Raw genomic sequence first — 72,089 nt, forward strand, 5'->3', positions numbered from 1 at the left:
GGGAGTGGAAATGGAAGGGGAGTGGAAATGGAAGGGGAGTGGAAATGGAACGGGAGTGGAAATGGAACGGGAGTGGAAATGGAACGGGACAGGAAATGGAACGGGAGTGGAAATGGAACGGGAGTGGAAATGGAACGGGAGAGGAAATGGAACGGGAGTGGAAATGGAACGGGAGTGGAAATGGAACGGGAGAGGAAATGGAACGGGAGAGGAAATGGAACGGGAGTGGAAATGGAACGGGAGTGGAAATGGAACGGGAGTGGAAATGGAACGGGAGTGGAAATGGAACGGGAGTGGAAATGGAACGGGAGTGGAAATGGAACGGGAGTGGAAATGGAAGGGGAGTGGAAATGGAACGGGAGTGGAAATGGAACGGGAGTGGAAATGGAACGGGAGTGGAAATGGAATGGGAGGGGAAATGGAACGGGAGTGGAAAAGGAACGGGAGTGGAAATGGAACGGGAGTGGAAATGGAACGGGAGTGGAAATGGAAGGGGAGGGGAAATGGAACGGGAGTGGAAATGGAACGGGAGTGGAAATGGAACGGGAGTGGAAATGGAACGGGAGTGGAAATGGAACGGGAGTGGAAATGGAACGGGAGTGCAAATGGAACGGGAGTGGAAATGGAACGGGAGTGGAAATGGAACGGGAGTGGAAATGGAACGGGAGTGGAAATGGAATGGCAGTGGAATGGGAATGGGAGTGGAAATGCAATGGGAGTGGAAATGGAACGGGAGTGGAAATGGAACGGGAGTGGAAATGGAACGGGAGTGGAAATGGAATGGGAGTGGAATGGGAATGGGAGTGGTAATGGAACGGGAGTGGAAATGGAACGGGAGTGGAAATGGAACGGGAGTGGAAATGGAACGGGAGTGGAAATGGAAGGGGAGTGGAAATGGAAGGGGAGTGGAAATGGAACGGGAGTGGAAATGGAACGGGAGTGGAAATGGAACGGGACAGGAAATGGAACGGGAGTGGAAATGGAACGGGAGTGGAAATGGAACGGGAGAGGAAATGGAACGGGAGTGGAAATGGAACGGGAGTGGAAATGGAACGGGAGAGGAAATGGAACGGGAGAGGAAATGGAACGGGAGTGGAAATGGAACGGGAGTGGAAATGGAACGGGAGTGGAAATGGAACGGGAGTGGAAATGGAACGGGAGTGGAAATGGAACGGGAGTGGAAATGGAAGGGGAGTGGAAATGGAACGGGAGTGGAAATGGAACGGGAGTGGAAATGGAACGGGAGTGGAAATGGAATGGGAGGGGAAATGGAACGGGAGTGGAAATGGAACGGGAGTGGAAATGGAACGGGAGTGGAAATGGAACGGGAGTGGAAATGGAACGGGAGAGGAAATGGAACGGGAGAGGAAATGGAACGGGAGTGGAAATGGAACGGGAGTGGAAATGGAACGGGAGAGGAAATGGAACGGGAGTGGAAATGGAACGGGAGTGGAATGGGAATGGGAGTGGAAATGGAACGGGAGTGGAAATGGAACGGGAGAGGAAGTGGAACGGGAGTGGAAATGGAACGGGAGTGGAAATGGAACGGGAGTGGAAATGGAACGGGAGTGGAAATGGAACGGGAGTGCAAATGGAACGGGAGTGGAAATGGAACGGGAGTGGAAATGGAACGGGAGTGGAAATGGAACGGGAGTGGAAATGGAACGGGAGTGGAAATGGAAGGGGAGGGGAAATGGAACGGGAGTGGAATGGGAATGGGAGTGGAAATGGAACGGGAGTGGAAATGGAAAGGGAGAGGAAATGGAACGGGAGTGGAAATGGAACGGGAGTGGAAATGGAACGGGAGTGGAAATGGAACGGGAGTGGAAATGGAACGGGAGTGCAAATGGAACGGGAGTGGAAATGGAACGGGAGTGGAAATGGAATGGGAGTGGAAATGGAACGGGAGTGGAAATGGAACGGGAGTGGAAATGGAATGGCAGTGGAATGGGAATGGGAGTGGAAATGGAATGGGAGTGGAAATGGAACGGGAGTGGAAAAGGAACGGGAGTGGAAATGGAACGGGAGTGGAAATGGAACGGGAGTGGAAATGGAACGGGAGTGGAAATGGAACGGGAGAGGAAATGGAACGGGAGTGGAAATGGAACGGGAGTGGAAATGGAACGGGAGAGGAAATGGAACGGGAGTGGAAATGGAACGGGAGTGGAAATGGAACGGGAGAGGAAATGGAACGGGAGAGGAAATGGAACGGGAGTGGAAATGGAACGGGAGTGGAAATGGAACGGGAGTGGAAATGGAACGGGAGTGGAAATGGAACGGGAGTGGAAATGGAACGGGAGTGGAAATGGAACGGGAGTGGAAATGGAACGGGAGTGGAAATGGAACGGGAGTGGAAATGGAACGGGAGTGGAAATGGAACGGGAGTGGAAATGGAATGGCAGTGGAATGGGAATGGGAGTGGAAATGGAATGGGAGTGGAAATGGAACGGGAGTGGAAAAGGAACGGGAGTGGAAATGGAACGGGAGTGGAAATGGAACGGGAGTGGAAATGGAAGGGGAGGGGAAATGGAACGGGAGTGGAAATGGAACGGGAGTGGAAATGGAACGGGAGTGGAAATGGAACGGGAGTGGAAATGGAACGGGAGTGGAAATGGAACGGGAGTGCAAATGGAACGGGAGTGGAAATGGAACGGGAGTGGAAATGGAACGGGAGTGGAAATGGAACGGGAGTGGAAATGGAATGGCAGTGGAATGGGAATGGGAGTGGAAATGCAATGGGAGTGGAAATGGAACGGGAGTGGAAATGGAACGGGAGTGGAAATGGAACGGGAGTGGAAATGGAATGGGAGTGGAATGGGAATGGGAGTGGTAATGGAACGGGAGTGGAAATGGAACGGGAGTGGAAATGGAACGGGAGTGGGAATGGAACGGGAGTGGAAATGGAAGGGGAGTGGAAATGGAAGGGGAGTGGAAATGGAACGGGAGTGGAAATGGAACGGGAGTGGAAATGGAACGGGACAGGAAATGGAACGGGAGTGGAAATGGAACGGGAGTGGAAATGGAACGGGAGAGGAAATGGAACGGGAGTGGAAATGGAACGGGAGTGGAATGGGAATGGGAGTGGAAATGGAACGGGAGTGGAAATGGAACGGGAGAGGAAGTGGAACGGGAGTGGAAATGGAACGGGAGTGGAAATGGAACGGGAGTGGAAATGGAACGGGAGTGGAAATGGAACGGGAGTGCAAATGGAACGGGAGTGGAAATGGAACGGGAGTGGAAATGGAACGGGAGTGGAAATGGAACGGGAGTGGAAATGGAACGGGAGTGGAAATGGAAGGGGAGGGGAAATGGAACGGGAGTGGAATGGGAATGGGAGTGGAAATGGAACGGGAGTGGAAATGGAAAGGGAGAGGAAATGGAACGGGAGTGGAAATGGAACGGGAGTGGAAATGGAACGGGAGTGGAAATGGAACGGGAGTGGAAATGGAACGGGAGTGCAAATGGAACGGGAGTGGAAATGGAACGGGAGTGGAAATGGAATGGGAGTGGAAATGGAACGGGAGTGGAAATGGAACGGGAGTGGAAATGGAACGGGAGTGGAATGGGAATGTTAGTGGAAATGGAACGGGAGTGGAAATGGAACGGGAGAGGAAATGGAACGGGAGTGGAAATGGAACGGGAGTGGAAATGGAACGGGAGTGGAAATGGAATGGCAGTGGAATGGGAATGGGAGTGGAAATGCAATGGGAGTGGAAATGGAACGGGAGTGGAAATGGAACGGGAGTGGAAATGGAATGGCAGTGGAATGGGAATGGGAGTGGAAATGCAATGGGAGTGGAAATGGAACGGGAGTGGAAATGGAACGGGAGTGGAAATGGAACGGGAGTGGAAATGGAATGGGAGTGGAATGGGAATGGGAGTGGTAATGGAACGGGAGTGGAAATGGAACGGGAGTGGAAATGGAACGGGAGTGGAAATGGAACGGGAGTGGAAATGGAAGGGGAGTGGAAATGGAAGGGGAGTGGAAATGGAACGGGAGTGGAAATGGAACGGGAGTGGAAATGGAACGGGACAGGAAATGGAACGGGAGTGGAAATGGAACGGGAGTGGAAATGGAACGGGAGAGGAAATGGAACGGGAGTGGAAATGGAACGGGAGTGGAAATGGAACGGGAGAGGAAATGGAACGGGAGTGGAAATGGAACGGGAGAGGAAATGGAACGGGAGTGCAAATGGAACGGGAGTGGAAATGGAACGGGAGTGGAAATGGAACGGGAGTGCAAATGGAACGGGAGTGCAAATGGAACGGGAGTGGAAATGGAACGGGAGTGGAAATGGAACGGGAGTGGAAATGGAACGGGAGTGGAAATGGAACGGGAGTGCAAATGGAACGGGAGTGCAAATGGAACGGGAGTGGAAATGGAACGGGAGTGGAAATGGAACGGGAGTGGAAATGGAACGGGAGTGGAAATGGAACGGGAGTGGAATGGGAATGGGAGTGGAAATGGAACGGGAGTGGAAATGGAACGGGAGAGGAAATGGAACGGGAGTGGAAATGGAACGGGAGTGGAAATGGAACGGGAGTGGAAATGGAATGGCAGTGGAATGGGAATGGGAGTGGAAATGCAATGGGAGTGGAAATGGAACGGGAGTGGAAATGGAACGGGAGTGGAAATGGAATGGCAGTGGAATGGGAATGGGAGTGGAAATGCAATGGGAGTGGAAATGGAACGGGAGTGGAAATGGAACGGGAGTGGAAATGGAACGGGAGTGGAAATGGAATGGGAGTGGAATGGGAATGGGAGTGGTAATGGAACGGGAGTGGAAATGGAACGGGAGTGGAAATGGAACGGGAGTGGAAATGGAACGGGAGTGGAAATGGAAGGGGAGTGGAAATGGAAGGGGAGTGGAAATGGAACGGGAGTGGAAATGGAACGGGAGTGGAAATGGAACGGGACAGGAAATGGAACGGGAGTGGAAATGGAACGGGAGTGGAAATGGAACGGGAGAGGAAATGGAACGGGAGTGGAAATGGAACGGGAGTGGAAATGGAACGGGAGAGGAAATGGAACGGGAGAGGAAATGGAACGGGAGTGGAAATGGAACGGGAGTGGAAATGGAACGGGAGTGGAAATGGAACGGGAGTGGAAATGGAACGGGAGTGGAAATGGAACGGGAGTGGAAATGGAACGGGAGTGGAAATGGAAGGGGAGTGGAAATGGAACGGGAGTGGAAATGGAACGGGAGTGGAAATGGAACGGGAGTGGAAATGGAATGGGAGGGGAAATGGAACGGGAGTGGAAAAGGAACGGGAGTGGAAATGGAACGGGAGTGGAAATGGAACGGGAGTGGAAATGGAAGGGGAGGGGAAATGGAACGGGAGTGGAAATGGAACGGGAGTGGAAATGGAACGGGAGTGGAAATGGAACGGGAGTGGAAATGGAACGGGAGTGGAAATGGAACGGGAGTGCAAATGGAACGGGAGTGGAAATGGAACGGGAGTGGAAATGGAACGGGAGTGGAAATGGAACGGGAGTGGAAATGGAATGGCAGTGGAATGGGAATGGGAGTGGAAATGCAATGGGAGTGGAAATGGAACGGGAGTGGAAATGGAACGGGAGTGGAAATGGAACGGGAGTGGAAATGGAATGGGAGTGGAATGGGAATGGGAGTGGTAATGGAACGGGAGTGGAAATGGAACGGGAGTGGAAATGGAACGGGAGTGGAAATGGAACGGGAGTGGAAATGGAAGGGGAGTGGAAATGGAAGGGGAGTGGAAATGGAACGGGAGTGGAAATGGAACGGGAGTGGAAATGGAACGGGACAGGAAATGGAACGGGAGTGGAAATGGAACGGGAGTGGAAATGGAACGGGAGAGGAAATGGAACGGGAGTGGAAATGGAACGGGAGTGGAAATGGAACGGGAGAGGAAATGGAACGGGAGAGGAAATGGAACGGGAGTGGAAATGGAACGGGAGTGGAAATGGAACGGGAGTGGAAATGGAACGGGAGTGGAAATGGAACGGGAGTGGAAATGGAACGGGAGTGGAAATGGAAGGGGAGTGGAAATGGAACGGGAGTGGAAATGGAACGGGAGTGGAAATGGAACGGGAGTGGAAATGGAATGGGAGGGGAAATGGAACGGGAGTGGAAATGGAACGGGAGTGGAAATGGAACGGGAGTGGAAATGGAACGGGAGTGGAAATGGAACGGGAGAGGAAATGGAACGGGAGAGGAAATGGAACGGGAGTGGAAATGGAACGGGAGTGGAAATGGAACGGGAGAGGAAATGGAACGGGAGTGGAAATGGAACGGGAGTGGAATGGGAATGGGAGTGGAAATGGAACGGGAGTGGAAATGGAACGGGAGAGGAAGTGGAACGGGAGTGGAAATGGAACGGGAGTGGAAATGGAACGGGAGTGGAAATGGAACGGGAGTGGAAATGGAACGGGAGTGGAAATGGAACGGGAGTGGAAATGGAACGGGAGTGCAAATGGAACGGGAGTGGAAATGGAACGGGAGTGGAAATGGAACGGGAGTGGAAATGGAACGGGAGTGGAAATGGAACGGGAGTGGAAATGGAAGGGGAGGGGAAATGGAACGGGAGTGGAATGGGAATGGGAGTGGAAATGGAACGGGAGTGGAAATGGAAAGGGAGAGGAAATGGAACGGGAGTGGAAATGGAACGGGATTGGAAATGGAACGGGAGTGGAAATGGAACGGGAGTGGAAATGGAACGGGAGTGCAAATGGAACGGGAGTGGAAATGGAACGGGAGTGGAAATGGAATGGGAGTGGAAATGGAACGGGAGTGGAAATGGAACGGGAGTGGAAATGGAATGGCAGTGGAATGGGAATGGGAGTGGAAATGGAATGGGAGTGGAAATGGAACGGGAGTGGAAAAGGAACGGGAGTGGAAATGGAACGGGAGTGGAAATGGAACGGGAGTGGAAATGGAACGGGAGTGGAAATGGAACGGGAGAGGAAATGGAACGGGAGTGGAAATGGAACGGGAGTGGAAATGGAACGGGAGAGGAAATGGAACGGGAGTGGAAATGGAACGGGAGTGGAAATGGAACGGGAGAGGAAATGGAACGGGAGAGGAAATGGAACGGGAGTGGAAATGGAACGGGAGTGGAAATGGAACGGGAGTGGAAATGGAACGGGAGTGGAAATGGAACGGGAGTGGAAATGGAACGGGAGTGGAAATGGAACGGGAGTGGAAATGGAACGGGAGTGGAAATGGAACGGGAGTGGAAATGGAACGGGAGTGGAAATGGAACGGGAGTGGAAATGGAACGGGAGTGGAAATGGAATGGCAGTGGAATGGGAATGGGAGTGGAAATGGAATGGGAGTGGAAATGGAACGGGAGTGGAAAAGGAACGGGAGTGGAAATGGAACGGGAGTGGAAATGGAACGGGAGTGGAAATGGAAGGGGAGGGGAAATGGAACGGGAGTGGAAATGGAACGGGAGTGGAAATGGAACGGGAGTGGAAATGGAACGGGAGTGGAAATGGAACGGGAGTGGAAATGGAACGGGAGTGCAAATGGAACGGGAGTGGAAATGGAACGGGAGTGGAAATGGAACGGGAGTGGAAATGGAACGGGAGTGGAAATGGAATGGCAGTGGAATGGGAATGGGAGTGGAAATGCAATGGGAGTGGAAATGGAACGGGAGTGGAAATGGAACGGGAGTGGAAATGGAACGGGAGTGGAAATGGAATGGGAGTGGAATGGGAATGGGAGTGGTAATGGAACGGGAGTGGAAATGGAACGGGAGTGGAAATGGAACGGGAGTGGGAATGGAACGGGAGTGGAAATGGAAGGGGAGTGGAAATGGAAGGGGAGTGGAAATGGAACGGGAGTGGAAATGGAACGGGAGTGGAAATGGAACGGGACAGGAAATGGAACGGGAGTGGAAATGGAACGGGAGTGGAAATGGAACGGGAGAGGAAATGGAACGGGAGTGGAAATGGAACGGGAGTGGAATGGGAATGGGAGTGGAAATGGAACGGGAGTGGAAATGGAACGGGAGAGGAAGTGGAACGGGAGTGGAAATGGAACGGGAGTGGAAATGGAACGGGAGTGGAAATGGAACGGGAGTGGAAATGGAACGGGAGTGCAAATGGAACGGGAGTGGAAATGGAACGGGAGTGGAAATGGAACGGGAGTGGAAATGGAACGGGAGTGGAAATGGAACGGGAGTGGAAATGGAAGGGGAGGGGAAATGGAACGGGAGTGGAATGGGAATGGGAGTGGAAATGGAACGGGAGTGGAAATGGAAAGGGAGAGGAAATGGAACGGGAGTGGAAATGGAACGGGAGTGGAAATGGAACGGGAGTGGAAATGGAACGGGAGTGGAAATGGAACGGGAGTGCAAATGGAACGGGAGTGGAAATGGAACGGGAGTGGAAATGGAATGGGAGTGGAAATGGAACGGGAGTGGAAATGGAACGGGAATGGAAATGGAACGGGAGAGGAAATGGAACGGGAGTGGAAATGGAACGGGAGAGGAAATGGAACGGGAGTGGAAATGGAACGGGAGTGGAAATGGAACGGGAGAGGAAATGGAACGGGAGTGGAAATGGAACGGGAGTGGAAATGGAACGGGAGAGGAAATGGAACGGGAGAGGAAATGGAACGGGAGTGGAAATGGAACGGGAGTGGAAATGGAACGGGAGTGGAAATGGAACGGGAGTGGAAATGGAACGGGAGTGGAAATGGAACGGGAGTGGAAATGGAACGGGAGTGGAAATGGAACGGGAGTGGAAATGGAACGGGAGTGGAAATGGAACGGGAGTGGAAATGGAACGGGAGTGGAAATGGAACGGGAGTGGAAATGGAATGGCAGTGGAATGGGAATGGGAGTGGAAATGGAATGGGAGTGGAAATGGAACGGGAGTGGAAAAGGAACGGGAGTGGAAATGGAACGGGAGTGGAAATGGAACGGGAGTGGAAATGGAAGGGGAGGGGAAATGGAACGGGAGTGGAAATGGAACGGGAGTGGAAATGGAACGGGAGTGGAAATGGAACGGGAGTGGAAATGGAACGGGAGTGGAAATGGAACGGGAGTGCAAATGGAACGGGAGTGGAAATGGAACGGGAGTGGAAATGGAACGGGAGTGGAAATGGAACGGGAGTGGAAATGGAATGGCAGTGGAATGGGAATGGGAGTGGAAATGCAATGGGAGTGGAAATGGAACGGGAGTGGAAATGGAACGGGAGTGGAAATGGAACGGGAGTGGAAATGGAATGGGAGTGGAATGGGAATGGGAGTGGTAATGGAACGGGAGTGGAAATGGAACGGGAGTGGAAATGGAACGGGAGTGGAAATGGAACGGGAGTGGAAATGGAAGGGGAGTGGAAATGGAAGGGGAGTGGAAATGGAACGGGAGTGGAAATGGAACGGGAGTGGAAATGGAACGGGACAGGAAATGGAACGGGAGTGGAAATGGAACGGGAGTGGAAATGGAACGGGAGAGGAAATGGAACGGGAGTGGAAATGGAACGGGAGTGGAAATGGAACGGGAGAGGAAATGGAACGGGAGAGGAAATGGAACGGGAGTGGAAATGGAACGGGAGTGGAAATGGAACGGGAGTGGAAATGGAACGGGAGTGGAAATGGAACGGGAGTGGAAATGGAACGGGAGTGGAAATGGAACGGGAGTGGAAATGGAAGGGGAGTGGAAATGGAACGGGAGTGGAAATGGAACGGGAGTGGAAATGGAACGGGAGTGGAAATGGAATGGGAGGGGAAATGGAACGGGAGTGGAAATGGAACGGGAGTGGAAATGGAACGGGAGTGGAAATGGAACGGGAGTGGAAATGGAACGGGAGAGGAAATGGAACGGGAGAGGAAATGGAACGGGAGTGGAAATGGAACGGGAGTGGAAATGGAACGGGAGAGGAAATGGAACGGGAGTGGAAATGGAACGGGAGTGGAATGGGAATGGGAGTGGAAATGGAACGGGAGTGGAAATGGAACGGGAGAGGAAGTGGAACGGGAGTGGAAATGGAACGGGAGTGGAAATGGAACGGGAGTGGAAATGGAACGGGAGTGGAAATGGAACGGGAGTGCAAATGGAACGGGAGTGGAAATGGAACGGGAGTGGAAATGGAATGGCAGTGGAATGGGAATGGGAGTGGAAATGGAATGGGAGTGGAAATGGAACGGGAGAGGAAATGGAACGGGAGTGGAAATGGAACGGGAGTGGAAATGGAACGGGAGAGGAAATGGAACGGGAGAGGAAATGGAACGGGAGTGGAAATGGAACGGGAGTGGAAATGGAACGGGAGTGGAAATGGAACGGGAGTGGAAATGGAACGGGAGTGGAAATGGAACGGGAGTGGAAATGGAACGGGAGTGGAAATGGAACGGGAGAGGAAATGGAACGGGAGAGGAAATGGAACGGGAGTGGAAATGGAACGGGAGTGGAAATGGAACGGGAGTGGAAATGGAACGGGAGTGGAAATGGAACGGGAGTGGAAATGGAACGGGAGTGGAAATGGAACGGGAGTGGAAATGGAACGGGAGTGGAAATGGAACGGGAGTGGAAATGGAACGGGAGTGGAAATGGAACGGGAGTGGAAATGGAACGGGAGTGGAAATGGAATGGCAGTGGAATGGGAATGGGAGTGGAAATGGAATGGGAGTGGAAATGGAACGGGAGTGGAAAAGGAACGGGAGTGGAAATGGAACGGGAGTGGAAATGGAACGGGAGTGGAAATGGAAGGGGAGGGGAAATGGAACGGGAGTGGAAATGGAACGGGAGTGGAAATGGAACGGGAGTGGAAATGGAACGGGAGTGGAAATGGAACGGGAGTGGAAATGGAACGGGAGTGCAAATGGAACGGGAGTGGAAATGGAACGGGAGTGGAAATGGAACGGGAGTGGAAATGGAACGGGAGTGGAAATGGAATGGCAGTGGAATGGGAATGGGAGTGGAAATGCAATGGGAGTGGAAATGGAACGGGAGTGGAAATGGAACGGGAGTGGAAATGGAACGGGAGTGGAAATGGAATGGGAGTGGAATGGGAATGGGAGTGGTAATGGAACGGGAGTGGAAATGGAACGGGAGTGGAAATGGAACGGGAGTGGAAATGGAACGGGAGTGGAAATGGAAGGGGAGTGGAAATGGAAGGGGAGTGGAAATGGAACGGGAGTGGAAATGGAACGGGAGTGGAAATGGAACGGGACAGGAAATGGAACGGGAGTGGAAATGGAACGGGAGTGGAAATGGAACGGGAGAGGAAATGGAACGGGAGTGGAAATGGAACGGGAGTGGAAATGGAACGGGAGAGGAAATGGAACGGGAGAGGAAATGGAACGGGAGTGGAAATGGAACGGGAGTGGAAATGGAACGGGAGTGGAAATGGAACGGGAGTGGAAATGGAACGGGAGTGGAAATGGAACGGGAGTGGAAATGGAACGGGAGTGGAAATGGAAGGGGAGTGGAAATGGAACGGGAGTGGAAATGGAACGGGAGTGGAAATGGAACGGGAGTGGAAATGGAATGGGAGGGGAAATGGAACGGGAGTGGAAATGGAACGGGAGTGGAAATGGAACGGGAGTGGAAATGGAACGGGAGTGGAAATGGAACGGGAGAGGAAATGGAACGGGAGAGGAAATGGAACGGGAGTGGAAATGGAACGGGAGTGGAAATGGAACGGGAGAGGAAATGGAACGGGAGTGGAAATGGAACGGGAGTGGAATGGGAATGGGAGTGGAAATGGAACGGGAGTGGAAATGGAACGGGAGAGGAAGTGGAACGGGAGTGGAAATGGAACGGGAGTGGAAATGGAACGGGAGTGGAAATGGAACGGGAGTGGAAATGGAACGGGAGTGCAAATGGAACGGGAGTGGAAATGGAACGGGAGTGGAAATGGAATGGCAGTGGAATGGGAATGGGAGTGGAAATGGAATGGGAGTGGAAATGGAACGGGAGAGGAAATGGAACGGGAGTGGAAATGGAACGGGAGTGGAAATGGAACGGGAGAGGAAATGGAACGGGAGAGGAAATGGAACGGGAGTGGAAATGGAACGGGAGTGGAAATGGAACGGGAGTGGAAATGGAACGGGAGTGGAAATGGAACGGGAGTGGAAATGGAACGGGAGTGGAAATGGAACGGGAGTGGAAATGGAACGGGAGTGGAAATGGAACGGGAGTGGAAATGGAACGGGAGTGGAAATGGAACGGGAGTGGAAATGGAATGGCAGTGGAATGGGAATGGGAGTGGAAATGGAATGGGAGTGGAAATGGAACGGGAGTGGAAAAGGAACGGGAGTGGAAATGGAACGGGAGTGGAAATGGAACGGGAGTGGAAATGGAAGGGGAGGGGAAATGGAACGGGAGTGGAAATGGAACGGGAGTGGAAATGGAACGGGAGTGGAAATGGAACGGGAGTGGAAATGGAACGGGAGTGGAAATGGAACGGGAGTGCAAATGGAACGGGAGTGGAAATGGAACGGGAGTGGAAATGGAACGGGAGTGGAAATGGAACGGGAGTGGAAATGGAATGGCAGTGGAATGGGAATGGGAGTGGAAATGCAATGGGAGTGGAAATGGAACGGGAGTGGAAATGGAACGGGAGTGGAAATGGAACGGGAGTGGAAATGGAACGGGAGTGGAAATGGAACGGGAGTGGAAATGGAACGGGAGTGGAAATGGAATGGCAGTGGAATGGGAATGGGAGTGGAAATGGAATGGGAGTGGAAATGGAACGGGAGTGGAAAAGGAACGGGAGTGGAAATGGAACGGGAGTGGAAATGGAACGGGAGTGGAAATGGAAGGGGAGGGGAAATGGAACGGGAGTGGAAATGGAACGGGAGTGGAAATGGAACGGGAGTGGAAATGGAACGGGAGTGGAAATGGAACGGGAGTGGAAATGGAACGGGAGTGCAAATGGAACGGGAGTGGAAATGGAACGGGAGTGGAAATGGAACGGGAGTGGAAATGGAACGGGAGTGGAAATGGAATGGCAGTGGAATGGGAATGGGAGTGGAAATGCAATGGGAGTGGAAATGGAACGGGAGTGGAAATGGAACGGGAGTGGAAATGGAACGGGAGTGGAAATGGAATGGGAGTGGAATGGGAATGGGAGTGGTAATGGAACGGGAGTGGAAATGGAACGGGAGTGGAAATGGAACGGGAGTGGAAATGGAACGGGAGTGGAAATGGAAGGGGAGTGGAAATGGAAGGGGAGTGGAAATGGAACGGGAGTGGAAATGGAACGGGAGTGGAAATGGAACGGGACAGGAAATGGAACGGGAGTGGAAATGGAACGGGAGTGGAAATGGAACGGGAGAGGAAATGGAACGGGAGTGGAAATGGAACGGGAGTGGAATGGGAATGGGAGTGGAAATGGAACGGGAGTGGAAATGGAACGGGAGAGGAAGTGGAACGGGAGTGGAAATGGAACGGGAGTGGAAATGGAACGGGAGTGGAAATGGAACGGGAGTGGAAATGGAACGGGAGTGCAAATGGAACGGGAGTGGAAATGGAACGGGAGTGGAAATGGAACGGGAGTGGAAATGGAACGGGAGTGGAAATGGAACGGGAGTGGAAATGGAAGGGGAGGGGAAATGGAACGGGAGTGGAATGGGAATGGGAGTGGAAATGGAACGGGAGTGGAAATGGAAAGGGAGAGGAAATGGAACGGGAGTGGAAATGGAACGGGAGTGGAAATGGAACGGGAGTGGAAATGGAACGGGAGTGGAAATGGAACGGGAGTGCAAATGGAACGGGAGTGGAAATGGAACGGGAGTGGAAATGGAATGGGAGTGGAAATGGAACGGGAGTGGAAATGGAACGGGAGTGGAAATGGAATGGCAGTGGAATGGGAATGGGAGTGGAAATGGAATGGGAGTGGAAATGGAACGGGAGTGGAAAAGGAACGGGAGTGGAAATGGAACGGGAGTGGAAATGGAACGGGAGTGGAAATGGAACGGGAGTGGAAATGGAACGGGAGAGGAAATGGAACGGGAGTGGAAATGGAACGGGAGTGGAAATGGAACGGGAGAGGAAATGGAACGGGAGTGGAAATGGAACGGGAGTGGAAATGGAACGGGAGAGGAAATGGAACGGGAGAGGAAATGGAACGGGAGTGGAAATGGAACGGGAGTGGAAATGGAACGGGAGTGGAAATGGAACGGGAGTGGAAATGGAACGGGAGTGGAAATGGAACGGGAGTGGAAATGGAACGGGAGTGGAAATGGAACGGGAGTGGAAATGGAACGGGAGTGGAAATGGAACGGGAGTGGAAATGGAACGGGAGTGGAAATGGAACGGGAGTGGAAATGGAATGGCAGTGGAATGGGAATGGGAGTGGAAATGGAATGGGAGTGGAAATGGAACGGGAGTGGAAAAGGAACGGGAGTGGAAATGGAACGGGAGTGGAAATGGAACGGGAGTGGAAATGGAAGGGGAGGGGAAATGGAACGGGAGTGGAAATGGAACGGGAGTGGAAATGGAACGGGAGTGGAAATGGAACGGGAGTGGAAATGGAACGGGAGTGGAAATGGAACGGGAGTGCAAATGGAACGGGAGTGGAAATGGAACGGGAGTGGAAATGGAACGGGAGTGGAAATGGAACGGGAGTGGAAATGGAATGGCAGTGGAATGGGAATGGGAGTGGAAATGCAATGGGAGTGGAAATGGAACGGGAGTGGAAATGGAACGGGAGTGGAAATGGAACGGGAGTGGAAATGGAACGGGAGTGGAAATGGAACGGGAGTGGAAATGGAATGGCAGTGGAATGGGAACGGGAGTGGAAATGGAACGGGAGTGGAAATGGAACGGGAGTGGAAAAGGAACGGGAGTGGAAATGGAACGGGAGTGGAAATGGAACGGGAGTGGAAATGGAACGGGAGTGGAAATGGAACGGGAGAGGAAATGGAACGGGAGTGGAAATGGAACGGGAGTGGAAATGGAACGGGAGAGGAAATGGAACGGGAGTGGAAATGGAACGGGAGTGGAAATGGAACGGGAGAGGAAATGGAACGGGAGAGGAAATGGAACGGGAGTGGAAATGGAACGGGAGTGGAAATGGAACGGGAGTGGAAATGGAACGGGAGTGGAAATGGAACGGGAGTGGAAATGGAACGGGAGTGGAAATGGAACGGGAGTGGAAATGGAACGGGAGTGGAAATGGAACGGGAGTGGAAATGGAAGGGGAGTGGAAATGGAACGGGAGTGGAAATGGAACGGGAGTGGAAATGGAACGGGAGTGGAAATGGAACGGGAGGGGAAATGGAACGGGAGTGGAAATGGAACGGGAGTGGAAATGGAACGGGAGTGGAAATGGAACGGCAGTGGAAATGGAACGGGAGTGGAAATGGAACGGGAGTGGAAATGGAACGGGAGTGCAAATGGAACGGGAGTGGAAATGGAACGGGAGTGCAAATGGAACGGGAGTGCAAATGGAACGGGAGTGGAAATGGAACGGGAGCGGAAATGGAACGGGAGTGGAAATGGAACGGGAGTGGAAATGGAACGGGAGTGCAAATGGAACGGGAGTGCAAATGGAACGGGAGTGGAAATGGAACGGGAGTGGAAATGGAACGGGAGTGGAAATGGAACGGGAGTGGAAATGGAACGGGAGTGGAATGGGAATGGGAGTGGAAATGGAACGGGAGTGGAAATGGAACGGGAGAGGAAATGGAACGGGAGTGGAAATGGAACGGGAGTGGAAATGGAACGGGAGTGGAAATGGAACGGGAGTGGAAATGGAACGGGAGTGCAAATGGAACGGGAGTGGAAATGGAACGGGAGTGGAAATGGAACGGGAGTGGAAATGGAACGGGAGTGGAAATGGAACGGGAGTGCAAATGGAACGGGAGTGCAAATGGAACGGGAGTGGAAATGGAACGGGAGTGGAAATGGAACGGGAGTGGAAATGGAATGGCAGTGGAATGGGAAAGGGAGTGGAAATGGAACGGGAGTGGAAATGGAACGGGAGTGGAAATGGAACGGGAGTGGAAATGGAATGGGAGTGGAATGGGAATGGGAGTGGTAATGGAACGGGAGTGCAAATGGAACGGGAGTGCAAATGGAACGGGAGTGGAAATGGAACGGGAGTGGAAATGGAACGGGAGTGGAAATGGAATGGCAGTGGAATGGGAAAGGGAGTGGAAATGGAATGGGAGTGGAAATGGAACGGGAGTGGAAATGGAACGGGAGTGGAAATGGAACGGGAGTGGAAATGGAATGGGAGTGGAATGGGAATGGCAGTGGTAATGGAATGGGAGTGGAAATGGAACGGGAGTGGAAATGGAACGGGAGTGGAAATGGAACGGGAGTGGAAATGGAACGGGAGGGGAAATGGAACGGGAGTGGAAATGGAACGGGAGTGGAAATGGAACGGGAGTGGAAATGGAACGGGAGTGGAAATGGAACGGGAGTGGAAATGGAACGGGAGTGGAAATGGAACGGGAGTGGAAATGGAACGGGAGTGGAAATGGAACGGGAGTGGAAATGGAACGGGAGTGGAAATGGAACGGGAGAGGAAATGGAACGGGAGTGGAAATGGAACGGGAGAGGAAATGGAACGGGAGTGCAAATGGAACGGGAGTGGAAATGGAACGGGAGTGGAAATGGAACGGGAGTGCAAATGGAACGGGAGTGCAAATGGAACGGGAGTGGAAATGGAACGGGAGTGGAAATGGAACGGGAGTGGAAATGGAACGGGAGTGGAAATGGAACGGGAGTGCAAATGGAACGGGAGTGCAAATGGAACGGGAGTGGAAATGGAACGGGAGTGGAAATGGAACGGGAGTGGAAATGGAACGGGAGTGGAAATGGAACGGGAGTGGAATGGGAATGGGAGTGGAAATGGAACGGGAGTGGAAATGGAACGGGAGAGGAAATGGAACGGGAGTGGAAATGGAACGGGAGTGGAAATGGAACGGGAGTGGAAATGGAACGGGAGTGGAAATGGAACGGGAGTGGAAATGGAACGGGAGTGGAAATGGAACGGGAGTGGAAATGGAACGGGAGAGGAAATGGAACGGGAGTGGAAATGGAACGGGAGAGGAAATGGAACGGGAGTGCAAATGGAACGGGAGTGGAAATGGAACGGGAGTGGAAATGGAACGGGAGTGCAAATGGAACGGGAGTGCAAATGGAACGGGAGTGGAAATGGAACGGGAGTGGAAATGGAACGGGAGTGGAAATGGAACGGGAGTGGAAATGGAACGGGAGTGCAAATGGAACGGGAGTGCAAATGGAACGGGAGTGGAAATGGAACGGGAGTGGAAATGGAACGGGAGTGGAAATGGAACGGGAGTGGAAATGGAACGGGAGTGGAATGGGAATGGGAGTGGAAATGGAACGGGAGTGGAAATGGAACGGGAGAGGAAATGGAACGGGAGTGGAAATGGAACGGGAGTGGAAATGGAACGGGAGTGGAAATGGAATGGCAGTGGAATGGGAATGGGAGTGGAAATGCAATGGGAGTGGAAATGGAACGGGAGTGGAAATGGAATGGGAGGGGAAATGGAACGGGAGTGGAAATGGAACGGGAGTGGAAATGGAACGGGAGTGGAAATGGAACGGGAGTGGAAATGGAAGGGAGAGGAAATGGAACGGGAGAGGAAATGGAACGGGAGTGGAAATGGAACGGGAGTGGAAATGGAACGGGAGAGGAAATGGAACGGGAGTGGAAATGGAACGGGAGTGGAATGGGAATGGGAGTGGAAATGGAACGGGAGTGGAAATGGAACGGGAGAGGAAGTGGAACGGGAGTGGAAATGGAACGGGAGTGGAAATGGAACGGGAGTGGAAATGGAACGGGAGTGGAAATGGAAGGGGAGGGGAAATGGAACGGGAGTGGAATGGGAATGGGAGTGGAAATGGAACGGGAGTGGAAATGGAATGGGAGAGGAAATGGAACGGGAGTGGAAATGGAACGGGAGTGGAAATGGAACGGGAGTGGAAATGGAACGGGAGTGGAAATGGAACGGGAGTGCAAATGGAACGGGAGTGGAAATGGAACGGGAGTGGAAATGGAATGGGAGTGGAAATGGAACGGGAGTGGAAATGGAACGGGAGTGGAAATGGAATGGCAGTGGAATGGGAATGGGAGTGGAAATGGAATGGGAGTGGAAATGGAACGGGAGTGGAAAAGGAACGGGAGTGGAAATGGAACGGGAGTGGAAATGGAACGGGAGTGGAAATGGAACGGGAGTGGAAATGGAACGGGAGAGGAAATGGAACGGGAGTGGAAATGGAATGGGAGGGGAAATGGAACGGGAGTGGAAATGGAACGGGAGTGGAAATGGAACGGGAGTGGAAATGGAACGGGAGTGGAAATGGAACGGGAGGGGAAATGGAACGGGAGAGGAAATGGAACGGGAGTGGAAATGGAACGGGAGTGGAAATGGAACGGGAGAGGAAATGGAACGGGAGTGGAAATGGAACGGGAGTGGAATGGGAATGGGAGTGGAAATGGAACGGGAGTGGAAATGGAACGGGAGAGGAAATGGAACGGGAGTGGAAATGGAACCGGAGTGGAAATGGAACGGGAGTGGAAATGGAACGGGAGTGGAAATGGAACGGGAGTGCAAATGGAACGGGAGTGGAAATGGAACGGGAGTGGAAATGGAACGGGAGTGGAAATGGAACGGGAGTGGAAATGGAACGGGAGTGGAAATGGAATGGCAGTGGAATGGGAATGGGAGTGGAAATGGAATGGGAGTGGAAATGGAACGGGAGTGGAAAAGGAACGGGAGTGGAAATGGAACGGGAGTGGAAATGGAACGGGAGTGGAAATGGAAGGGGAGGGGAAATGGAACGGGAGTGGAAATGGAACGGGAGTGGAAATGGAACGGGAGTGGAAATGGAACGGGAGTGGAAATGGAACGGGAGTGGAAATGGAACGGGAGTGGAAATGGAACGGGAGTGGAAATGGAACGGGAGTGCAAATGGAACGGGAGTGCAAATGGAACGGGAGTGGAAATGGAACGGGAGTGGAAATGGAACGGGAGTGGAAATGGAACGGGAGTGGAAATGGAACGGGAGTGGAATGGGAATGGGAGTGGAAATGGAACGGGAGTGGAAATGGAACGGGAGTGGAAATGGAATGGCAGTGGAATGGGAATGGGAGTGGAAATGGAATGGGAGTGGAAATGGAACGGGAGTGGAAAAGGAACGGGAGTGGAAATGGAACGGGAGTGGAAATGGAACGGGAGTGGAAATGGAAGGGGAGGGGAAATGGAACGGGAGTGGAAATGGAACGGGAGTGGAAATGGAACGGGAGTGGAAATGGAACGGGAGTGGAAATGGAACGGGAGTGGAAATGGAACGGGAGTGGAAATGGAACGGGAGTGGAAATGGAACGGGAGTGCAAATGGAACGGGAGTGCAAATGGAACGGGAGTGGAAATGGAACGGGAGTGGAAATGGAACGGGAGTGGAAATGGAACGGGAGTGGAAATGGAACGGGAGTGGAATGGGAATGGGAGTGGAAATGGAACGGGAGTGGAAATGGAACGGGAGAGGAAATGGAACGGGAGTGGAAATGGAACGGGAGTGGAAATGGAACGGGAGTGGAAATGGAATGGCAGTGGAATGGGAATGGGAGTGGAAATGCAATGGGAGTGGAAATGGAACGGGAGTGGAAATGGAATGGGAGGGGAAATGGAACGGGAGTGGAAATGGAACGGGAGTGGAAATGGAACGGGAGTGGAAATGGAACGGGAGTGGAAATGGAAGGGAGAGGAAATGGAACGGGAGAGGAAATGGAACGGGAGTGGAAATGGAACGGGAGTGGAAATGGAACGGGAGAGGAAATGGAACGGGAGTGGAAATGGAACGGGAGTGGAATGGGAATGGGAGTGGAAATGGAACGGGAGTGGAAATGGAACGGGAGAGGAAGTGGAACGGGAGTGGAAATGGAACGGGAGTGGAAATGGAACGGGAGTGGAAATGGAACGGGAGTGGAAATGGAAGGGGAGGGGAAATGGAACGGGAGTGGAATGGGAATGGGAGTGGAAATGGAACGGGAGTGGAAATGGAATGGGAGAGGAAATGGAACGGGAGTGGAAATGGAACGGGAGTGGAAATGGAACGGGAGTGGAAATGGAACGGGAGTGGAAATGGAACGGGAGTGCAAATGGAACGGGAGTGGAAATGGAACGGGAGTGGAAATGGAATGGGAGTGGAAATGGAACGGGAGTGGAAATGGAACGGGAGTGGAAATGGAATGGCAGTGGAATGGGAATGGGAGTGGAAATGGAATGGGAGTGGAAATGGAACGGGAGTGGAAAAGGAACGGGAGTGGAAATGGAACGGGAGTGGAAATGGAACGGGAGTGGAAATGGAACGGGAGTGGAAATGGAACGGGAGAGGAAATGGAACGGGAGTGGAAATGGAATGGGAGGGGAAATGGAACGGGAGTGGAAATGGAACGGGAGTGGAAATGGAACGGGAGTGGAAATGGAACGGGAGTGGAAATGGAACGGGAGGGGAAATGGAACGGGAGAGGAAATGGAACGGGAGTGGAAATGGAACGGGAGTGGAAATGGAACGGGAGAGGAAATGGAACGGGAGTGGAAATGGAACGGGAGTGGAATGGGAATGGGAGTGGAAATGGAACGGGAGTGGAAATGGAACGGGAGAGGAAATGGAACGGGAGTGGAAATGGAACCGGAGTGGAAATGGAACGGGAGTGGAAATGGAACGGGAGTGGAAATGGAACGGGAGTGCAAATGGAACGGGAGTGGAAATGGAACGGGAGTGGAAATGGAACGGGAGTGGAAATGGAACGGGAGTGGAAATGGAACGGGAGTGGAAATGGAATGGCAGTGGAATGGGAATGGGAGTGGAAATGGAATGGGAGTGGAAATGGAACGGGAGTGGAAAAGGAACGGGAGTGGAAATGGAACGGGAGTGGAAATGGAACGGGAGTGGAAATGGAAGGGGAGGGGAAATGGAACGGGAGTGGAAATGGAACGGGAGTGGAAATGGAACGGGAGTGGAAATGGAACGGGAGTGGAAATGGAACGGGAGTGGAAATGGAACGGGAGTGGAAATGGAACGGGAGTGGAAATGGAACGGGAGTGGAAATGGAACGGGAGTGGAAATGGAACGGGAGTGGAAATGGAACGGGAGAGGAAATGGAACGGGAGTGGAAATGGAACGGGAGAGGAAATGGAACGGGAGTGCAAATGGAACGGGAGTGGAAATGGAACGGGAGTGGAAATGGAACGGGAGTGCAAATGGAACGGGAGTGCAAATGGAACGGGAGTGGAAATGGAACGGGAGTGGAAATGGAACGGGAGTGGAAATGGAACGGGAGTGGAAATGGAACGGGAGTGCAAATGGAACGGGAGTGCAAATGGAACGGGAGTGGAAATGGAACGGGAGTGGAAATGGAACGGGAGTGGAAATGGAACGGGAGTGGAAATGGAACGGGAGTGGAATGGGAATGGGAGTGGAAATGGAACGGGAGTGGAAATGGAACGGGAGAGGAAATGGAACGGGAGTGGAAATGGAACGGGAGTGGAAATGGAACGGGAGTGGAAATGGAACGGGAGTGGAAATGGAACGGGAGTGGAAATGGAACGGGAGTGGAAATGGAACAGGAGTGCAAATGGAACGGGAGTGCAAATGGAACGGGAGTGGAAATGGAACGGGAGTGGAAATGGAACGGGAGTGGAAATGGAACGGGAGTGGAAATGGAACGGGAGTGCAAATGGAACGGGAGTGCAAATGGAACGGGAGTGGAAATGGAACGGGAGTGGAAATGGAACGGGAGTGGAAATGGAACGGGAGTGGAAATGGAACGGGAGTGGAATGGGAATGGGAGTGGAAATGGAACGGGAGTGGAAATGGAACGGGAGAGGAAATGGAACGGGAGTGGAAATGGAACGGGAGTGGAAATGGAACGGGAGTGGAAATGGAATGGCAGTGGAATGGGAATGGGAGTGGAAATGCAATGGGAGTGGAAATGGAACGGGAGTGGAAATGGAATGGGAGGGGAAATGGAACGGGAGTGGAAATGGAACGGGAGTGGAAATGGAACGGGAGTGGAAATGGAACGGGAGTGGAAATGGAACGGGAGAGGAAATGGAACGGGAGAGGAAATGGAACGGGAGTGGAAATGGAACGGGAGTGGAAATGGAACGGGAGAGGAAATGGAACGGGAGTGGAAATGGAACGGGAGTGGAATGGGAATGGGAGTGGAAATGGAACGGGAGTGGAAATGGAACGGGAGAGGAAGTGGAACGGGAGTGGAAATGGAACGGGAGTGGAAATGGAACGGGAGTGGAAATGGAACGGGAGTGGAAATGGAAGGGGAGGGGAAATGGAACGGGAGTGGAATGGGAATGGGAGTGGAAATGGAACGGGAGTGGAAATGGAACGGGAGTGGAAATGGAACGGGAGTGGAAATGGAACGGGAGTGGAAATGGAATGGGAGTGGAATGGGAATGGGAGTGGTAATGGAACGGGAGTGGAAATGGAACGGGAGTGGAAATGGAACGGGAGTGGAAATGGAACGGGAGTGGAAATGGAAGGGGAGTGGAAATGGAAGGGGAGTGGAAATGGAACGGGAGTGGAAATGGAACGGGAGTGGAAATGGAACGGGACAGGAAATGGAACGGGAGTGGAAATGGAACGGGAGTGGAAATGGAACGGGAGAGGAAATGGAACGGGAGTGGAAATGGAACGGGAGTGGAAATGGAACGGGAGAGGAAATGGAACGGGAGAGGAAATGGAACGGGAGTGGAAATGGAACGGGAGTGGAAATGGAACGGGAGTGGAAATGGAACGGGAGTGGAAATGGAACGGGAGTGGAAATGGAACGGGAGTGGAAATGGAACGGGAGTGGAAATGGAAGGGGAGTGGAAATGGAACGGGAGTGGAAATGGAACGGGAGTGGAAATGGAACGGGAGTGGAAATGGAATGGGAGGGGAAATGGAACGGGAGTGGAAATGGAACGGGAGTGGAAATGGAACGGGAGTGGAAATGGAACGGGAGTGGAAATGGAACGGGAGAGGAAATGGAACGGGAGAGGAAATGGAACGGGAGTGGAAATGGAACGGGAGTGGAAATGGAACGGGAGAGGAAATGGAACGGGAGTGGAAATGGAACGGGAGTGGAATGGGAAGGGGAGTGGAAATGGAACGGGAGTGGAAATGGAACGGGAGAGGAAGTGGAACGGGAGTGGAAATGGAACGGGAGTGGAAATGGAACGGGAGTGGAAATGGAACGGGAGTGGAAATGGAACGGGAGTGCAAATGGAACGGGAGTGGAAATGGAACGGGAGTGGAAATGGAACGGGAGTGGAAATGGAACGGGAGTGGAAATGGAACGGGAGTGGAAATGGAAGGGGAGGGGAAATGGAACGGGAGTGGAATGGGAATGGGAGTGGAAATGGAACGGGAGTGGAAATGGAATGGGAGAGGAAATGGAACGGGAGTGGAAATGGAACGGGAGTGGAAATGGAACGGGAGTGGAAATGGAACGGGAGTGGAAATGGAACGGGAGTGCAAATGGAACGGGAGTGGAAATGGAACGGGAGTGGAAATGGAACGGGAGTGGAAATGGAACGGGAGTGGAAATGGAACGGGAGTGGAAATGGAATGGCAGTGGAATGGGAATGGGAGTGGAAATGGAATGGGAGTGGAAATGGAACGGGAGTGGAAAAGGAACGGGAGTGGAAATGGAACGGGAGTGGAAATGGAACGGGAGTGGAAATGGAACGGGAGTGGAAATGGAACGGGAGAGGAAATGGAACGGGAGTGGAAATGGAACGGGAGTGGAAATGGAACGGGAGAGGAAATGGAACGGGAGTGGAAATGGAACGGGAGTGGAAATGGAACGGGAGAGGAAATGGAACGGGAGAGGAAATGGAACGGGAGTGGAAATGGAACGGGAGTGGAAATGGAACGGGAGTGGAAATGGAACGGGAGTGGAAATGGAACGGGAGTGGAAATGGAACGGGAGTGGAAATGGAACGGGAGTGGAAATGGAACGGGAGTGGAAATGGAACGGGAGTGGAAATGGAAGGGGAGTGGAAATGGAACGGGAGTGGAAATGGAACGGGAGTGGAAATGGAACGGGAGTGGAAATGGAACGGGAGGGGAAATGGAACGGGAGTGGAAATGGAACGGGAGTGGAAATGGAACGGGAGTGGAAATGGAACGGCAGTGGAAATGGAACGGGAGTGGAAATGGAACGGGAGTGGAAATGGAACGGGAGTGGAAATGGAACGGGAGTGGAAATGGAACGGGAGTGGAAATGGAACGGGAGTGGAAATGGAACGGGAGAGGAAATGGAACGGGAGTGGAAATGGAACGGGAGAGGAAATGGAACGGGAGTGCAAATGGAACGGGAGTGGAAATGGAACGGGAGTGGAAATGGAACGGGAGTGCAAATGGAACGGGAGTGCAAATGGAACGGGAGTGGAAATGGAACGGGAGCGGAAATGGAACGGGAGCGGAAATGGAACGGGAGTGGAAATGGAACGGGAGTGCAAATGGAACGGGAGTGCAAATGGAACGGGAGTGGAAATGGAACGGGAGTGGAAATGGAACGGGAGTGGAAATGGAACGGGAGTGGAAATGGAACGGGAGTGGAATGGGAACGGGAGTGGAAATGGAACGGGAGTGGAAATGGAACGGGAGAGGAAATGGAACGGGAGTGGAAATGGAACGGGAGTGGAAATGGAACGGGAGAGGAAATGGAACGGGAGAGGAAATGGAACGGGAGTGGAAATGGAACGGGAGTGGAAATGGAACGGGAGTGGAAATGGAACGGGAGTGGAAATGGAACGGGAGTGGAAATGGAACGGGAGTGGAAATGGAACGGGAGTGGAAATGGAACGGGAGTGGAAATGGAACGGGAGTGGAAATGGAACGGGAGTGGAAATGGAACGGGAGTGGAAATGGAATGGCAGTGGAATGGGAATGGGAGTGGAAATGGAATGGGAGTGGAAATGGAACGGGAGTGGAAAAGGAACGGGAGTGGAAATGGAACGGGAGTGGAAATGGAACGGGAGTGGAAATGGAAGGGGAGGGGAAATGGAACGGGAGTGGAAATGGAACGGGAGTGGAAATGGAACGGGAGTGGAAATGGAACGGGAGTGGAAATGGAACGGGAGTGGAAATGGAACGGGAGTGCAAATGGAACGGGAGTGGAAATGGAACGGGAGTGGAAATGGAACGGGAGTGGAAATGGAACGGGAGTGGAAATGGAATGGCAGTGGAATGGGAATGGGAGTGGAAATGCAATGGGAGTGGAAATGGAACGGGAGTGGAAATGGAACGGGAGTGGAAATGGAACGGGAGTGGAAATGGAATGGGAGTGGAATGGGAATGGGAGTGGTAATGGAACGGGAGTGGAAATGGAACGGGAGTGCAAATGGAACGGGAGTGCAAATGGAACGGGAGTGGAAATGGAACGGGAGCGGAAATGGAACGGGAGCGGAAATGGAACGGGAGTGGAAATGGAACGGGAGTGCAAATGGAACGGGAGTGCAAATGGAACGGGAGTGGAAATGGAACGGGAGTGGAAATGGAACGGGAGTGGAAATGGAACGGGAGTGGAAATGGAACGGGAGTGGAATGGGAACGGGAGTGGAAATGGAACGGGAGTGGAAATGGAACGGGAGAGGAAATGGAACGGGAGTGGAAATGGAACGGGAGTGGAAATGGAACGGGAGAGGAAATGGAACGGGAGAGGAAATGGAACGGGAGTGGAAATGGAACGGGAGTGGAAATGGAACGGGAGTGGAAATGGAACGGGAGTGGAAATGGAACGGGAGTGGAAATGGAACGGGAGTGGAAATGGAACGGGAGTGGAAATGGAACGGGAGTGGAAATGGAACGGGAGTGGAAATGGAACGGGAGTGGAAATGGAACGGGAGTGGAAATGGAATGGCAGTGGAATGGGAATGGGAGTGGAAATGGAATGGGAGTGGAAATGGAACGGGAGTGGAAAAGGAACGGGAGTGGAAATGGAACGGGAGTGGAAATGGAACGGGAGTGGAAATGGAAGGGGAGGGGAAATGGAACGGGAGTGGAAATGGAACGGGAGTGGAAATGGAACGGGAGTGGAAATGGAACGGGAGTGGAAATGGAACGGGAGTGGAAATGGAACGGGAGTGCAAATGGAACGGGAGTGGAAATGGAACGGGAGTGGAAATGGAACGGGAGTGGAAATGGAACGGGAGTGGAAATGGAATGGCAGTGGAATGGGAATGGGAGTGGAAATGCAATGGGAGTGGAAATGGAACGGGAGTGGAAATGGAACGGGAGTGGAAATGGAACGGGAGTGGAAATGGAATGGGAGTGGAATGGGAATGGGAGTGGTAATGGAACGGGAGTGGAAATGGAACGGGAGTGGAAATGGAACGGGAGTGGAAATGGAACGGGAGTGGAAATGGAAGGGGAGTGGAAATGGAAGGGGAGTGGAAATGGAACGGGAGTGGAAATGGAACGGGAGTGGAAATGGAACGGGACAGGAAATGGAACGGGAGTGGAAATGGAACGGGAGTGGAAATGGAACGGGAGAGGAAATGGAACGGGAGTGGAAATGGAACGGGAGTGGAATGGGAATGGGAGTGGAAATGGAACGGGAGTGGAAATGGAACGGGAGAGGAAGTGGAACGGGAGTGGAAATGGAACGGGAGTGGAAATGGAACGGGAGTGGAAATGGAACGGGAGTGGAAATGGAACGGGAGTGCAAATGGAACGGGAGTGGAAATGGAACGGGAGTGGAAATGGAACGGGAGTGGAAATGGAACGGGAGTGGAAATGGAACGGGAGTGGAAATGGAAGGGGAGGGGAAATGGAACGGGAGTGGAATGGGAATGGGAGTGGAAATGGAACGGGAGTGGAAATGGAAAGGGAGAGGAAATGGAACGGGAGTGGAAATGGAACGGGAGTGGAAATGGAACGGGAGTGGAAATGGAACGGGAGTGGAAATGGAACGGGAGTGCAAATGGAACGGGAGTGGAAATGGAACGGGAGTGGAAATGGAATGGGAGTGGAAATGGAACGGGAGTGGAAATGGAACGGGAGTGGAAATGGAATGGCAGTGGAATGGGAATGGGAGTGGAAATGGAATGGGAGTGGAAATGGAACGGGAGTGGAAAAGGAACGGGAGTGGAAATGGAACGGGAGTGGAAATGGAACGGGAGTGGAAATGGAACGGGAGTGGAAATGGAACGGGAGAGGAAATGGAACGGGAGTGGAAATGGAACGGGAGTGGAAATGGAACGGGAGAGGAAATGGAACGGGAGTGGAAATGGAACGGGAGTGGAAATGGAACGGGAGAGGAAATGGAACGGGAGAGGAAATGGAACGGGAGTGGAAATGGAACGGGAGTGGAAATGGAACGGGAGTGGAAATGGAACGGGAGTGGAAATGGAACGGGAGTGGAAATGGAACGGGAGTGGAAATGGAACGGGAGTGGAAATGGAACGGGAGTGGAAATGGAACGGGAGTGGAAATGGAACGGGAGTGGAAATGGAACGGGAGTGGAAATGGAACGGGAGTGGAAATGGAATGGCAGTGGAATGGGAATGGGAGTGGAAATGGAATGGGAGTGGAAATGGAACGGGAGTGGAAAAGGAACGGGAGTGGAAATGGAACGGGAGTGGAAATGGAACGGGAGTGGAAATGGAAGGGGAGGGGAAATGGAACGGGAGTGGAAATGGAACGGGAGTGGAAATGGAACGGGAGTGGAAATGGAACGGGAGTGGAAATGGAACGGGAGTGGAAATGGAACGGGAGTGCAAATGGAACGGGAGTGGAAATGGAACGGGAGTGGAAATGGAACGGGAGTGGAAATGGAACGGGAGTGGAAATGGAACGGCAGTGGAATGGGAATGGGAGTGGAAATGCAATGGGAGTGGAAATGGAACGGGAGTGGAAATGGAACGGGAGTGGAAATGGAACGGGAGTGGAAATGGAACGGGAGTGGAAATGGAACGGGAGTGGAAATGGAACGGGAGTGGAAATGGAACGGGAGTGGAAATGGAAGGGGAGTGGAAATGGAACGGGAGTGGAAATGGAACGGGAGTGGAAATGGAACGGGAGTGGAAATGGAATGGGAGGGGAAATGGAACGGGAGTGGAAATGGAACGGGAGTGGAAATGGAACGGGAGTGGAAATGGAACGGGAGTGGAAATGGAACGGGAGAGGAAATGGAACGGGAGAGGAAATGGAACGGGAGTGGAAATGGAACGGGAGTGGAAATGGAACGGGAGAGGAAATGGAACGGGAGTGGAAATGGAACGGGAGTGGAATGGGAATGGGAGTGGAAATGGAACGGGAGTGGAAATGGAACGGGAGAGGAAGTGGAACGGGAGTGGAAATGGAACGGGAGTGGAAATGGAACGGGAGTGGAAATGGAACGGGAGTGGAAATGGAACGGGAGTGCAAATGGAACGGGAGTGGAAATGGAACGGGAGTGGAAATGGAACGGGAGTGGAAATGGAACGGGAGTGGAAATGGAACGGGAGTGGAAATGGAAGGGGAGGGGAAATGGAACGGGAGTGGAATGGGAATGGGAGTGGAAATGGAACGGGAGTGGAAATGGAATGGGAGAGGAAATGGAACGGGAGTGGAAATGGAACGGGAGTGGAAATGGAACGGGAGTGGAAATGGAACGGGAGTGGAAATGGAACGGGAGTGCAAATGGAACGGGAGTGGAAATGGAACGGGAGTGGAAATGGAACGGGAGTGGAAATGGAACGGGAGTGGAAATGGAACGGGAGTGGAAATGGAATGGCAGTGGAATGGGAATGGGAGTGGAAATGGAACGGGAGTGGAAATGGAACGGGAGTGGAAAAGGAACGGGAGTGGAAATGGAACGGGAGTGGAAATGGAACGGGAGTGGAAATGGAACGGGAGTGGAAATGGAACGGGAGAGGAAATGGAACGGGAGTGGAAATGGAACGGGAGTGGAAATGGAACGGGAGTGGAAATGGAACGGGAGAGGAAATGGAACGGGAGTGGAAATGGAACGGGAGTGGAAATGGAACGGGAGAGGAAATGGAACGGGAGTGGAAATGGAACGGGAGTGGAAATGGAACGGGAGAGGAAATGGAACGGGAGAGGAAATGGAACGGGAGTGGAAATGGAACGGGAGTGGAAATGGAACGGGAGTGGAAATGGAACGGGAGTGGAAATGGAACGGGAGTGGAAATGGAACGGGAGTGGAAATGGAACGGGAGTGGAAATGGAACGGGAGTGGAAATGGAACGGGAGTGGAAATGGAAGGGGAGTGGAAATGGAACGGGAGTGGAAATGGAACGGGAGTGGAAATGGAACGGGAGTGGAAATGGAACGGGAGGGGAAATGGAACGGGAGTGGAAATGGAACGGGAGTGGAAATGGAACGGGAGTGGAAATGGAACGGCAGTGGAAATGGAACGGGAGTGGAAATGGAACGGGAGTGGAAATGGAACGGGAGTGCAAATGGAACGGGAGTGGAAATGGAACGGGAGTGCAAATGGAACGGGAGTGCAAATGGAACGGGAGTGGAAATGGAACGGGAGCGGAAATGGAACGGGAGTGGAAATGGAACGGGAGTGGAAATGGAACGGGAGTGCAAATGGAACGGGAGTGCAAATGGAACGGGAGTGGAAATGGAACGGGAGTGGAAATGGAACGGGAGTGGAAATGGAACGGGAGTGGAAATGGAACGGGAGTGGAATGGGAATGGGAGTGGAAATGGAACGGGAGTGGAAATGGAACGGGAGAGGAAATGGAACGGGAGTGGAAATGGAACGGGAGTGGAAATGGAACGGGAGTGGAAATGGAACGGGAGTGGAAATGGAACGGGAGTGCAAATGGAACGGGAGTGGAAATGGAACGGGAGTGGAAATGGAACGGGAGTGGAAATGGAACGGGAGTGGAAATGGAACGGGAGTGCAAATGGAACGGGAGTGCAAATGGAACGGGAGTGGAAATGGAACGGGAGTGGAAATGGAACGGGAGTGGAAATGGAATGGCAGTGGAATGGGAAAGGGAGTGGAAATGGAACGGGAGTGGAAATGGAACGGGAGTGGAAATGGAACGGGAGTGGAAATGGAATGGGAGTGGAATGGGAATGGGAGTGGTAATGGAACGGGAGTGCAAATGGAACGGGAGTGCAAATGGAACGGGAGTGGAAATGGAACGGGAGTGGAAATGGAACGGGAGTGGAAATGGAATGGCAGTGGAATGGGAAAGGGAGTGGAAATGGAATGGGAGTGGAAATGGAACGGGAGTGGAAATGGAACGGGAGTGGAAATGGAACGGGAGTGGAAATGGAATGGGAGTGGAATGGGAATGGCAGTGGTAATGGAATGGGAGTGGAAATGGAACGGGAGTGGAAATGGAACGGGAGTGGAAATGGAACGGGAGTGGAAATGGAACGGGAGGGGAAATGGAACGGGAGTGGAAATGGAACGGGAGTGGAAATGGAACGGGAGTGGAAATGGAACGGGAGTGGAAATGGAACGGGAGTGGAAATGGAACGGGAGTGGAAATGGAACGGGAGTGGAAATGGAACGGGAGTGGAAATGGAACGGGAGTGGAAATGGAACGGGAGTGGAAATGGAACGGGAGAGGAAATGGAACGGGAGTGGAAATGGAACGGGAGAGGAAATGGAACGGGAGTGCAAATGGAACGGGAGTGGAAATGGAACGGGAGTGGAAATGGAACGGGAGTGCAAATGGAACGGGAGTGCAAATGGAACGGGAGTGGAAATGGAACGGGAGTGGAAATGGAACGGGAGTGGAAATGGAACGGGAGTGGAAATGGAACGGGAGTGCAAATGGAACGGGAGTGCAAATGGAACGGGAGTGGAAATGGAACGGGAGTGGAAATGGAACGGGAGTGGAAATGGAACGGGAGTGGAAATGGAACGGGAGTGGAATGGGAATGGGAGTGGAAATGGAACGGGAGTGGAAATGGAACGGGAGAGGAAATGGAACGGGAGTGGAAATGGAACGGGAGTGGAAATGGAACGGGAGTGGAAATGGAACGGGAGTGGAAATGGAACGGGAGTGGAAATGGAACGGGAGTGGAAATGGAACGGGAGTGGAAATGGAACGGGAGAGGAAATGGAACGGGAGTGGAAATGGAACGGGAGAGGAAATGGAACGGGAGTGCAAATGGAACGGGAGTGGAAATGGAACGGGAGTGGAAATGGAACGGGAGTGCAAATGGAACGGGAGTGCAAATGGAACGGGAGTGGAAATGGAACGGGAGTGGAAATGGAACGGGAGTGGAAATGGAACGGGAGTGGAAATGGAACGGGAGTGCAAATGGAACGGGAGTGCAAATGGAACGGGAGTGGAAATGGAACGGGAGTGGAAATGGAACGGGAGTGGAAATGGAACGGGAGTGGAAATGGAACGGGAGTGGAATGGGAATGGGAGTGGAAATGGAACGGGAGTGGAAATGGAACGGGAGAGGAAATGGAACGGGAGTGGAAATGGAACGGGAGTGGAAATGGAACGGGAGTGGAAATGGAATGGCAGTGGAATGGGAATGGGAGTGGAAATGCAATGGGAGTGGAAATGGAACGGGAGTGGAAATGGAATGGGAGGGGAAATGGAACGGGAGTGGAAATGGAACGGGAGTGGAAATGGAACGGGAGTGGAAATGGAACGGGAGTGGAAATGGAAGGGAGAGGAAATGGAACGGGAGAGGAAATGGAACGGGAGTGGAAATGGAACGGGAGTGGAAATGGAACGGGAGAGGAAATGGAACGGGAGTGGAAATGGAACGGGAGTGGAATGGGAATGGGAGTGGAAATGGAACGGGAGTGGAAATGGAACGGGAGAGGAAGTGGAACGGGAGTGGAAATGGAACGGGAGTGGAAATGGAACGGGAGTGGAAATGGAACGGGAGTGGAAATGGAAGGGGAGGGGAAATGGAACGGGAGTGGAATGGGAATGGGAGTGGAAATGGAACGGGAGTGGAAATGGAATGGGAGAGGAAATGGAACGGGAGTGGAAATGGAACGGGAGTGGAAATGGAACGGGAGTGGAAATGGAACGGGAGTGGAAATGGAACGGGAGTGCAAATGGAACGGGAGTGGAAATGGAACGGGAGTGGAAATGGAATGGGAGTGGAAATGGAACGGGAGTGGAAATGGAACGGGAGTGGAAATGGAATGGCAGTGGAATGGGAATGGGAGTGGAAATGGAATGGGAGTGGAAATGGAACGGGAGTGGAAAAGGAACGGGAGTGGAAATGGAACGGGAGTGGAAATGGAACGGGAGTGGAAATGGAACGGGAGTGGAAATGGAACGGGAGAGGAAATGGAACGGGAGTGGAAATGGAATGGGAGGGGAAATGGAACGGGAGTGGAAATGGAACGGGAGTGGAAATGGAACGGGAGTGGAAATGGAACGGGAGTGGAAATGGAACGGGAGGGGAAATGGAACGGGAGAGGAAATGGAACGGGAGTGGAAATGGAACGGGAGTGGAAATGGAACGGGAGAGGAAATGGAACGGGAGGGGAAATGGAACGGGAGTGGAAATGGAACGGGAGTGGAAATGGAACGGGAGTGGAAATGGAACGGGAGTGGAAATGGAACGGGAGGGGAAATGGAACGGGAGAGGAAATGGAACGGGAGTGGAAATGGAACGGGAGTGGAAATGGAACGGGAGAGGAAATGGAACGGGAGTGGAAATGGAACGGGAGTGGAATGGGAATGGGAGTGGAAATGGAACGGGAGTGGAAATGGAACGGGAGAGGAAATGGAACGGGAGTGGAAATGGAACCGGAGTGGAAATGGAACGGGAGTGGAAATGGAACGGGAGTGGAAATGGAACGGGAGTGCAAATGGAACGGGAGTGGAAATGGAACGGGAGTGGAAATGGAACGGGAGTGGAAATGGAACGGGAGTGGAAATGGAACGGGAGTGGAAATGGAATGGCAGTGGAATGGGAATGGGAGTGGAAATGGAATGGGAGTGGAAATGGAACGGGAGTGGAAAAGGAACGGGAGTGGAAATGGAACGGGAGTGGAAATGGAACGGGAGTGGAAATGGAAGGGGAGGGGAAATGGAACGGGAGTGGAAATGGAACGGGAGTGGAAATGGAACGGGAGTGGAAATGGAACGGGAGTGGAAATGGAACGGGAGTGGAAATGGAACGGGAGTGGAAATGGAACGGGAGTGGAAATGGAACGGGAGTGGAAATGGAACGGGAGTGGAAATGGAACGGGAGTGGAAATGGAACGGGAGAGGAAATGGAACGGGAGTGGAAATGGAACGGGAGAGGAAATGGAACGGGAGTGCAAATGGAACGGGAGTGGAAATGGAACGGGAGTGGAAATGGAACGGGAGTGCAAATGGAACGGGAGTGCAAATGGAACGGGAGTGGAAATGGAACGGGAGTGGAAATGGAACGGGAGTGGAAATGGAACGGGAGTGGAAATGGAACGGGAGTGCAAATGGAACGGGAGTGCAAATGGAACGGGAGTGGAAATGGAACGGGAGTGGAAATGGAACGGGAGTGGAAATGGAACGGGAGTGGAAATGGAACGGGAGTGGAATGGGAATGGGAGTGGAAATGGAACGGGAGTGGAAATGGAACGGGAGAGGAAATGGAACGGGAGTGGAAATGGAACGGGAGTGGAAATGGAACGGGAGTGGAAATGGAACGGGAGTGGAAATGGAACGGGAGTGGAAATGGAACGGGAGTGGAAATGGAACGGGAGTGGAAATGGAACGGGAGAGGAAATGGAACGGGAGTGGAAATGGAACGGGAGAGGAAATGGAACGGGAGTGCAAATGGAACGGGAGTGGAAATGGAACGGGAGTGGAAATGGAACAGGAGTGCAAATGGAACGGGAGTGCAAATGGAACGGGAGTGGAAATGGAACGGGAGTGGAAATGGAACGGGAGTGGAAATGGAACGGGAGTGGAAATGGAACGGGAGTGCAAATGGAACGGGAGTGCAAATGGAACGGGAGTGGAAATGGAACGGGAGTGGAAATGGAACGGGAGTGGAAATGGAACGGGAGTGGAAATGGAACGGGAGTGGAATGGGAATGGGAGTGGAAATGGAACGGGAGTGGAAATGGAACGGGAGAGGAAATGGAACGGGAGTGGAAATGGAACGGGAGTGGAAATGGAACGGGAGTGGAAATGGAATGGCAGTGGAATGGGAATGGGAGTGGAAATGCAATGGGAGTGGAAATGGAACGGGAGTGGAAATGGAATGGGAGGGGAAATGGAACGGGAGTGGAAATGGAACGGGAGTGGAAATGGAACGGGAGTGGAAATGGAACGGGAGTGGAAATGGAACGGGAGAGGAAATGGAACGGGAGAGGAAATGGAACGGGAGTGGAAATGGAACGGGAGTGGAAATGGAACGGGAGAGGAAATGGAACGGGAGTGGAAATGGAACGGGAGTGGAATGGGAATGGGAGTGGAAATGGAACGGGAGTGGAAATGGAACGGGAGAGGAAGTGGAACGGGAGTGGAAATGGAACGGGAGTGGAAATGGAACGGGAGTGGAAATGGAACGGGAGTGGAAATGGAACGGGAGTGGAAATGGAACGGGAGTGGAAATGGAACGGGAGTGGAAATGGAACGGGAGTGGAAATGGAACGGGAGAGGAAATGGAATGGCAGTGGAATGGGAATGGGAGTGGAAATGGAATGGGAGTGGAAATGGAACGGGAGTGGAAAAGGAACGGGAGTGGAAATGGAACGGGAGTGGAAATGGAACGGGAGTGGAAATGGAACGGGAGTGGAAATGGAACGGGAGAGGAAATGGAACGGGAGTGGAAATGGAACGGGAGTGGAAATGGAACGGGAGAGGAAATGGAACGGGAGTGGAAATGGAACGGGAGTGGAAATGGAACGGGAGAGGAAATGGAACGGGAGAGGAAATGGAACGGGAGTGGAAATGGAACGGGAGTGGAAATGGAACGGGAGTGGAAATGGAACGGGAGTGGAAATGGAACGGGAGTGGAAATGGAACGGGAGTGGAAATGGAACGGGAGTGGAAATGGAACGGGAGTGGAAATGGAACGGGAGTGGAAATGGAAGGGGAGTGGAAATGGAACGGGAGTGGAAATGGAACGGGAGTGGAAATGGAACGGGAGTGGAAATGGAACGGGAGGGGAAATGGAACGGGAGTGGAAATGGAACGGGAGTGGAAATGGAACGGGAGTGGAAATGGAACGGCAGTGGAAATGGAACGGGAGTGGAAATGGAACGGGAGTGGAAATGGAACGGGAGTGGAAATGGAACGGGAGTGGAAATGGAACGGGAGTGGAAATGGAACGGGAGTGGAAATGGAACGGGAGAGGAAATGGAACGGGAGTGGAAATGGAACGGGAGAGGAAATGGAACGGGAGTGCAAATGGAACGGGAGTGGAAATGGAACGGGAGTGGAAATGGAACGGGAGTGCAAATGGAACGGGAGTGCAAATGGAACGGGAGTGGAAATGGAACGGGAGCGGAAATGGAACGGGAGTGGAAATGGAACGGGAGTGGAAATGGAACGGGAGTGCAAATGGAACGGGAGTGCAAATGGAACGGGAGTGGAAATGGAACGGGAGTGGAAATGGAACGGGAGTGGAAATGGAACGGGAGTGGAAATGGAACGGGAGTGGAATGGGAATGGGAGTGGAAATGGAACGGGAGTGGAAATGGAACGGGAGAGGAAATGGAACGGGAGTGGAAATGGAACGGGAGTGGAAATGGAACGGGAGTGGAAATGGAACGGGAGTGGAAATGGAACGGGAGTGCAAATGGAACGGGAGTGGAAATGGAACGGGAGTGGAAATGGAACGGGAGTGGAAATGGAACGGGAGTGGAAATGGAACGGGAGTGCAAATGGAACGGGAGTGCAAATGGAACGGGAGTGGAAATGGAACGGGAGTGGAAATGGAACGGGAGTGGAAATGGAATGGCAGTGGAATGGGAAAGGGAGTGGAAATGGAACGGGAGTGGAAATGGAACGGGAGTGGAAATGGAACGGGAGTGGAAATGGAATGGGAGTGGAATGGGAATGGGAGTGGTAATGGAACGGGAGTGCAAATGGAACGGGAGTGCAAATGGAACGGGAGTGGAAATGGAACGGGAGTGGAAATGGAACGGGAGTGGAAATGGAATGGCAGTGGAATGGGAAAGGGAGTGGAAATGGAATGGGAGTGGAAATGGAACGGGAGTGGAAATGGAACGGGAGTGGAAATGGAACGGGAGTGGAAATGGAATGGGAGTGGAATGGGAATGGCAGTGGTAATGGAATGGGAGTGGAAATGGAACGGGAGTGGAAATGGAACGGGAGTGGAAATGGAACGGGAGTGGAAATGGAACGGGAGGGGAAATGGAACGGGAGTGGAAATGGAACGGGAGTGGAAATGGAACGGGAGTGGAAATGGAACGGGAGTGGAAATGGAACGGGAGTGGAAATGGAACGGGAGTGGAAATGGAACGGGAGTGGAAATGGAACGGGAGTGGAAATGGAACGGGAGTGGAAATGGAACGGGAGTGGAAATGGAACGGGAGAGGAAATGGAACGGGAGTGGAAATGGAACGGGAGAGGAAATGGAACGGGAGTGCAAATGGAACGGGAGTGGAAATGGAACGGGAGTGGAAATGGAACGGGAGTGCAAATGGAACGGGAGTGCAAATGGAACGGGAGTGGAAATGGAACGGGAGTGGAAATGGAACGGGAGTGGAAATGGAACGGGAGTGGAAATGGAACGGGAGTGCAAATGGAACGGGAGTGCAAATGGAACGGGAGTGGAAATGGAACGGGAGTGGAAATGGAACGGGAGTGGAAATGGAACGGGAGTGGAAATGGAACGGGAGTGGAATGGGAATGGGAGTGGAAATGGAACGGGAGTGGAAATGGAACGGGAGAGGAAATGGAACGGGAGTGGAAATGGAACGGGAGTGGAAATGGAACGGGAGTGGAAATGGAACGGGAGTGGAAATGGAACGGGAGTGGAAATGGAACGGGAGTGGAAATGGAACGGGAGTGGAAATGGAACGGGAGAGGAAATGGAACGGGAGTGGAAATGGAACGGGAGAGGAAATGGAACGGGAGTGCAAATGGAACGGGAGTGGAAATGGAACGGGAGTGGAAATGGAACGGGAGTGCAAATGGAACGGGAGTGCAAATGGAACGGGAGTGGAAATGGAACGGGAGTGGAAATGGAACGGGAGTGGAAATGGAACGGGAGTGGAAATGGAACGGGAGTGCAAATGGAACGGGAGTGCAAATGGAACGGGAGTGGAAATGGAACGGGAGTGGAAATGGAACGGGAGTGGAAATGGAACGGGAGTGGAAATGGAACGGGAGTGGAATGGGAATGGGAGTGGAAATGGAACGGGAGTGGAAATGGAACGGGAGAGGAAATGGAACGGGAGTGGAAATGGAACGGGAGTGGAAATGGAACGGGAGTGGAAATGGAATGGCAGTGGAATGGGAATGGGAGTGGAAATGCAATGGGAGTGGAAATGGAACGGGAGTGGAAATGGAATGGGAGGGGAAATGGAACGGGAGTGGAAATGGAACGGGAGTGGAAATGGAACGGGAGTGGAAATGGAACGGGAGTGGAAATGGAAGGGAGAGGAAATGGAACGGGAGAGGAAATGGAACGGGAGTGGAAATGGAACGGGAGTGGAAATGGAACGGGAGAGGAAATGGAACGGGAGTGGAAATGGAACGGGAGTGGAATGGGAATGGGAGTGGAAATGGAACGGGAGTGGAAATGGAACGGGAGAGGAAGTGGAACGGGAGTGGAAATGGAACGGGAGTGGAAATGGAACGGGAGTGGAAATGGAACGGGAGTGGAAATGGAAGGGGAGGGGAAATGGAACGGGAGTGGAATGGGAATGGGAGTGGAAATGGAACGGGAGTGGAAATGGAATGGGAGAGGAAATGGAACGGGAGTGGAAATGGAACGGGAGTGGAAATGGAACGGGAGTGGAAATGGAACGGGAGTGGAAATGGAACGGGAGTGCAAATGGAACGGGAGTGGAAATGGAACGGGAGTGGAAATGGAATGGGAGTGGAAATGGAACGGGAGTGGAAATGGAACGGGAGTGGAAATGGAATGGCAGTGGAATGGGAATGGGAGTGGAAATGGAATGGGAGTGGAAATGGAACGGGAGTGGAAAAGGAACGGGAGTGGAAATGGAACGGGAGTGGAAATGGAACGGGAGTGGAAATGGAACGGGAGTGGAAATGGAACGGGAGAGGAAATGGAACGGGAGTGGAAATGGAATGGGAGGGGAAATGGAACGGGAGTGGAAATGGAACGGGAGTGGAAATGGAACGGGAGTGGAAATGGAACGGGAGTGGAAATGGAACGGGAGGGGAAATGGAACGGGAGAGGAAATGGAACGGGAGTGGAAATGGAACGGGAGTGGAAATGGAACGGGAGAGGAAATGGAACGGGAGGGGAAATGGAACGGGAGTGGAAATGGAACGGGAGTGGAAATGGAACGGGAGTGGAAATGGAACGGGAGTGGAAATGGAACGGGAGGGGAAATGGAACGGGAGAGGAAATGGAACGGGAGTGGAAATGGAACGGGAGTGGAAATGGAACGGGAGAGGAAATGGAACGGGAGTGGAAATGGAACGGGAGTGGAATGGGAATGGGAGTGGAAATGGAACGGGAGTGGAAATGGAACGGGAGAGGAAATGGAACGGGAGTGGAAATGGAACCGGAGTGGAAATGGAACGGGAGTGGAAATGGAACGGGAGTGGAAATGGAACGGGAGTGCAAATGGAACGGGAGTGGAAATGGAACGGGAGTGGAAATGGAACGGGAGTGGAAATGGAACGGGAGTGGAAATGGAACGGGAGTGGAAATGGAATGGCAGTGGAATGGGAATGGGAGTGGAAATGGAATGGGAGTGGAAATGGAACGGGAGTGGAAAAGGAACGGGAGTGGAAATGGAACGGGAGTGGAAATGGAACGGGAGTGGAAATGGAAGGGGAGGGGAAATGGAACGGGAGTGGAAATGGAACGGGAGTGGAAATGGAACGGGAGTGGAAATGGAACGGGAGTGGAAATGGAACGGGAGTGGAAATGGAACGGGAGTGGAAATGGAACGGGAGTGGAAATGGAACGGGAGTGGAAATGGAACGGGAGTGGAAATGGAACGGGAGTGGAAATGGAACGGGAGAGGAAATGGAACGGGAGTGGAAATGGAACGGGAGAGGAAATGGAACGGGAGTGCAAATGGAACGGGAGTGGAAATGGAACGGGAGTGGAAATGGAACGGGAGTGCAAATGGAACGGGAGTGCAAATGGAACGGGAGTGGAAATGGAACGGGAGTGGAAATGGAACGGGAGTGGAAATGGAACGGGAGTGGAAATGGAACGGGAGTGCAAATGGAACGGGAGTGCAAATGGAACGGGAGTGGAAATGGAACGGGAGTGGAAATGGAACGGGAGTGGAAATGGAACGGGAGTGGAAATGGAACGGGAGTGGAATGGGAATGGGAGTGGAAATGGAACGGGAGTGGAAATGGAACGGGAGAGGAAATGGAACGGGAGTGGAAATGGAACGGGAGTGGAAATGGAACGGGAGTGGAAATGGAACGGGAGTGGAAATGGAACGGGAGTGGAAATGGAACGGGAGTGGAAATGGAACGGGAGTGGAAATGGAACGGGAGAGGAAATGGAACGGGAGTGGAAATGGAACGGGAGAGGAAATGGAACGGGAGTGCAAATGGAACGGGAGTGGAAATGGAACGGGAGTGGAAATGGAACAGGAGTGCAAATGGAACGGGAGTGCAAATGGAACGGGAGTGGAAATGGAACGGGAGTGGAAATGGAACGGGAGTGGAAATGGAACGGGAGTGGAAATGGAACGGGAGTGCAAATGGAACGGGAGTGCAAATGGAACGGGAGTGGAAATGGAACGGGAGTGGAAATGGAACGGGAGTGGAAATGGAACGGGAGTGGAAATGGAACGGGAGTGGAATGGGAATGGGAGTGGAAATGGAACGGGAGTGGAAATGGAACGGGAGAGGAAATGGAACGGGAGTGGAAATGGAACGGGAGTGGAAATGGAACGGGAGTGGAAATGGAATGGCAGTGGAATGGGAATGGGAGTGGAAATGCAATGGGAGTGGAAATGGAACGGGAGTGGAAATGGAATGGGAGGGGAAATGGAACGGGAGTGGAAATGGAACGGGAGTGGAAATGGAACGGGAGTGGAAATGGAACGGGAGTGGAAATGGAACGGGAGAGGAAATGGAACGGGAGAGGAAATGGAACGGGAGTGGAAATGGAACGGGAGTGGAAATGGAACGGGAGAGGAAATGGAACGGGAGTGGAAATGGAACGGGAGTGGAATGGGAATGGGAGTGGAAATGGAACGGGAGTGGAAATGGAACGGGAGAGGAAGTGGAACGGGAGTGGAAATGGAACGGGAGTGGAAATGGAACGGGAGTGGAAATGGAACGGGAGTGGAAATGGAACGGGAGTGGAAATGGAACGGGAGTGGAAATGGAACGGGAGTGGAAATGGAACGGGAGTGGAAATGGAACGGGAGAGGAAATGGAATGGCAGTGGAATGGGAATGGGAGTGGAAATGGAATGGGAGTGGAAATGGAACGGGAGTGGAAAAGGAACGGGAGTGGAAATGGAACGGGAGTGGAAATGGAACGGGAGTGGAAATGGAACGGGAGTGGAAATGGAACGGGAGAGGAAATGGAACGGGAGTGGAAATGGAACGGGAGTGGAAATGGAACGGGAGAGGAAATGGAACGGGAGTGGAAATGGAACGGGAGTGGAAATGGAACGGGAGAGGAAATGGAACGGGAGAGGAAATGGAACGGGAGTGGAAATGGAACGGGAGTGGAAATGGAACGGGAGTGGAAATGGAACGGGAGTGGAAATGGAACGGGAGTGGAAATGGAACGGGAGTGGAAATGGAACGGGAGTGGAAATGGAACGGGAGTGGAAATGGAACGGGAGTGGAAATGGAAGGGGAGTGGAAATGGAACGGGAGTGGAAATGGAACGGGAGTGGAAATGGAACGGGAGTGGAAATGGAACGGGAGGGGAAATGGAACGGGAGTGGAAATGGAACGGGAGTGGAAATGGAACGGGAGTGGAAATGGAACGGCAGTGGAAATGGAACGGGAGTGGAAATGGAACGGGAGTGGAAATGGAACGGGAGTGGAAATGGAACGGGAGTGGAAATGGAACGGGAGTGGAAATGGAACGGGAGTGGAAATGGAACGGGAGAGGAAATGGAACGGGAGTGGAAATGGAACGGGAGAGGAAATGGAACGGGAGTGCAAATGGAACGGGAGTGGAAATGGAACGGGAGTGGAAATGGAACGGGAGTGCAAATGGAACGGGAGTGCAAATGGAACGGGAGTGGAAATGGAACGGGAGCGGAAATGGAACGGGAGTGGAAATGGAACGGGAGTGGAAATGGAACGGGAGTGCAAATGGAACGGGAGTGCAAATGGAACGGGAGTGGAAATGGAACGGGAGTGGAAATGGAACGGGAGTGGAAATGGAACGGGAGTGGAAATGGAACGGGAGTGGAATGGGAATGGGAGTGGAAATGGAACGGGAGTGGAAATGGAACGGGAGAGGAAATGGAACGGGAGTGGAAATGGAACGGGAGTGGAAATGGAACGGGAGTGGAAATGGAACGGGAGTGGAAATGGAACGGGAGTGCAAATGGAACGGGAGTGGAAATGGAACGGGAGTGGAAATGGAACGGGAGTGGAAATGGAACGGGAGTGGAAATGGAACGGGAGTGCAAATGGAACGGGAGTGCAAATGGAACGGGAGTGGAAATGGAACGGGAGTGGAAATGGAACGGGAGTGGAAATGGAATGGCAGTGGAATGGGAAAGGGAGTGGAAATGGAATGGGAGTGGAAATGGAACGGGAGTGGAAATGGAACGGGAGTGGAAATGGAACGGGAGTGGAAATGGAATGGGAGTGGAATGGGAACGGGAGTGGTAATGGAACGGGAGTGCAAATGGAACGGGAGTGCAAATGGAACGGGAGTGGAAATGGAACGGGAGTGGAAATGGAACGGGAGTGGAAATGGAATGGCAGTGGAATGGGAAAGGGAGTGGAAATGGAATGGGAGTGGAAATGGAACGGGAGTGGAAATGGAACGGGAGTGGAAATGGAACGGGAGTGGAAATGGAATGGGAGTGGAATGGGAATGGCAGTGGTAATGGAATGGGAGTGGAAATGGAACGGGAGTGGAAATGGAACGGGAGTGGAAATGGAACGGGAGTGGAAATGGAACGGGAGGGGAAATGGAACGGGAGTGGAAATGGAACGGGAGTGGAAATGGAACGGGAGTGGAAATGGAACGGGAGTGGAAATGGAACGGGAGTGGAAATGGAACGGGAGTGCAAATGGAACGGGAGTGGAAATGGAACGGGAGTGGAAATGGAACGGGAGTGGAAATGGAACGGGAGAGGAAATGGAACGGGAGTGGAAATGGAACGGGAGAGGAAATGGAACGGGAGTGCAAATGGAACGGGAGTGGAAATGGAACGGGAGTGGAAATGGAACGGGAGTGCAAATGGAACGGGAGTGCAAATGGAACGGGAGTGGAAATGGAACGGGAGTGGAAATGGAACGGGAGTGGAAATGGAACGGGAGTGGAAATGGAACGGGAGTGCAAATGGAACGGGAGTGCAAATGGAACGGGAGTGGAAATGGAACGGGAGTGGAAATGGAACGGGAGTGGAAATGGAACGGGAGTGGAAATGGAACGGGAGTGGAATGGGAATGGGAGTGGAAATGGAACGGGAGTGCAAATGGAACGGGAGAGGAAATGGAACGGGAGTGGAAATGGAACGGGAGTGGAAATGGAACGGGAGTGGAAATGGAACGGGAGTGGAAATGGAACGGGAGTGGAAATGGAACGGGAGTGGAAATGGAACGGGAGTGGAAATGGAACGGGAGAGGAAATGGAACGGGAGTGGAAATGGAACGGGAGAGGAAATGGAACGGGAGTGCAAATGGAACGGGAGTGGAAATGGAACGGGAGTGGAAATGGAACGGGAGTGCAAATGGAACGGGAGTGCAAATGGAACGGGAGTGGAAATGGAACGGGAGTGGAAATGGAACGGGAGTGGAAATGGAACGGGAGTGGAAATGGAACGGGAGTGCAAATGGAACGGGAGTGCAAATGGAACGGGAGTGGAAATGGAACGGGAGTGGAAATGGAACGGGAGTGGAAATGGAACGGGAGTGGAAATGGAACGGGAGTGGAATGGGAAAGGGAGTGGAAATGGAACGGGAGTGGAAATGGAACGGGAGAGGAAATGGAACGGGAGTGGAAATGGAACGGGAGTGGAAATGGAACGGGAGTGGAAATGGAACGGGAGTGGAAATGGAACGGGAGTGCAAATGGAACGGGAGTGGAAATGGAACGGGAGTGGAAATGGAACGGGAGTTGAAATGGAACGGGAGTGGAAATGGAACGGGAGTGCAAATGGAACGGGAGTGCAAATGGAACGGGAGTGCAAATGGAACGGGAGTGGAAATGGAACGGGAGTGGAAATGGAACGGGAGTGGAAATGGAACGGGAGTGGAAATGGAACGGGAGTGGAATGGGAATGGGAGTGGAAATGGAACGGGAGTGGAAATGGAACGGGAGAGGAAATGGAACGGGAGTGGAAATGGAACGGGAGTGGAAATGGAACGGGAGTGGAAATGGAACGGGAGTGGAAATGGAACGGGAGTGGAAATGGAACGGGAGTGGAAATGGAACGGGAGTGGAAATGGAACGGGAGAGGAAATGGAACGGGAGTGGAAATGGAACGGGAGAGGAAATGGAACGGGAGTGCAAATGGAACGGGAGTGGAAATGGAACGGGAGTGGAAATGGAACGGGAGTGCAAATGGAACGGGAGTGCAAATGGAACGGGAGTGGAAATGGAACGGGAGTGGAAATGGAACGGGAGTGGAAATGGAACGGGAGTGGAAATGGAACGGGAGTGCAAATGGAACGGGAGTGCAAATGGAACGGGAGTGGAAATGGAACGGGAGTGGAAATGGAACGGGAGTGGAAATGGAACGGGAGTGGAAATGGAACGGGAGTGGAATGGGAATGGGAGTGGAAATGGAACGGGAGTGGAAATGGAACGGGAGAGGAAATGGAACGGGAGTGGAAATGGAACGGGAGTGGAAATGGAACGGGAGTGGAAATGGAATGGCAGTGGAATGGGAATGGGAGTGGAAATGCAATGGGAGTGGAAATGGAACGGGAGTGGAAATGGAACGGGAGTGGAAATGGAATGGCAGTGGAATGGGAATGGGAGTGGAAATGCAATGGGAGTGGAAATGGAACGGGAGTGGAAATGGAACGGGAGTGGAAATGGAACGGGAGTGGAAATGGAATGGGAGAGGAAATGGAACGGGAGTGGAAATGGAACGGGAGTGGAAATGGAACGGGAGAGGAAATGGAACGGGAGAGGAAATGGAACGGGAGTGGAAATGGAACGGGAGTGGAAATGGAACGGGAGTGGAAATGGAACGGGAGTGGAAATGGAACGGGAGTGGAAATGGAACGGGAGTGGAAATGGAACGGGAGTGGAAATGGAAGGGGAGTGGAAATGGAACGGGAGTGGAAATGGTACGGGAGTGGAAATGGAACGGGAGTGGAAATGGAATGGGAGGGGAAATGGAACGGGAGTGGAAATGGAACGGGAGTGGAAATGGAACGGGAGTGGAAATGGAACGGGAGTGGAAATGGAACGGGAGGGGAAATGGAACGGGAGAGGAAATGGAACGGGAGTGGAAATGGAACGGGAGTGGAAATGGAACGGGAGAGGAAATGGAACGGGAGTGGAAATGGAACGGGAGTGGAATGGGAATGGGAGTGGAAATGGAACGGGAGTGGAAATGGAACGGGAGTGGAAATGGAACGGGAGTGGAAATGGAACGGGAGTGGAAATGGAATGGCAGTGGAATGGGAATGGGAGTGGAAATGGAATGGGAGTGGAAATGGAACGGGAGTGGAAAAGGAACGGGAGTGGAAATGGAACGGGAGTGGAAATGGAACGGGAGTGGAAATGGAAGGGGAGGGGAAATGGAACGGGAGTGGAAATGGAACGGGAGTGGAAATGGAACGGGAGTGGAAATGGAACGGGAGTGGAAATGGAACGGGAGTGGAAATGGAACGGGAGTGGAAATGGAACGGGAGTGGAAATGGAACGGGAGTGGAAATGGAACGGGAGTGGAAATGGAACGGGAGTGGAAATGGAACGGGAGAGGAAATGGAACGGGAGTGGAAATGGAACGGGAGAGGAAATGGAACGGGAGTGCAAATGGAACGGGAGTGGAAATGGAACGGGAGTGGAAATGGAACGGGAGTGCAAATGGAACGGGAGTGCAAATGGAACGGGAGTGGAAATGGAACGGGAGTGGAAATGGAACGGGAGTGGAAATGGAACGGGAGTGGAAATGGAACGGGAGTGCAAATGGAACGGGAGTGCAAATGGAACGGGAGTGGAAATGGAACGGGAGTGGAAATGGAACGGGAGTGGAAATGGAACGGGAGTGGAAATGGAACGGGAGTGGAATGGGAATGGGAGTGGAAATGGAACGGGAGTGGAAATGGAACGGGAGAGGAAATGGAACGGGAGTGGAAATGGAACGGGAGTGGAAATGGAACGGGAGTGGAAATGGAACGGGAGTGGAAATGGAACGGGAGTGGAAATGGAACGGGAGTGGAAATGGAACGGGAGTGGAAATGGAACGGGAGAGGAAATGGAACGGGAGTGGAAATGGAACGGGAGAGGAAATGGAACGGGAGTGCAAATGGAACGGGAGTGGAAATGGAACGGGAGTGGAAATGGAACAGGAGTGCAAATGGAACGGGAGTGCAAATGGAACGGGAGTGGAAATGGAACGGGAGTGGAAATGGAACGGGAGTGGAAATGGAACGGGAGTGGAAATGGAACGGGAGTGCAAATGGAACGGGAGTGCAAATGGAACGGGAGTGGAAATGGAACGGGAGTGGAAATGGAACGGGAGTGGAAATGGAACGGGAGTGGAAATGGAACGGGAGTGGAATGGGAATGGGAGTGGAAATGGAACGGGAGTGGAAATGGAACGGGAGAGGAAATGGAACGGGAGTGGAAATGGAACGGGAGTGGAAATGGAACGGGAGTGGAAATGGAATGGCAGTGGAATGGGAATGGGAGTGGAAATGCAATGGGAGTGGAAATGGAACGGGAGTGGAAATGGAATGGGAGGGGAAATGGAACGGGAGTGGAAATGGAACGGGAGTGGAAATGGAACGGGAGTGGAAATGGAACGGGAGTGGAAATGGAACGGGAGAGGAAATGGAACGGGAGAGGAAATGGAACGGGAGTGGAAATGGAACGGGAGTGGAAATGGAACGGGAGAGGAAATGGAACGGGAGTGGAAATGGAACGGGAGTGGAATGGGAATGGGAGTGGAAATGGAACGGGAGTGGAAATGGAACGGGAGAGGAAGTGGAACGGGAGTGGAAATGGAACGGGAGTGGAAATGGAACGGGAGTGGAAATGGAACGGGAGTGGAAATGGAAGGGGAGGGGAAATGGAACGGGAGTGGAATGGGAATGGGAGTGGAAATGGAACGGGAGTGGAAATGGAATGGGAGAGGAAATGGAACGGGAGTGGAAATGGAACGGGAGTGGAAATGGAACGGGAGTGGAAATGGAACGGGAGTGGAAATGGAACGGGAGTGCAAATGGAACGGGAGTGGAAATGGAACGGGAGTGGAAATGGAATGGGAGTGGAAATGGAACGGGAGTGGAAATGGAACGGGAGTGGAAATGGAATGGCAGTGGAATGGGAATGGGAGTGGAAATGGAATGGGAGTGGAAATGGAACGGGAGTGGAAAAGGAACGGGAGTGGAAATGGAACGGGAGTGGAAATGGAACGGGAGTGGAAATGGAACGGGAGTGGAAATGGAACGGGAGAGGAAATGGAACGGGAGTGGAAATGGAACGGGAGTGGAAATGGAACGGGAGAGGAAATGGAACGGGAGTGGAAATGGAACGGGAGTGGAAATGGAACGGGAGAGGAAATGGAACGGGAGAGGAAATGGAACGGGAGTGGAAATGGAACGGGAGTGGAAATGGAACGGGAGTGGAAATGGAACGGGAGTGGAAATGGAACGGGAGTGGAAATGGAACGGGAGTGGAAATGGAACGGGAGTGGAAATGGAACGGGAGTGGAAATGGAACGGGAGTGGAAATGGAAGGGGAGTGGAAATGGAACGGGAGTGGAAATGGAACGGGAGTGGAAATGGAACGGGAGTGGAAATGGAACGGGAGGGGAAATGGAACGGGAGTGGAAATGGAACGGGAGTGGAAATGGAACGGGAGAGGAAATGGAACGGGAGAGGAAATGGAACGGGAGTGGAAATGGAACGGGAGTGGAAATGGAACGGGAGAGGAAATGGAACGGGAGTGGAAATGGAACGGGAGTGGAATGGGAATGGGAGTGGAAATGGAACGGGAGTGGAAATGGAACGGGAGAGGAAGTGGAACGGGAGTGGAAATGGAACGGGAGTGGAAATGGAACGGGAGTGGAAATGGAACGGGAGTGGAAATGGAAGGGGAGGGGAAATGGAACGGGAGTGGAATGGGAATGGGAGTGGAAATGGAACGGGAGTGGAAATGGAATGGGAGAGGAAATGGAACGGGAGTGGAAATGGAACGGGAGTGGAAATGGAACGGGAGTGGAAATGGAACGGGAGTGGAAATGGAACGGGAGTGCAAATGGAACGGGAGTGGAAATGGAACGGGAGTGGAAATGGAATGGGAGTGGAAATGGAACGGGAGTGGAAATGGAACGGGAGTGGAAATGGAATGGCAGTGGAATGGGAATGGGAGTGGAAATGGAATGGGAGTGGAAATGGAACGGGAGTGGAAAAGGAACGGGAGTGGAAATGGAACGGGAGTGGAAATGGAACGGGAGTGGAAATGGAACGGGAGTGGAAATGGAACGGGAGAGGAAATGGAACGGGAGTGGAAATGGAACGGGAGTGGAAATGGAACGGGAGAGGAAATGGAACGGGAGTGGAAATGGAACGGGAGTGGAAATGGAACGGGAGAGGAAATGGAACGGGAGAGGAAATGGAACGGGAGTGGAAATGGAACGGGAGTGGAAATGGAACGGGAGTGGAAATGGAACGGGAGTGGAAATGGAACGGGAGTGGAAATGGAACGGGAGTGGAAATGGAACGGGAGTGGAAATGGAAGGGGAGTGGAAATGGAACGGGAGTGGAAATGGAACGGGAGTGGAAATGGAACGGGAGTGGAAATGGAACGGGAGGGGAAATGGAACGGGAGTGGAAATGGAACGGGAGTGGAAATGGAACGGGAGTGGAAATGGAACGGCAGTGGAAATGGAACGGGAGTGGAAATGGAACGGGAGTGGAAATGGAACGGGAGTGGAAATGGAACGGGAGTGGAAATGGAACGGGAGTGGAAATGGAACGGGAGTGGAAATGGAACGGGAGAGGAAATGGAACGGGAGTGGAAATGGAACGGGAGAGGAAATGGAACGGGAGTGCAAATGGAACGGGAGTGGAAATGGAACGGGAGTGGAAATGGAACGGGAGTGCAAATGGAACGGGAGTGCAAATGGAACGGGAGTGGAAATGGAACGGGAGCGGAAATGGAACGGGAGTGGAAATGGAACGGGAGTGGAAATGGAACGGGAGTGCAAATGGAACGGGAGTGCAAATGGAACGGGAGTGGAAATGGAACGGGAGTGGAAATGGAACGGGAGTGGAAATGGAACGGGAGTGGAAATGGAACGGGAGTGGAATGGGAATGGGAGTGGAAATGGAACGGGAGTGGAAATGGAACGGGAGAGGAAATGGAACGGGAGTGGAAATGGAACGGGAGTGGAAATGGAACGGGAGTGGAAATGGAACGGGAGTGGAAATGGAACGGGAGTGCAAATGGAACGGGAGTGGAAATGGAACGGGAGTGGAAATGGAACGGGAGTGGAAATGGAACGGGAGTGGAAATGGAACGGGAGTGCAAATGGAACGGGAGTGCAAATGGAACGGGAGTGGAAATGGAACGGGAGTGGAAATGGAACGGGAGTGGAAATGGAATGGCAGTGGAATGGGAAAGGGAGTGGAAATGGAATGGGAGTGGAAATGGAACGGGAGTGGAAATGGAACGGGAGTGGAAATGGAACGGGAGTGGAAATGGAATGGGAGTGGAATGGGAACGGGAGTGGTAATGGAACGGGAGTGCAAATGGAACGGGAGTGCAAATGGAACGGGAGTGGAAATGGAACGGGAGTGGAAATGGAACGGGAGTGGAAATGGAATGGCAGTGGAATGGGAAAGGGAGTGGAAATGGAATGGGAGTGGAAATGGAACGGGAGTGGAAATGGAACGGGAGTGGAAATGGAACGGGAGTGGAAATGGAATGGGAGTGGAATGGGAATGGCAGTGGTAATGGAATGGGAGTGGAAATGGAACGGGAGTGGAAATGGAACGGGAGTGGAAATGGAACGGGAGTGGAAATGGAACGGGAGGGGAAATGGAACGGGAGTGGAAATGGAACGGGAGTGGAAATGGAACGGGAGTGGAAATGGAACGGGAGTGGAAATGGAACGGGAGTGGAAATGGAACGGGAGTGGAAATGGAACGGGAGTGCAAATGGAACGGGAGTGGAAATGGAACGGGAGTGGAAATGGAACGGGAGTGGAAATGGAACGGGAGAGGAAATGGAACGGGAGTGGAAATGGAACGGGAGAGGAAATGGAACGGGAGTGCAAATGGAACGGGAGTGGAAATGGAACGGGAGTGGAAATGGAACGGGAGTGCAAATGGAACGGGAGTGCAAATGGAACGGGAGTGGAAATGGAACGGGAGTGGAAATGGAACGGGAGTGGAAATGGAACGGGAGTGGAAATGGAACGGGAGTGCAAATGGAACGGGAGTGCAAATGGAACGGGAGTGGAAATGGAACGGGAGTGGAAATGGAACGGGAGTGGAAATGGAACGGGAGTGGAAATGGAACGGGAGTGGAATGGGAATGGGAGTGGAAATGGAACGGGAGTGCAAATGGAACGGGAGAGGAAATGGAACGGGAGTGGAAATGGAACGGGAGTGGAAATGGAACGGGAGTGGAAATGGAACGGGAGTGGAAATGGAACGGGAGTGGAAATGGAACGGGAGTGGAAATGGAACGGGAGTGGAAATGGAACGGGAGAGGAAATGGAACGGGAGTGGAAATGGAACGGGAGAGGAAATGGAACGGGAGTGCAAATGGAACGGGAGTGGAAATGGAACGGGAGTGGAAATGGAACGGGAGTGCAAATGGAACGGGAGTGCAAATGGAACGGGAGTGGAAATGGAACGGGAGTGGAAATGGAACGGGAGTGGAAATGGAACGGGAGTGGAAATGGAACGGGAGTGCAAATGGAACGGGAGTGCAAATGGAACGGGAGTGGAAATGGAACGGGAGTGGAAATGGAACGGGAGTGGAAATGGAACGGGAGTGGAAATGGAACGGGAGTGGAATGGGAATGGGAGTGGAAATGGAACGGGAGTGGAAATGGAACGGGAGAGGAAATGGAACGGGAGTGGAAATGGAACGGGAGTGGAAATGGAACGGGAGTGGAAATGGAACGGGAGTGGAAATGGAACGGGAGTGCAAATGGAACGGGAGTGGAAATGGAACGGGAGTGGAAATGGAACGGGAGTTGAAATGGAACGGGAGTGGAAATGGAACGGGAGTGCAAATGGAACGGGAGTGCAAATGGAACGGGAGTGCAAATGGAACGGGAGTGGAAATGGAACGGGAGTGGAAATGGAACGGGAGTGGAAATGGAACGGGAGTGGAAATGGAACGGGAGTGGAATGGGAATGGGAGTGGAAATGGAACGGGAGTGGAAATGGAACGGGAGAGGAAATGGAACGGGAGTGGAAATGGAACGGGAGTGGAAATGGAACGGGAGTGGAAATGGAACGGGAGTGGAAATGGAACGGGAGTGGAAATGGAACGGGAGTGGAAATGGAACGGGAGTGGAAATGGAACGGGAGAGGAAATGGAACGGGAGTGGAAATGGAACGGGAGAGGAAATGGAACGGGAGTGCAAATGGAACGGGAGTGGAAATGGAACGGGAGTGGAAATGGAACGGGAGTGCAAATGGAACGGGAGTGCAAATGGAACGGGAGTGGAAATGGAACGGGAGTGGAAATGGAACGGGAGTGGAAATGGAACGGGAGTGGAAATGGAACGGGAGTGCAAATGGAACGGGAGTGCAAATGGAACGGGAGTGGAAATGGAACGGGAGTGGAAATGGAACGGGAGTGGAAATGGAACGGGAGTGGAAATGGAACGGGAGTGGAATGGGAATGGGAGTGGAAATGGAACGGGAGTGGAAATGGAACGGGAGAGGAAATGGAACGGGAGTGGAAATGGAACGGGAGTGGAAATGGAACGGGAGTGGAAATGGAATGGCAGTGGAATGGGAATGGGAGTGGAAATGCAATGGGAGTGGAAATGGAACGGGAGTGGAAATGGAACGGGAGTGGAAATGGAATGGCAGTGGAATGGGAATGGGAGTGGAAATGCAATGGGAGTGGAAATGGAACGGGAGTGGAAATGGAACGGGAGTGGAAATGGAACGGGAGTGGAAATGGAATGGGAGAGGAAATGGAACGGGAGTGGAAATGGAACGGGAGTGGAAATGGAACGGGAGAGGAAATGGAACGGGAGAGGAAATGGAACGGGAGTGGAAATGGAACGGGAGTGGAAATGGAACGGGAGTGGAAATGGAACGGGAGTGGAAATGGAACGGGAGTGGAAATGGAACGGGAGTGGAAATGGAAGGGGAGTGGAAATGGAACGGGAGTGGAAATGGAACGGGAGTGGAAATGGAACGGGAGTGGAAATGGAATGGGAGGGGAAATGGAACGGGAGTGGAAATGGAACGGGAGTGGAAATGGAACGGGAGTGGAAATGGAACGGGAGTGGAAATGGAACGGGAGGGGAAATGGAACGGGAGAGGAAATGGAACGGGAGTGGAAATGGAACGGGAGTGGAAATGGAACGGGAGAGGAAATGGAACGGGAGTGGAAATGGAACGGGAGTGGAATGGGAATGGGAGTGGAAATGGAACGGGAGTGGAAATGGAACGGGAGAGGAAATGGAACGGGAGTGGAAATGGAACCGGAGTGGAAATGGAACGGGAGTGGAAATGGAACGGGAGTGGAAATGGAACGGGAGTGCAAATGGAACGGGAGTGGAAATGGAACGGGAGTGGAAATGGAACGGGAGTGGAAATGGAACGGGAGTGGAAATGGAACGGGAGTGGAAATGGAATGGCAGTGGAATGGGAATGGGAGTGGAAATGGAATGGGAGTGGAAATGGAACGGGAGTGGAAAAGGAACGGGAGTGGAAATGGAACGGGAGTGGAAATGGAACGGGAGTGGAAATGGAAGGGGAGGGGAAATGGAACGGGAGTGGAAATGGAACGGGAGTGGAAATGGAACGGGAGTGGAAATGGAACGGGAGTGGAAATGGAACGGGAGTGGAAATGGAACGGGAGTGCAAATGGAACGGGAGTGGAAATGGAACGGGAGTGGAAATGGAACGGGAGTGGAAATGGAACGGGAGTGGAAATGGAATGGCAGTGGAATGGGAATGGGAGTGGAAATGCAATGGGAGTGGAAATGGAACGGGAGTGGAAATGGAACGGGAGTGGAAATGGAACGGGAGTGGAAATGGAATGGGAGTGGAATGGGAATGGGAGTGGTAATGGAACGGGAGTGGAAATGGAACGGGAGTGGAAATGGAACGGGAGTGGAAATGGAACGGGAGTGGAAATGGAAGGGGAGTGGAAATGGAAGGGGAGTGGAAATGGAACGGGAGTGGAAATGGAACGGGAGTGGAAATGGAACGGGACAGGAAATGGAACGGGAGTGGAAATGGAACGGGAGTGGAAATGGAACGGGAGAGGAAATGGAACGGGAGTGGAAATGGAACGGGAGTGGAAATGGAACGGGAGAGGAAATGGAACGGGAGAGGAAATGGAACGGGAGTGGAAATGGAACGGGAGTGGAAATGGAACGGGAGTGGAAATGGAACGGGAGTGGAAATGGAACGGGAGTGGAAATGGAACGGGAGTGGAAATGGAACGGGAGTGGAAATGGAACGGGAGTGGAAATGGAACGGGAGTGGAAATGGAACGGGAGTGGAAATGGAACGGGAGTGGAAATGGAACGGGAGTGGAAATGGAACGGGAGTGGAAATGGAACGGGAGAGGAAATGGAACGGGAGTGGAAATGGAACGGGAGAGGAAATGGAACGGGAGTGCAAATGGAACGGGAGTGGAAATGGAACGGGAGTGGAAATGGAACGGGAGTGCAAATGGAACGGGAGTGCAAATGGAACGGGAGTGGAAATGGAACGGGAGTGGAAATGGAACGGGAGTGGAAATGGAACGGGAGTGGAAATGGAACGGGAGTGCAAATGGAACGGGAGTGCAAATGGAACGGGAGTGGAAATGGAACGGGAGTGGAAATGGAACGGGAGTGGAAATGGAACGGGAGTGGAAATGGAACGGGAGTGGAATGGGAATGGGAGTGGAAATGGAACGGGAGTGGAAATGGAACGGGAGAGGAAATGGAACGGGAGTGGAAATGGAACGGGAGTGGAAATGGAACGGGAGTGGAAATGGAACGGGAGTGGAAATGGAACGGGAGTGGAAATGGAACGGGAGTGGAAATGGAACGGGAGTGGAAATGGAACGGGAGAGGAAATGGAACGGGAGTGGAAATGGAACGGGAGAGGAAATGGAACGGGAGTGCAAATGGAACGGGAGTGGAAATGGAACGGGAGTGGAAATGGAACGGGAGTGCAAATGGAACGGGAGTGCAAATGGAACGGGAGTGGAAATGGAACGGGAGTGGAAATGGAACGGGAGTGGAAATGGAACGGGAGTGGAAATGGAACGGGAGTGCAAATGGAACGGGAGTGCAAATGGAACGGGAGTGGAAATGGAACGGGAGTGGAAATGGAACGGGAGTGGAAATGGAACGGGAGTGGAAATGGAACGGGAGTGGAATGGGAATGGGAGTGGAAATGGAACGGGAGTGGAAATGGAACGGGAGAGGAAATGGAACGGGAGTGGAAATGGAACGGGAGTGGAAATGGAACGGGAGTGGAAATGGAACGGGAGTGGAAATGGAACGGGAGTGCAAATGGAACGGGAGTGGAAATGGAACGGGAGTGGAAATGGAACGGGAGTGGAAATGGAACGGGAGTGGAAATGGAACGGGAGTGCAAATGGAACGGGAGTGGAAATGGAACGGGAGTGGAAATGGAACGGGAGTGGAAATGGAATGGCAGTGGAATGGGAAAGGGAGTGGAAATGGAATGGGAGTGGAAATGGAACGGGAGTGGAAATGGAACGGGAGTGGAAATGGAACGGGAGTGGAAATGGAATGGGAGTGGAATGGGAATGGGAGTGGTAATGGAACGGGAGTGCAAATTTAACGGGAGTGCAAATGGAACGGGAGTGGAAATGGAACGGGAGTGGAAATGGAACGGGAGTGGAAATGGAATGGCAGTGGAATGGGAAAGGGAGTGGAAATGGAATGGGAGTGGAAATGGAACGGGAGTGGAAATGGAACGGGAGTGGAAATGGAACGGGAGTGGAAATGGAACGGGAGTGGAAATGGAACGGGAGTGCAAATGGAACGGGAGTGCAAATGGAACGGGAGTGGAAATGGAACGGGAGTGGAAATGGAACGGGAGTGGAAATGGAACGGGAGTGGAAATGGAACGGGAGTGGAAATGGAACGGGAGAGGAAATGGAACGGGAGTGGAAATGGAACGGGAGTGGAAATGGAACGGGAGAGGAAATGGAACGGGAGAGGAAATGGAACGGGAGTGGAAATGGAACGGGAGTGGAAATTGAACGGGAGTGGAAATGGAACGGGAGTGGAAATGGAACGGGAGTGGAAATGGAACGGGAGTGGAAATGGAACGGGAGTGGAAATGGAACGGGAGTGGAAATGGAACGGGAGTGGAAATGGAAGGGGAGTGGAAATGGAACGGGAGTGGAAATGGAACGGGAGTGGAAATGGAACGGGAGTGGAAATGGAACGGGAGGGGAAATGGAACGGGAGTGGAAATGGAACGGGAGTGGAAATGGAACGGGAGTGGAAATGGAACGGCAGTGGAAATGGAACGGGAGTGGAAATGGAACGGGAGTGGAAATGGAACGGGAGTGGAAATGGAACGGGAGTGGAAATGGAACGGGAGTGGAAATGGAACGGGAGTGGAAATGGAACGGGAGAGGAAATGGAACGGGAGTGGAAATGGAACGGGAGAGGAAATGGAACGGGAGTGCAAATGGAACGGGAGTGGAAATGGAACGGGAGTGGAAATGGAACGGGAGTGCAAATGGAACGGGAGTGCAAATGGAACGGGAGCGGAAATGGAACGGGAGCGGAAATGGAACGGGAGTGGAAATGGAACGGGAGTGGAAATGGAACGGGAGTGCAAATGGAACGGGAGTGCAAATGGAACGGGAGTGGAAATGGAACGGGAGTGGAAATGGAACGGGAGTGGAAATGGAACGGGAGTGGAAATGGAACGGGAGTGGAATGGGAATGGGAGTGGAAATGGAACGGGAGTGGAAATGGAACGGGAGAGGAAATGGAACGGGAGTGGAAATGGAACGGGAGTGGAAATGGAACGGGAGTGGAAATGGAACGGGAGTGGAAATGGAACGGGAGTGCAAATGGAACGGGAGTGGAAATGGAACGGGAGTGGAAATGGAACGGGAGTGGAAATGGAACGGGAGTGGAAATGGAACGGGAGTGCAAATGGAACGGGAGTGCAAATGGAACGGGAGTGGAAATGGAACGGGAGTGGAAATGGAACGGGAGTGGAAATGGAATGGCAGTGGAATGGGAAAGGGAGTGGAAATGGAATGGGAGTGGAAATGGAACGGGAGTGGAAATGGAACGGGAGTGGAAATGGAACGGGAGTGGAAATGGAATGGGAGTGGAATGGGAACGGGAGTGGTAATGGAACGGGAGTGCAAATGGAACGGGAGTGCAAATGGAACGGGAGTGGAAATGGAACGGGAGTGGAAATGGAACGGGAGTGGAAATGGAATGGCAGTGGAATGGGAAAGGGAGTGGAAATGGAATGGGAGTGGAAATGGAACGGGAGTGGAAATGGAACGGGAGTGGAAATGGAACGGGAGTGGAAATGGAATGGGAGTGGAATGGGAATGGCAGTGGTAATGGAATGGGAGTGGAAATGGAACGGGAGTGGAAATGGAACGGGAGTGGAAATGGAACGGGAGTGGAAATGGAACGGGAGGGGAAATGGAACGGGAGTGGAAATGGAACGGGAGTGGAAATGGAACGGGAGTGGAAATGGAACGGGAGTGGAAATGGAACGGGAGTGGAAATGGAACGGGAGTGGAAATGGAACGGGAGTGGAAATGGAACGGGAGTGGAAATGGAACGGGAGTGGAAATGGAACGGGAGTGGAAATGGAACGGGAGAGGAAATGGAACGGGAGTGGAAATGGAACGGGAGAGGAAATGGAACGGGAGTGCAAATGGAACGGGAGTGGAAATGGAACGGGAGTGGAAATGGAACGGGAGTGCAAATGGAACGGGAGTGCAAATGGAACGGGAGTGGAAATGGAACGGGAGTGGAAATGGAACGGGAGTGGAAATGGAACGGGAGTGGAAATGGAACGGGAGTGCAAATGGAACGGGAGTGCAAATGGAACGGGAGTGGAAATGGAACGGGAGTGGAAATGGAACGGGAGTGGAAATGGAACGGGAGTGGAATGGGAATGGGAGTGGAAATGGAACGGGAGTGGAAATGGAACGGGAGAGGAAATGGAACGGGAGTGGAAATGGAACGGGAGTGGAAATGGAACGGGAGTGGAAATGGAACGGGAGTGGAAATGGAACGGGAGTGGAAATGGAACGGGAGTGGAAATGGAACGGGAGTGGAAATGGAACGGGAGAGGAAATGGAACGGGAGTGGAAATGGAACGGGAGAGGAAATGGAACGGGAGTGCAAATGGAACGGGAGTGGAAATGGAACGGGAGTGGAAATGGAACGGGAGTGCAAATGGAACGGGAGTGCAAATGGAACGGGAGTGGAAATGGAACGGGAGTGGAAATGGAACGGGAGTGGAAATGGAACGGGAGTGGAAATGGAACGGGAGTGCAAATGGAACGGGAGTGCAAATGGAACGGGAGTGGAAATGGAACGGGAGTGGAAATGGAACGGGAGTGGAAATGGAACGGGAGTGGAAATGGAACGGGAGTGGAATGGGAATGGGAGTGGAAATGGAACGGGAGTGGAAATGGAACGGGAGAGGAAATGGAACGGGAGTGGAAATGGAACGGGAGTGGAAATGGAACGGGAGTGGAAATGGAACGGGAGTGGAAATGGAACGGGAGTGCAAATGGAACGGGAGTGGAAATGGAACGGGAGTGGAAATGGAACGGGAGTGGAAATGGAACGGGAGTGGAAATGGAACGGGAGTGCAAATGGAACGGGAGTGCAAATGGAACGGGAGTGGAAATGGAACGGGAGTGGAAATGGAACGGGAGTGGAAATGGAATGGCAGTGGAATGGGAAAGGGAGTGGAAATGGAATGGGAGTGGAAATGGAACGGGAGTGGAAATGGAACGGGAGTGGAAATGGAACGGGAGTGGAAATGGAATGGGAGTGGAATGGGAATGGGAGTGGTAATGGAACGGGAGTGCAAATTTAACGGGAGTGCAAATGGAACGGGAGTGGAAATGGAACGGGAGTGGAAATGGAACGGGAGTGGAAATGGAATGGCAGTGGAATGGGAAAGGGAGTGGAAATGGAATGGGAGTGGAAATGGAACGGGAGTGGAAATGGAACGGGAGTGGAAATGGAACGGGAGTGGAAATGGAACGGGAGTGGAAATGGAACGGGAGTGGAAATGGAACGGGAGTGCAAATGGAACGGGAGTGCAAATGGAACGGGAGTGGAAATGGAACGGGAGTGGAAATGGAACGGGAGTGGAAATGGAACGGGAGTGGAAATGGAACGGGAGTGGAAATGGAACGGGAGTGGAAATGGAAGGGGAGTGGAAATGGAACGGGAGTGGAAATGGAACGGGAGTGGAAATGGAACGGGAGTGGAAATGGAATGGGAGGGGAAATGGAACGGGAGTGGAAATGGAACGGGAGTGGAAATGGAACGGGAGTGGAAATGGAACGGGAGTGGAAATGGAACGGGAGTGGAAATGGAACGGGAGTGCAAATGGAACGGGAGTGCAAATGGAACGGGAGTGGAAATGGAACGGGAGTGGAAATGGAACGGGAGTGGAAATGGAACGGGAGTGGAAATGGAAGGGGAGTGGAAATGGAACGGGAGTGGAAATGGAACGGGAGTGGAAATGGAACGGGAGTGGAAATGGAACGGGAGGGGAAATGGAACGGGAGTGGAAATGGAACGGGAGTGGAAATGGAACGGGAGTGGAAATGGAACGGGAGTGGAAATGGAACGGGAGTGGAAATGGAACGGGAGTGGAAATGGAACCGGAGTGGAAATGGAACGGGAGTGGAAATGGAACGGGAGAGGAAATGGAACGGGAGTGGAAATGGAACGGGAGTGGAAATGGAACGGGAGTGGAAATGGAACGGGAGTGGAAATGGAACGGGAGAGGAAATGGAACGGGAGTGGAAATGGAACGGGAGAGGAAATGGAACGGGAGTGCAAATGGAACGGGAGTGGAAATGGAACGGGAGTGGAAATGGAACGGGAGTGCAAATGGAACGGGAGTGCAAATGGAACGGGAGTGGAAATGGAACGGGAGTGGAAATGGAACGGGAGTGGAAATGGAACGGGAGTGGAAATGGAACGGGAGTGCAAATGGAACGGGAGTGCAAATGGAACGGGAGTGGAAATGGAACGGGAGTGGAAATGGAACGGGAGTGGAAATGGAACGGGAGTGGAAATGGAACGGGAGTGGAATGGGAATGGGAGTGGAAATGGAACGGGAGTGGAAATGGAACGGGAGAGGAAATGGAACGGGAGTGGAAATGGAACGGGAGTGGAAATGGAACGGGAGTGGAAATGGAACGGGAGTGGAAATGGAACGGGAGTGCAAATGGAACGGGAGTGGAAATGGAACGGGAGTGGAAATGGAACGGGAGTGGAAATGGAACGGGAGTGGAAATGGAACGGGAGTGCAAATGGAACGGGAGTGCAAATGGAACGGGAGTGGAAATGGAACGGGAGTGGAAATGGAACGGGAGTGGAAATGGAATGGCAGTGGAATGGGAAAGGGAGTGGAAATGGAATGGGAGTGGAAATGGAACGGGAGTGGAAATGGAACGGGAGTGGAAATGGAACGGGAGTGGAAATGGAATGGGAGTGGAATGGGAATGGGAGTGGTAATGGAACGGGAGTGCAAATGGAACGGGAGTGCAAATGGAACGGGAGTGGAAATGGAACGGGAGTGGAAATGGAACGGGAGTGGAAATGGAATGGCAGTGGAATGGGAAAGGGAGTGGAAATGGAACGGGAGTGGAAATGGAACGGGAGTGGAAATGGAACGGGAGTGGAAATGGAACGGGAGTGGAAATGGAACGGGAGAGGAAATGGAACGGGAGTGGAAATGGAACGGGAGAGGAAATGGAACGGGAGTGCAAATGGAACGGGAGTGGAAATGGAACGGGAGTGGAAATGGAACGGGAGTGCAAATGGAACGGGAGTGCAAATGGAACGGGAGTGGAAATGGAACGGGAGTGGAAATGGAACGGGAGTGGAAATGGAACGGGAGTGGAAATGGAACGGGAGTGCAAATGGAACGGGAGTGCAAATGGAACGGGAGTGGAAATGGAACGGGAGTGGAAATGGAACGGGAGTGGAAATGGAACGGGAGTGGAAATGGAACGGGAGTGGAATGGGAATGGGAGTGGAAATGGAACGGGAGTGGAAATGGAACGGGAGAGGAAATGGAACGGGAGTGGAAATGGAACGGGAGTGGAAATGGAACGGGAGTGGAAATGGAACGGGAGTGGAAATGGAACGGGAGTGGAAATGGAACGGGAGTGGAAATGGAACGGGAGTGGAAATGGAACGGGAGAGGAAATGGAACGGGAGTGGAAATGGAACGGGAGAGGAAATGGAACGGGAGTGCAAATGGAACGGGAGTGGAAATGGAACGGGAGTGGAAATGGAACGGGAGTGCAAATGGAACGGGAGTGCAAATGGAACGGGAGTGGAAATGGAACGGGAGTGGAAATGGAACAGGAGTGGAAATGGAACGGGAGTGGAAATGGAACGGGAGTGCAAATGGAACGGGAGTGAAAATGGAACGGGAGTGGAAATGGAACGGGAGTGGAAATGGAACGGGAGTGGAAATGGAACGGGAGTGGAAATGGAACGGGAGTGGAATGGGAATGGGAGTGGAAATGGAACGGGAGTGGAAATGGAACGGGAGAGGAAATGGAACGGGAGTGGAAATGGAACGGGAGTGGAAATGGAACGGGAGTGGAAATGGAACGGGAGTGGAAATGGAACGGGAGTGCAAATGGAACGGGAGTGGAAATGGAACGGGAGTGGAAATGGAACGGGAGTGGAAATGGAACGGGAGTGGAAATGGAACGGGAGTGCAAATGGAACGGGAGTGCAAATGGAACGGGAGTGGAAATGGAACGGGAGTGGAAATGGAACGGGAGTGGAAATGGAATGGCAGTGGAATGGGAAAGGGAGTGGAAATGGAATGGGAGTGGAAATGGAACGGGAGTGGAAATGGAACGGGAGTGGAAATGGAACGGGAGTGGAAATGGAATGGGAGTGGAATGGGAATGGGAGTGGTAATGGAACGGGAGTGCAAATTTAACGGGAGTGCAAATGGAACGGGAGTGGAAATGGAACGGGAGTGGAAATGGAACGGGAGTGGAAATGGAATGGCAGTGGAATGGGAAAGGGAGTGGAAATGGAACGGGAGTGGAAATGGAACGGGAGTGGAAATGGAACGGGAGTGGAAATGGAACGGGAGTGGAAATGGAACGGGAGTGGAAATGGAACGGGAGTGGAAATGGAACGGGAGTGCAAATGGAACGGGAGTGCAAATGGAACGGGAGTGGAAATGGAACGGGAGTGGAAATGGAACGGGAGTGGAAATGGAACGGGAGTGGAAATGGAACGGGAGTGGAAATGGAACGGGAGTGGAAATGGAACGGGAGTGGAAATGGAACGGGAGTGGAAATGGAACGGGAGTGGAAATGGAAGGGGAGTGGAAATGGAACGGGAGTGGAAATGGAACGGGAGTGGAAATGGAACGGGAGTGGAAATGGAACGGGAGGGGAAATGGAACGGGAGTGGAAATGGAACGGGAGTGGAAATGGAACGGGAGTGGAAATGGAACGGGAGTGGAAATGGAACGGGAGTGGAAATGGAACGGGAGTGCAAATGGAACGGGAGTGCAAATGGAACGGGAGTGGAAATGGAACGGGAGTGGAAATGGAACGGGAGTGGAAATGGAACGGGAGTGGAAATGGAACGGGAGTGGAAATGGAACGGGAGTGGAAATGGAACGGGAGTGGAAATGGAACGGGAGTGGAAATGGAACGGGAGTGGAAATGGAAGGGGAGTGGAAATGGAACGGGAGTGGAAATGGAACGGGAGTGGAAATGGAACGGGAGTGGAAATGGAACGGGAGGGGAAATGGAACGGGAGTGGAAATGGAACGGGAGTGGAAATGGAACGGGAGTGGAAATGGAACGGGAGTGGAAATGGAACGGGAGTGGAAATGGAACGGGAGTGGAAATGGAACCGGAGTGGAAATGGAACGGGAGTGGAAATGGAACGGGAGAGGAAATGGAACGGGAGTGGAAATGGAACGGGAGTGGAAATGGAACGGGAGTGGAAATGGAACGGGAGAGGAAATGGAACGGGAGTGGAAATGGAACGGGAGAGGAAATGGAACGGGAGTGCAAATGGAACGGGAGTGGAAATGGAACGGGAGTGGAAATGGAACGGGAGTGCAAATGGAACGGGAGTGCAAATGGAACGGGAGTGGAAATGGAACGGGAGTGGAAATGGAACGGGAGTGGAAATGGAACGGGAGTGGAAATGGAACGGGAGTGCAAATGGAACGGGAGTGCAAATGGAACGGGAGTGGAAATGGAACGGGAGTGGAAATGGAACGGGAGTGGAAATGGAACGGGAGTGGAAATGGAACGGGAGTGGAATGGGAATGGGAGTGGAAATGGAACGGGAGTGGAAATGGAACGGGAGAGGAAATGGAACGGGAGTGGAAATGGAACGGGAGTGGAAATGGAACGGGAGTGGAAATGGAACGGGAGTGCAAATGGAACGGGAGTGGAAATGGAACGGGAGTGGAAATGGAACGGGAGTGGAAATGGAACGGGAGTGGAAATGGAACGGGAGTGCAAATGGAACGGGAGTGCAAATGGAACGGGAGTGGAAATGGAACGGGAGTGGAAATGGAACGGGAGTGGAAATGGAATGGCAGTGGAATGGGAAAGGGAGTGGAAATGGAATGGGAGTGGAAATGGAACGGTAGTGGAAATGGAACGGGAGTGGAAATGGAACGGGAGTGGAAATGGAATGGGAGTGGAATGGGAATGGGAGTGGTAATGGAACGGGAGTGCAAATGGAACGGGAGTGCAAATGGAACGGGAGTGGAAATGGAACGGGAGTGGAAATGGAACGGGAGTGGAAATGGAATGGCAGTGGAATGGGAAAGGGAGTGGAAATGGAATGGGAGTGGAAATGGAACGGGAGTGGAAATGGAACGGGAGTGGAAATGGAACGGGAGTGGAAATGGAATGGGAGTGGAATGGGAATGGGAGTGGTAATGGAATGGGAGTGGAAATGGAACGGGAGTGCAAATGGAACGGGAGTGCAAACGGAACGGGAGTGGAAATGGAACGGGAGTGGAAATGGAAGGGGAGTGGAAATGGAATGGCAGTGGAATGGGAATGGGAGTGGAAATGGAATGGGAGTGGAAATGGAACGGGAGTGGAAATGGAACGGGAGTGGAAATGGAACGGGAGTGGAAATGGAACGGGAGTGGAATGGGAATGGGAGTGGTAATGGAACGGGAGTGGAAATGGAACGGGAGTGGAAATGGAACGGGAGTGGAAATGGAACGGGAGTGGAAATGGAAGGGGAGTGGAAATGGAACGGGAGTGGAAATGGAACGGGAGTGGAAATGGAACGGGAGTGGAAATGGAACGGGAGAGGAAATGGAACGGGAGTGGAAATGGAACGGGAGTGGAAATGGAACGGGAGAGGAAATGGAACGGGAGTGGAAATGGAACGGGAGTGGAAATGGAACGGGAGTGGAAATGGAACGGGAGAGGAAATGGAACGGGAGTGGAAATGGAACGGGAGTGGAAATGGAACGGGAGTGGAAATGGAACGGGAGTGGAAATGGAACGGGAGGGGAAATGGAACGGGAGTGGAAATGGAACGGGAGTGGAAATGGAACGGGAGTGGAAATGGAACGGGAGTGGAAATGGAACGGGAGAGGAAATGGAACGGGAGTGGAAATGGAACGGGAGTGGAAATGGAACGGGAGTGGAAATGGAACGGGAGTGCAAATGGAACGGGAGTGGAAATGGAACGGGAGTGGAAATGGAACGGGAGTGGAAATGGAACGGGAGTGGAAATGGAACGGGAGTGCAAATGGAACGGGAGTGCAAATGGAACGGGAGTGGAAATGGAACGGGAGTGGAAATGGAACGGGAGTGGAAATGGAATGGCAGTGGAATGGGAAAGGGAGTGGAAATGGAATGGGAGTGGAAATGGAACGGGAGTGGAAATGGAACGGGAGTGGAAATGGAACGGGAGTGGAAATGGAATGGGAGTGGAATGGGAATGGGAGTGGTAATGGAACGGGAGTGCAAATGGAACGGGAGTGCAAATGGAACGGGAGTGGAAATGGAACGGGAGTGGAAATGGAACGGGAGTGGAAATGGAATGGCAGTGGAATGGGAAAGGGAGTGGAAATGGAATGGGAGTGGAAATGGAACGGGAGTGGAAATGGAACGGGAGTGGAAATGGAACGGGAGTGGAAATGGAACGGGAGAGGAAATGGAACGGGAGTGGAAATGGAACGGGAGAGGAAATGGAACGGGAGTGCAAATGGAACGGGAGTGGAAATGGAACGGGAGTGGAAATGGAACGGGAGTGCAAATGGAACGGGAGTGCAAATGGAACGGGAGTGGAAATGGAACGGGAGTGGAAATGGAACGGGAGTGGAAATGGAACGGGAGTGGAAATGGAACGGGAGTGCAAATGGAACGGGAGTGCAAATGGAACGGGAGTGGAAATGGAACGGGAGTGGAAATGGAACGGGAGTGGAAATGGAACGGGAGTGGAAATGGAACGGGAGTGGAATGGGAATGGGAGTGGAAATGGAACGGGAGTGGAAATGGAACGGGAGAGGAAATGGAACGGGAGTGGAAATGGAACGGGAGTGGAAATGGAACGGGAGTGGAAATGGAACGGGAGTGGAAATGGAACGGGAGTGGAAATGGAACGGGAGTGGAAATGGAACGGGAGAGGAAATGGAACGGGAGTGGAAATGGAACGGGAGAGGAAATGGAACGGGAGTGCAAATGGAACGGGAGTGGAAATGGAACGGGAGTGGAAATGGAACGGGAGTGCAAATGGAACGGGAGTGCAAATGGAACGGGAGTGGAAATGGAACGGGAGTGGAAATGGAACAGGAGTGGAAATGGAACGGGAGTGGAAATGGAACGGGAGTGCAAATGGAACGGGAGTGAAAATGGAACGGGAGTGGAAATGGAACGGGAGTGGAAATGGAACGGGAGTGGAAATGGAACGGGAGTGGAAATGGAACGGGAGTGGAATGGGAATGGGAGTGGAAATGGAACGGGAGTGGAAATGGAACGGGAGAGGAAATGGAACGGGAGTGGAAATGGAACGGGAGTGGAAATGGAACGGGAGTGGAAATGGAACGGGAGTGGAAATGGAACGGGAGTGCAAATGGAACGGGAGTGGAAATGGAACGGGAGTGGAAATGGAACGGGAGTGGAAATGGAACGGGAGTGGAAATGGAACGGGAGTGCAAATGGAACGGGAGTGCAAATGGAACGGGAGTGGAAATGGAACGGGAGTGGAAATGGAACGGGAGTGGAAATGGAATGGCAGTGGAATGGGAAAGGGAGTGGAAATGGAATGGGAGTGGAAATGGAACGGGAGTGGAAATGGAACGGGAGTGGAAATGGAACGGGAGTGGAAATGGAATGGGAGTGGAATGGGAATGGGAGTGGTAATGGAACGGGAGTGCAAATTTAACGGGAGTGCAAATGGAACGGGAGTGGAAATGGAACGGGAGTGGAAATGGAACGGGAGTGGAAATGGAATGGCAGTGGAATGGGAAAGGGAGTGGAAATGGAACGGGAGTGGAAATGGAACGGGAGTGGAAATGGAACGGGAGTGGAAATGGAACGGGAGTGGAAATGGAACGGGAGTGGAAATGGAACGGGAGTGGAAATGGAACGGGAGTGCAAATGGAACGGGAGTGCAAATGGAACGGGAGTGGAAATGGAACGGGAGTGGAAATGGAACGGGAGTGGAAATGGAACGGGAGTGGAAATGGAACGGGAGTGGAAATGGAACGGGAGTGGAAATGGAACGGGAGTGGAAATGGAACGGGAGTGGAAATGGAACGGGAGTGGAAATGGAAGGGGAGTGGAAATGGAACGGGAGTGGAAATGGAACGGGAGTGGAAATGGAACGGGAGTGGAAATGGAACGGGAGGGGAAATGGAACGGGAGTGGAAATGGAACGGGAGTGGAAATGGAACGGGAGTGGAAATGGAACGGGAGTGGAAATGGAACGGGAGTGGAAATGGAACGGGAGTGCAAATGGAACGGGAGTGCAAATGGAACGGGAGTGGAAATGGAACGGGAGTGGAAATGGAACGGGAGTGGAAATGGAACGGGAGTGGAAATGGAACGGGAGTGGAAATGGAACGGGAGTGGAAATGGAACGGGAGTGGAAATGGAACGGGAGTGGAAATGGAACGGGAGTGGAAATGGAAGGGGAGTGGAAATGGAACGGGAGTGGAAATGGAACGGGAGTGGAAATGGAACGGGAGTGGAAATGGAACGGGAGGGGAAATGGAACGGGAGTGGAAATGGAACGGGAGTGGAAATGGAACGGGAGTGGAAATGGAACGGGAGTGGAAATGGAACGGGAGTGGAAATGGAACGGGAGTGGAAATGGAACCGGAGTGGAAATGGAACGGGAGTGGAAATGGAACGGGAGAGGAAATGGAACGGGAGTGGAAATGGAACGGGAGTGGAAATGGAACGGGAGTGGAAATGGAACGGGAGAGGAAATGGAACGGGAGTGGAAATGGAACGGGAGAGGAAATGGAACGGGAGTGCAAATGGAACGGGAGTGGAAATGGAACGGGAGTGGAAATGGAACGGGAGTGCAAATGGAACGGGAGTGCAAATGGAACGGGAGTGGAAATGGAACGGGAGTGGAAATGGAACGGGAGTGGAAATGGAACGGGAGTGGAAATGGAACGGGAGTGCAAATGGAACGGGAGTGCAAATGGAACGGGAGTGGAAATGGAACGGGAGTGGAAATGGAACGGGAGTGGAAATGGAACGGGAGTGGAAATGGAACGGGAGTGGAATGGGAATGGGAGTGGAAATGGAACGGGAGTGGAAATGGAACGGGAGAGGAAATGGAACGGGAGTGGAAATGGAACGGGAGTGGAAATGGAACGGGAGTGGAAATGGAACGGGAGTGCAAATGGAACGGGAGTGGAAATGGAACGGGAGTGGAAATGGAACGGGAGTGGAAATGGAACGGGAGTGGAAATGGAACGGGAGTGCAAATGGAACGGGAGTGCAAATGGAACGGGAGTGGAAATGGAACGGGAGTGGAAATGGAACGGGAGTGGAAATGGAATGGCAGTGGAATGGGAAAGGGAGTGGAAATGGAATGGGAGTGGAAATGGAACGGTAGTGGAAATGGAACGGGAGTGGAAATGGAACGGGAGTGGAAATGGAATGGGAGTGGAATGGGAATGGGAGTGGTAATGGAACGGGAGTGCAAATGGAACGGGAGTGCAAATGGAACGGGAGTGGAAATGGAACGGGAGTGGAAATGGAACGGGAGTGGAAATGGAATGGCAGTGGAATGGGAAAGGGAGTGGAAATGGAATGGGAGTGGAAATGGAACGGGAGTGGAAATGGAACGGGAGTGGAAATGGAACGGGAGTGGAAATGGAATGGGAGTGGAATGGGAATGGGAGTGGTAATGGAATGGGAGTGGAAATGGAACGGGAGTGCAAATGGAACGGGAGTGCAAACGGAACGGGAGTGGAAATGGAACGGGAGTGGAAATGGAAGGGGAGTGGAAATGGAATGGCAGTGGAATGGGAATGGGAGTGGAAATGGAATGGGAGTGGAAATGGAACGGGAGTGGAAATGGAACGGGAGTGGAAATGGAACGGGAGTGGAAATGGAACGGGAGTGGAATGGGAATGGGAGTGGTAATGGAACGGGAGTGGAAATGGAACGGGAGTGGAAATGGAACGGGAGTGGAAATGGAACGGGAGTGGAAATGGAAGGGGAGTGGAAATGGAACGGGAGTGGAAATGGAACGGGAGTGGAAATGGAACGGGAGTGGAAATGGAACGGGAGAGGAAATGGAACGGGAGTGGAAATGGAACGGGAGTGGAAATGGAACGGGAGAGGAAATGGAACGGGAGTGGAAATGGAACGGGAGTGGAAATGGAACGGGAGTGGAAATGGAACGGGAGAGGAAATGGAACGGGAGTGGAAATGGAACGGGAGAGGAAATGGAACGGGAGAGGAAATGGAACGGGAGTGGAAATGGAACGGGAGTGGAAATGGAACGGGAGTGGAAATGGAACGGGAGTGGAAATGGAACGGGATTGGAAATGGAACGGGAGTGGAAATGGAACGGGAGTGGAAATGGAACGGGAGTGGAATGGGAACGGGAGTGGAAATGGAAGGGGAGTGGAAATGGAACGGGAGAGGAAATGGAACGGGAGTGGAAATGGAACGGGAGTGGAAATGGAACGGGAGTGGAAATGGAACGGGAGTGCAAATGGAACGGGAGTGCAAATGGAACGGGAGTGGAAATGGAACGGGAGTGGAAATGGAACGGGAGTGGAAATGGAATGGCAGTGGAATGGGAATGGGAGTGGAAATGCAATGGGAGTGGAAATGGAACGGGAGTGGAAATGGAACGGGAGTGGAAATGGAACGGGAGTGGAAATGGAATGGGAGTGGAATGGGAATGGGAGTGGTAATGGAACGGGAGTGGAAATGGAACGGGAGTGGAAATGGAACGGGAGTGGAAATGGAACGGGAGTGGAAATGGAAGGGGAGTGGAAATGGAAGGGGAGTGGAAATGGAACGGGAGTGGAAATGGAACGGGAGTGGAAATGGAACGGGACAGGAAATGGAACGGGAGTGGAAATGGAACGGGAGTGGAAATGGAACGGGAGAGGAAATGGAACGGGAGTGGAAATGGAACGGGAGTGGAAATGGAACGGGAGAGGAAATGGAACGGGAGAGGAAATGGAACGGGAGTGGAAATGGAACGGGAGTGGAAATGGAACGGGAGTGGAAATGGAACGGGAGTGGAATGGGAATGGGAGTGGTAATGGAACGGGAGTGGAAATGGAACGGGAGTGGAAATGGAACGGGAGTGGAATGGGAATGGGAGTGGTAATGGAACGGGAGTGGAAATGGAACGGGAGTGGAAATGGAACGGGAGTGGAAATGGAACGGGAGTGGAAATGGAAGGGGAGTGGAAATGGAACGGGAGTGGAAATGGAACGGGAGTGGAAATGGAACGGGAGTGGAAATGGAACGGGAGAGGAAATGGAACGGGAGTGGAAATGGAACGGGAGTGGAAATGGAACGGGAGAGGAAATGGAACGGGAGTGGAAATGGAACGGGAGTGGAAATGGAACGGGAGTGGAAATGGAACGGGAGAGGAAATGGAACGGGAGTGGAAATGGAACGGGAGAGGAAATGGAACGGGAGAGGAAATGGAACGGGAGTGGAAATGGAACGGGAGTGGAAATGGAACGGGAGTGGAAATGGAACGGGAGTGGAAATGGAACGGGAGTGGAAATGGAACGGGAGTGGAAATGGAACGGGAGTGGAAATGGAACGGGAGTGGAATGGGAACGGGAGTGGAAATGGAAGGGGAGTGGAAATGGAACGGGAGAGGAAATGGAACGGGAGTGGAAATGGAACGGGAGTGGAAATGGAACGGGAGTGGAAATGGAACGGGAGTGCAAATGGAACGGGAGTGCAAATGGAACGGGAGTGGAAATGGAACGGGAGTGGAAATGGAACGGGAGTGGAAATGGAATGGCAGTGGAATGGGAATGGGAGTGGAAATGCAATGGGAGTGGAAATGGAACGGGAGTGGAAATGGAACGGGAGTGGAAATGGAACGGGAGTGGAAATGGAATGGGAGTGGAATGGGAATGGGAGTGGTAATGGAACGGGAGTGGAAATGGAACGGGAGTGGAAATGGAACGGGAGTGGAAATGGAACGGGAGTGGAAATGGAAGGGGAGTGGAAATGGAAGGGGAGTGGAAATGGAACGGGAGTGGAAATGGAACGGGAGTGGAAATGGAACGGGACAGGAAATGGAACGGGAGTGGAAATGGAACGGGAGTGGAAATGGAACGGGAGAGGAAATGGAACGGGAGTGGAAATGGAACGGGAGTGGAAATGGAACGGGAGAGGAAATGGAACGGGAGAGGAAATGGAACGGGAGTGGAAATGGAACGGGAGTGGAAATGGAACGGGAGTGGAAATGGAACGGGAGTGGAAATGGAACGGGAGTGGAAATGGAACGGGAGTGGAAATGGAACGGGAGTGGAAATGGAACGGGAGTGGAAATGGAACGGGAGTGGAATGGGAACGGGAGTGGAAATGGAAGGGGAGTGGAAATGGAACGGGAGTGGAAATGGAACGGGAGTGGAAATGGAACGGGAGTGGAAATGGAACGGGAGAGGAAATGGAACGGGAGTGGAAATGGAACGGGAGTGGAAATGGAACGGGAGAGGAAATGGAACGGGAGAGGAAATGGAACGGGAGTGGAAATGGAACGGGAGTGGAAATGGAACGGGAGTGGAAATGGAAGGGGAGTGGAAATGGAACGGGAGTGGAAATGGAACGGGAGTGGAAATGGAACGGGAGTGGAAATGGAACGGGAGAGGAAATGGAACGGGAGTGGAAATGGAACGGGAGTGGAAATGGAACGGGAGAGGAAATGGAACGGGAGAGGAAATGGAACGGGAGTGGAAATGGAACGGGAGTGGAAATGGAACGGGAGTGGAAATGGAACGGGAGTGGAAATGGAACGGGAGTGGAAATGGAACGGGAGTGGAAATGGAACGGGAGTGGAAATGGAACGGGAGTGGAAATGGAACGGGAGTGGAAATGGAAGGGGAGTGGAAATGGAACGGGAGTGGAAATGGAACGGGAGTGGAAATGGAACGGGAGTGGAAATGGAACGGGAGGGGAAATGGAACGGGAGTGGAAATGGAACGGGAGTGGAAATGGAACGGGAGTGGAAATGGAACGGCAGTGGAAATGGAACGGGAGTGGAAATGGAACGGGAGTGGAAATGGAACGGGAGTGGAAATGGAACGGGAGTGGAAATGGAACGGGAGTGGAAATGGAACGGGAGTGGAAATGGAACGGGAGAGGAAATGGAACGGGAGTGGAAATGGAACGGGAGTGGAAATGGAACGGGAGTGGAAATGGAACGGGAGTGGAAATGGAACGGGAGTGCAAATGGAACGGGAGTGGAAATGGAACGGGAGTGGAAATGGAACGGGAGTGGAAATGGAACGGGAGTGGAAATGGAACGGGAGTGCAAATGGAACGGGAGTGCAAATGGAACGGGAGTGGAAATGGAACGGGAGTGGAAATGGAACGGGAGTGGAAATGGAATGGCAGTGGAATGGGAAAGGGAGTGGAAATGGAATGGGAGTGGAAATGGAACGGGAGTGGAAATGGAACGGGAGTGGAAATGGAACGGGAGTGGAAATGGAATGGGAGTGGAATGGGAATGGGAGTGGTAATGGAACGGGAGTGCAAATTTAACGGGAGTGCAAATGGAACGGGAGTGGAAATGGAACGGGAGTGGAAATGGAACGGGAGTGGAAATGGAATGGCAGTGGAATGGGAAAGGGAGTGGAAATGGAATGGGAGTGGAAATGGAACGGGAGTGGAAATGGAACGGGAGTGGAAATGGAACGGGAGTGGAAATGGAACGGGAGTGGAAATGGAACGGGAGTGGAAATGGAACGGGAGTGCAAATGGAACGGGAGTGCAAATGGAACGGGAGTGGAAATGGAACGGGAGTGGAAATGGAACGGGAGTGGAAATGGAACGGGAGTGGAAATGGAACGGGAGTGGAAATGGAACGGGAGTGGAAATGGAACGGGAGTGGAAATGGAACGGGAGTGGAAATGGAAGGGGAGTGGAAATGGAACGGGAGTGGAAATGGAACGGGAGTGGAAATGGAACGGGAGTGGAAATGGAATGGGAGGGGAAATGGAACGGGAGTGGAAATGGAACGGGAGTGGAAATGGAACGGGAGTGGAAATGGAACGGGAGTGGAAATGGAACGGGAGTGGAAATGGAACGGGAGTGCAAATGGAACGGGAGTGCAAATGGAACGGGAGTGGAAATGGAACGGGAGTGGAAATGGAACGGGAGTGGAAATGGAACGGGAGTGGAAATGGAACGGGAGTGGAAATGGAACGGGAGTGGAAATGGAACGGGAGTGGAAATGGAACGGGAGTGGAAATGGAACGGGAGTGGAAATGGAAGGGGAGTGGAAATGGAACGGGAGTGGAAATGGAACGGGAGTGGAAATGGAACGGGAGTGGAAATGGAACGGGAGTGGAAATGGAACGGGAGTGGAAATGGAACGGGAGTGGAAATGGAAGGGGAGTGGAAATGGAACGGGAGTGGAAATGGAACGGGAGTGGAAATGGAACGGGAGTGGAAATGGAACGGGAGAGGAAATGGAACGGGAGTGGAAATGGAACGGGAGTGGAAATGGAACGGGAGAGGAAATGGAACGGGAGTGGAAATGGAACGGGAGTGGAAATG

Source organism: Gorilla gorilla, chromosome 12 (genome assembly GCF_029281585.2).
Source record: "Gorilla gorilla gorilla isolate KB3781 chromosome 12, NHGRI_mGorGor1-v2.1_pri, whole genome shotgun sequence".
NCBI classification, from domain to species: Eukaryota; Metazoa; Chordata; class Mammalia; order Primates; family Hominidae; genus Gorilla; species Gorilla gorilla.